We start from the raw sequence: 72089 nt of genomic DNA, 5'->3' as shown, positions 1-72089 counted from the left end.
TCTGGAACAATTATACCACTGAAGATGCCATTATTGTGCTAGAAAAAGCCATGAAAGCCATCAAGCCCAAAACTGTGTTCAGATGTTGTGCACAACAGGATTTATGACGGAGCCAGTCAAGGAATTCATTAAAGAGATTGTGTATACGGAAAAAAAAAAACAAACAAACAAGAAAAAGGTGGATGAAGGGTCTCAAGATATGGATCTTGGAGAAATTCAAGAGCTAATAGACACCATACCAGAGGAATTAATAGAAGACAACTTGATGGGGATGAGTGCTTCTGAACCTGTGCCAGATGATAAGGAAGAAAACATGGAAGAAGCAGTGCTAGAAAACAAATTAGCACTAGACCATCTGGCAGAAGGGTTCGGATTATTCAAGACTGCTTTTGACTTTAATGGTCTGCACCCTTCCATGATATGGGCATTGAAAATAAAGCAACTGGTAGAAGAAGGATTGGTACTGGGTAGAAACATTTTTAGAGGAATGAAAAAGCAAAAAAGTGAGAACGTAATCACAAAGTAGTATCGTAAATTTACACTGAGTGGGCCTGACTCTCCTGCCACCTCCTCCACTTCCTCCGTTGCTTCTGCCTCTGTGACCCTGGGACAGCAGGACTAACCCCCCTCTTCGTCTTTTTCCTCCGCGTACTCAACATGAAGACAAGGACGAACACCTGTGTGACGATCTGCCTCTGCTGCATGGAGAGTAAATAATCATCATGCCAGACAGTCAAAAAACCCGTTTCATAAGTGTCTTTGTGTGAAAACCTTAATAACAGGACAGCAAGAATTGTGTGAGACATTTTTCCGTCATCGTCATCATCATCATCGCCTATGAATTCATCCTGTAGCACATTGTGTGCAAGTCCGGTATGGAAGTGGACAGCCTAGCCTTATGCAGGCATCAGGTGAGTGATATTTAATATAAAATTAATAACTTGTTAGTTTTACAACTTTGCTTTCAAAGAATTACATTATTGTATAGTATGTCTCTTTCTCATAATTGGAGAAACTGCTTCTCAGCCTGTCCTCACAGGTAAGTGTTTTTTTTTAAAAAAATGAAACAATGTTTCCAATACTATATTATGAATATGGCTATAATATGGTATGCCATAAAAAATTAGTAACCATTCATTAGTGCAGAGGCTAGGCTACCATGAGGCAGTCATATTAGTTATATAAGCTACCATAAAGCAATCATATTGCTACTTCTTTGTATCAGTACATGAATTGTATTCTTGCAAATAAATATGAATTACTTTTTCACATTTTTTCATTTTTGATGTTTAGTGTTAGTCAACATATAACATCTATAGTGTTTTGTTTCATAAGACAGTGTTGATATAGGTACTGACAGACGATTCATTTTGTAAACACAGGATGTCGACTTGCAATATCAACATATACGATACAGTACTATAAATGTATTTTCTCATAATTTTATTAATATTTTCTTTTTTCTTAGCTTATTTTATTGTAAGAATATGGTATATAATACATGTAATATAAAAACATGTATTAATTAACTGAGTGTGTTATTGGTAAGGCTTACAGTCAACAGCAAGCTATTACAGTAGTTACATTTTTGAGGAGTCGAAAGTTATACACAGGTTTTCAACTGTGTGGGTGGTCAGTGCCCCTAACCCTCACGTTGTTCAAGAGTCAACTCTAATGATATAGAAGACTGTAAATGTTATATCATTGAGTTAACAATAGTTTATGAAAAATTATGTATACCAGAGCCATTATTTTATTAAAAATGTTTATATAAAGTTATGTATCTATAAATTATTTATGTATATATACATAAATATTAACTACATGCATTGGTAAATGATAGGAGAAATATACACCAAAAAGTTAACTCTCTTTATCAGTAATTAGTGAGATTACAACAACTTGGTTTCTTTGTGCTTTTCTACATTTTCATTTCTTCCTCCAGTTAATCTGCTTTGTTTGCAGAAGAAACAAGCTATAAAAATAACAGTTAGAAATGAGTGGCTAAAAATGATTTGTTGACTAGTCTCTAATGCCCAGTAGGTTAATTTCATTCTACAGGGAATCTTTTGGTGGCATTGCGGGAATTTCAATATTCTCTTTGCAAACAGAATTGAAGATGAGAAGAAATAAATATCTTTCTTTCCATACAGCATTTTTCAAAGAAAACTAACACGAGACAAATAGTTGTCTTTGACATTTTTGTTCTTGTATCTTAAGAGTTCTTCATGAAAATTTGTATCTTATGACATCTCTGCATCTTCTTATAAGGATTGGGTGAGAATACAGTGCTTTATTTTATTGTCATTATTCTTTCCACCAAAAATGATAGAACATATCACTTTAGTACCAAGAGTTTCTCATGAGCTGTCAAAATATCTGAAAAAATTTTTGAGATGATTTATCTATCAAATGGAACAGAAAGGAATCTTAACTGAACAGCTAAATAAAAATCATGTTTGACTCCTTTAACTCCTTGTGGATAGAAGGCTATATATTTGTAGAATGAAGATTTGAACTCATGCTACTATACCGTCTGTGTGCTTCACCACCATGCTAGGCTACCTACTGAATAGCAAAGACTAGTTATAGTCTCGCAGACCGTGGGCAGAAATGCACCTCAGAAAATCCAGTGCTCTACAGAAGAGAACCTTAAAATGAGGCCATAAAGTGGTTTAGACCCATCACTTAGTAATTTAGAGGCGGAATTGAGACTCAAGCTTTTGAAAATTTGTTACATGCCTGTTAACATTTTCTTTGCCAGGACAATGGATTATAGAGTCAATCTATTTAATAATTTGTGTCTTTAAAAGTAAAATTCACTCTGGCTTTCACTTTGTTATGGAAACCTCACAGAAGCAGGGAAATTTTCCACTAGTTAAGAATTAAAGAGTTATGGGACTTTTGAAGAGAGTCTATGTTTTCTCCTTCCATGTGGCTCTTGTTTAGGTAGTACTTTTCTGGAAATTCGCAGAAAAGAATTCACCACATCTGCTGAGAGCCACACCTTACTGTCAGATTCTCGGAAGAGTGTGAAATAAGGATAATCTGGTACTTGCAGTGACTTGACAGCAGCGTGCTTACTAGATGATTACTGCCACTGTGACCAGCCTCTCTGCTGATGTTTCTTCATGTCTAAAATCAATCCCAAATTTTCGCTTTTTCCAGTGGAGAGAAAGAACTGGGCTCCTCAAAATAGCCTCTCTTTTAAAGGGGAAAAACTCCAGGTGCCTTTTTATAGAAAATATCTCAATTCTATATATTTTTAGTGTTCAAAGATTATTTTCATCAGGATTGAATTTTTCACAAATATTGTTATTCTTGGTAACTCAGAAATTACCAAGTGGGAGCTTTGAGATATTTCAGGCTAACACAGACTTAGGGAGGGAATCTTCAGCTACATCTATGCAGAATTGGTGTAGAAGTAAACATCTGTGTTGGAATGACACCCACTTGGGTGGTCTTGTCGTAAAAGCCTGAGAGCTGTGAATCCAAGACTGGTAAATAGTCCCTTGAATGGTTATATACTTAATCAGCTGTTTGTAAATGGGTAGACCCCGCTTTAGATACTAAGAGAGAGATTGGAATACATAAGACATATTTTATGTTCAGACTTGTGCATAATTTGTCATTGATGACATTGTGATGATGAGGGCTGAGGTTTTTTCTCTCGGGTCTCCACAGGACCTAGCCTTCTCACTTGCGTCCCAGGCTTATAAAACTCGTGGATCCATTTGTCGTTTGGGGCTCTTATCTGCCTTGACTGTCTTTATGTTAGTCATTGCCTGTTACTGTGATTCATCTTTTCTCATTTGATTTGCCTTTTAAACAGAATTTATAATTTTTTTTTTACTATTTAAATTGAATCCACCTTTTCAAAACACTGGTTATTTTTTTCAACTGTGGTGCCATTTGTAACGTTTCTTTCACCCTGACTTTGATAGTCCCACTTGCAATCTCAAAAAGGGCAGGAAAAGAAAAATCCTTTTAATCATTTTAGAATTATGAGCCTCTAAAAAAAAGAATTATGAGCCTCTAAAATGTTAAAAACATTCTTGGTTAACTGCATGATAATTGTCTCCATTGGCATGTTTGATGGGAGTTCTCAGATCCATTCCAAATGTGCAAATAAGCTGGCTAGTGTTTTTGTTTCTTCTCTAGTCTTGAAAGAGTGGTTATTTTAGCGTCTCAAGTGTAACACCAGAATTAGAAGATCTGTTTGTGACGGAGCTAAGAATGATAGTGCTTTAATGCAGGAGTCACTAGATAAATACTTGTTATCTGAATGAATTCATATATGACAATTTATTGGGAAAATTAAAGATTCTATTAGAAATTTGGAATGGCTTTGAAGAATGTATAACCAAAAGGATCTGTTAGGAATTTGAGGAGATTCTGATGACTATAGAATCAAATAACGTAATGGTAATGGACAGAAAATAGGTGAAATGGGATTTTAACTTATTATTAATTATTATTATTATTATTATATTATTCTACACAGTAATGTATTAGAGGGAGAGAATGATATGTATAATCAATACCAAAGTTATAGTCCAGTTTTTGTTCAGTAGAAAAGATATGAAAGAGTTTCCGAGAAAAGGTGAAAATACCCTTGAACCTGAACCAGTGTCTCTATCACCCTTCAAGTAATTATACAACACACACACACACACACACACACACACACACACACACGTCTTTTTAACCAAGTTTTACTTCTTGAAATTACTTATAATATATTTAACATTATTAGTGTGTTTTAAAAGAGAGAAACTCTAAACTTTAGTATTTGTTGAGTAAGGGCCATCTGAAATAGAGGAATATGACATTGCCACATAATACCAGTTTTCCTGACCCTTGATTGTTTTTTTCCTTTACCTCTTCTCTCATGGCAGTGATCAGCCCGAGTGCATATGATGGAGGCAAACAAGACGCAGGTGACTGAGTTTGTTCTCACCGGCCTTACAGATCGTCCAGGCCTGCAGGTCCCCCTGTTCCTGGTGTTCTTGGTCATCTACCTCACCACCATGGTGGGCAACCTCGGACTGATTTTTCTCATCCGGAAAGACCCCCATCTTCACACCCCCATGTACTTACTCCTTGGCAGTTTGGCCTTTGCAGATGCTTGTTCCTCGTCCTCTGTGATTCCCAGGATGCTTGTCAACATCTTAGACAAAAGTCAAATGATATCCCTCTTTGAATGCATGGCCCAATATTATTTTTTTGGTTCCAGTGCCACCACAGAGTGTTTTCTCCTGGTAGTGATGGCCTATGACCGCTACGTAGCCATATGCAACCCCTTGCTTTATCCAGTGGTGATGTCCAACAGGCTCTGTGCTTGGTTGATAAGTTTGTCTTATGTGATTGGTTTTCTGCATCCCACAATTCATGTAGGATTATTATTCAGATTAACCTTCTGCAGGTCCAATATGATACACCATTTCTACTGTGAAATTTTGCTACTGTATATAATTTCTTGCACTGACCCATCTATTAATGCATTGGTGGTTTTTATTTTTGCTGCTTTTATACAAGCTTTTACATTTATGACCATCATAGTATCTTATACCCGTGTCCTCTTTGCCATCCTGAAAAAGAAGTATGAAAAGGGCAGGAGCAAAGCCTTCTCCACGTGCAGCGCCCACCTGCTCTCTGTTTCCTTGTTCTATGGCACTCTCTTCTTCATGTATGTGCGCCCTGGGTCTGGCCCAGATCAATATCAGGATAAAATGTACTCACTGTTTTACACGATTATCATCCCCCTGCTCAACCCCTTTATTTACAGCCTAAGAAACAAGGAAGTTTTAGGTGCACTGAGAAAAATGATAAAGAAATAAATATTTCTCAGGAAAGTTTTCGTTATTCCGTAGATTTTACTCTTCAAATAAAACATGTGTCCCTGGTTTTGCACATAGTAGGACCTTAATATGTACTTGTTAGGTGAATGAAGAAGAGGTTTAGAGTAGATAGACTTGTTTTCATCCTAAGTTCTTGTGGTCATCAAAATATTTAGTGAGCATGGTAAGGATGGGCTCCACTTACCTTCTGTTGTTTTGAATCTATCCTCAAGGATAAAAGTGAAACAGAAATCTCCAAATTACTGTATCTTTGTAACTTGAATGAGCTTTTGTGTTTCCAGATACACACATTTTAAATCTTTTTGAACTTATATTCTTTTTTTTTTTTTGAGGGAGGGAGAGAACACAAGTGGAGGGACAGGCAGAGGCAGAAGGAGAGAAAGACTCTCGAGCAGACTCCCCACTGAGCATGGAGCTCAGTGCAGGGCTCGATCCCATGACCCTGAGATCATGGCCTGAGCCAAGATCAAGAGTTGGACACTCAACCCACTGAGCCACCCAGGTACCCCTGAACTTATAATCTTTTATAGGAAGAATTAGCCTGTATATATCCCCAGTTTAAAAACTACTAATGCCCTCCTAGATAATTCTTTTTTTATTATTATTATATTGTGTTAGTCACCATACAGTACATTCCCGGTTTTTGATGTAAAGTTCGATGATTCATTACTTGCGTATAACACCCAGTGCACCATGCAATACGTGCCCTCCTTAATACCCATCACCAGCCTATCCCATTCCCCCACTCCCCTCCCCTCTGAAGCCCTCGGTTTGTTTCCCAGAGTCCATAATCTCTCATGGTTCATTCCCCCTTCTGTTTACCCCCCTTTCTTCTTCCCTTTCTTCTCCTACCGATCTTCCTATTTCTTATGTTCCATAAATGAGTGAAACCATATGATAATTGTCTTTCTCTGCTTGACTTATTTCGCTTAGCATTATCTCCTCCAGTCCCGTCCATGTTGCAGCAAATAATTTTCAGGATTTTGTAGATATAATATCTTTGATAGATGTTTATAATGATGCAAACACTATATATGTGAAAGTAATACTGTTAGCCTAAATATGACAACATATATTCCTCGTGAGGCATTTAATACAAATAAATCTAGGAGATTTATAGGTAATTTATAGGTAATAAGTAATTTTGTCAATTAACATATATTTGCATTGTATTCATTGATACAACACTTTAGCAATTAAATACTTAATTACTTTTCCTGCAATATAATGAATGGTTCTGAGCTCTTTAAAAATTTGTGCTTTTTAATTTATTGAATAAGCTCAGCAGGCACCTAGTTTCCAGCACAAATATACCAGTTGAATACCTTTCCCCCCTGGAATTGACAACTACCTGAATCTCAGGTATGCTTGATCATCTCATAACTATGTAACTTAAATCAATTTTTTTTCCTTACATAAGTTATCTATGTTTTCTGTCTGGCTTTCTGACTATTCCATATGGACTTGTGACTGTTGTAGTGAAAAATATGAAAAGATATCCCCACATACATGACACATCCCTCTAACCCCTGGCCCATCATTTGTTGAGTCATTGAACAATAAAGCGCATGGCGGGGCTGACTGGCTTCAGCACTGTGTGTTTGGGGCTCAGTTTCCTCAGACCCTGCTCCTCTCGTTGCATCTGAGCCCTGCTTCTGCTGTGTGGGCTCATTCGAACCATGTTGTTCTCCTTGGGTGCCAAGTCTCAGTTAGCTTTCTGTTACCACCTCTCTACACTCCAGGCCAGTGGCGAACTTTCTCTTTTCCCCCATATGTGACATACAGACTGTTTTAGGTACTGGCTGTGTATAATTGCTATCTGTCAATATATAGATGTTCTTCATCTTCTCTGGTTTTTCTAACAGCACTGCTACTAAGGTGGGGTGCAATCCAGTAGCAGATCGTTACATTCTCTATGCCATTGTCCTCACAGGCTGATATATGGCAGGATGTCATCTTGACAGTTGCCCTGCAAAAACAGCCACAGGAAGTTCCACAGTCCGTGGCGATAAATTTTTGGCCAATATTAAACCATGTAATTTAAATATCCCATTTTAGGAACACCTGGGCGGCTCAGTCAGTTAAGCATCTGCTTTGGCTCAGGTCGTGACCCCAGGCTCTTGGGATCAAGTCCCACATAGGATTTCTTGCTCAGCGGGGAGTCTGCTTTTCTCTCTCCCTCTGCCAGCAGCTCCCCCTGCCCTCTCTCTCTCTCACATAAGCGTGCTCTCTCTCTCTGAAAAATACATAAATAAAGTCTTTAAAATAAATAAGTAAATGTCCCATTTATGGTTGTTTTCATGGTATTAAAGTTGGGAAAAGCTAGTACTTGACTTTTTAGAGATTCTTTAAGAGGAGACTTTCTAAATTTATTTATTTCCTTCCTTTCACCAGAGATATACCAAATTTGGTGAACTCACATCTTCTTGGGTGTTTTTTGTTTGTTTGTTTGTTTTTTCTGTCTGTGACTAGAGGGTCTTAAACTTGCTACTCTGTTACAAGGAGGACATGTCCTAAAAGGGGACAAGGGCACCTCTTGTGGCCCTAGGAGGTTATGAGGGAGACAGAGAGGAAGAATCAGACGTGTAGGTTTTAATTTCCCCCTCTGGAGGACTGGGATTTGGAAGACAGCAAGGTAAATTGATAGGATGAGGTAGTGTGTTTTCTATTGCTGTTAACAAACACCCTTGAACAGTGGCTTTAAGAAATACACATTTATTGTATTGTTCTGTAGTGCAGAAGTCTGTCATGAATCTCATTGGACTAGAGTCAAAGTGTTAGCAGGGTGAGAAGCTTTGGGCGAGACTTTGTTTCCTCCCCTTTTCCAACTTCAAAAAGTTGCCTTCATCCTTTGGCTTGTGGGCCCTTTCTTGCACCTTCGAAGCCAGCCAGGTTGCTTCTCTGCCTTTTGTAGTCACAGTTTCCTTAGACCCTGATTCTTCCGCCTCCCTCTTCCACTTTAAGGACCTTTGTGTTGCATTAGACCTTTCTAGATGATCCAGGATAATCTATTTTAAGGTCAGCTGATAAGCAACTGTAATTCTATCTACAATCTTCATTCTCCTTTTCCATGCAACCTAATATATTTTCAGGTTCATGGCATCAATGGCCATTATTTTGTCTATCATAGGTAGCCTTAGAAGAAAACAACTTCTGCCTAGATTCCCATTTCAGGCACCGGAAAAAAATTATTTCTGACTGTGTTCCTTCCATATCTGGCTACATCAAAATGAACTTGGTCCTGCAGAGTGTGCAGGCAGGAGAGCCTTGATGTTTAGCTCTGGAGGCTGCTTCCCATTACTGCATTGTGTGGCCAACACCTGGAAATTCCCACAGTGTCTGAGAGTGGCTGAGAGACTCACTCCAGAAAAGTGACTGTAGGGGATGGGCTGCGGCATGTAGATAGAGGGTAAAATGGAGTCCCTAAGGGGTTACCACACCAAAGAGATCTGGGAGAGGCAGAAAGCCTTTCAGGACAGCCAAGCCCTCTTCCATTTAAGAGACCAGAACACAAGTTCCAACAGGCCTTGACTTTGGCTGCAAAAGCTGAAAAAATGAACAGTCCATTAGAGTGTGAGGATATTAGTAAGACAGAAGGTCTTAGGGACCTTCTTTCCACTTCCAACATCTCACATGCTATCTCCCCACCCCCATATTTCACATACCATCTCAGACACAAAGACAAAAAAGATTTAAATTAATTTCTTTTCTGCCATGTAGGATGTAGTGGATATTGCTATACCTATTCCATGGATTGCTCAACAAATCATTGACTAGAATTAAAGACCTAGGTCATCTCCAGGCTGAGGACATGACCTCATGACAAGAAAGAATGGGACATAGCAAGACAAGGCACAACCAATCAAATCCCCTTCTTGGACACTGAATTTTTGAGAGTCACTTGTTCATGAGAACAGCCCAATTCCAACAGTGTTAGCTCCATTCAAAGAGGCAGCCTGGGACATATTTGTGAAGACCAGATGTGGGAGGGCAGGACCAGAGTCTCTAGACAAGTCTGAAAGAGAACCTGAAGCTTGTCAGGCAGAACCAAAGCCAGTGTGGGAAATCCTGTGAAATTAGCAAGTGAAGTCATATGAATCTTCCAACAATCAGCTCATCTGGCACCTGTTTTCACTCAATCCATACAGGTAACCAGAGATGGGGTTACAACTAGGGGGTAGGGATGTGCATGTAGGAGAGGAGAACTCACAGAGAAATTGGGGTTGGGGTGACATTCTACACTTTCTGACACCTTATCAGAAACAACCGCCAAACTCCAGATATCTCAGACCCACCCTATATTTATGCCTACACAAGGGTAGCCTTGCTGGCTGTGTAGCTGAGATCCCTGGAATAGAGACAGGCTAAATACTGGGGATGGAGGCAGCTTCTGAACACCCAAAATCCAGTTTTACTTAGCCAAATACTGATAGTCTGTAACACAGTCAGAAAATCAGATTAAGGACAGAGGTCTTCTTGCAGTGGATATTCCTCAAAAAGAGTAAGTCTTTCTTTTATTTCTAAATATTTTATTTATTTATTTTACAGAGAGAGAGGGAGAAAGCACAAGCAGGGGGAGCACAGAGGGAGAGGGAGAAGCAGGCTCCACGTTGAGCAGAGAGCCTGGTGTGGGGCTTGATCCCAAGACCCTGGGATCATGACCTGAGCTAAAGGCAGATGCTTAACTGACTGAGCCACCCAGGCATGCCCAAGAGTAAGTCTTCTGAGTGGACTGACGTTTGCTAAGAAGAGAATGTAATGGTTAAGAGGACAGAAGGAATATTTATTTTGGGGACATTTTGTAGAATGCAGGCTGGTTCATTTATATTGATAATATTATGTTGATAAAGACTCTGGATACCTTTGCAAAGTTCGTGTTTTCCACATGATGACAGATAAATCTTACAAAATTTGCATATTGCCATGTGTAATTATAACATTTGGTAAAATACTAAAAGGGTTCTTTGTTCCCAAAGAACAGCTATAGCTGGATTTGATGGAGAGACCAGAGTACCAACTAGAGATTCTAGCTTTTTCTTGGATTGCAGGCTAGATGGGAATTAGGTTTGACTCCCTTGGGAAGATGCTGAAAGTGTTGTCTACATGGGAAGGAGGCTAAAACAGGTAAATGACAATCAGAAACGGTAGTAGAATCAGAAGAAACTGTCAGGTGACCACAAATCTATTTTCTTTTCATCCTAGACGCACAGCCGCCCTTTTCAGTTGACTATAGTGATATGATTGAGTTTAGAATTGAGAGTGATATATATACCACTTATATTTCTGGCATGAGCACTCCACATTTGGAATTCCCCATGAACTTTCCCCTTCTAGCTTGATCCAGATGAAAACACAAACCCGGAAGGAAATTATGTGTGGGAAATGCTTGAGTGACAGGTTGGAAAGAGTTTGGGACTCTGAATCATCAAATGGAATGAACACTTGTTCAGTTAAGAACATGTGCTTCATACTTACCATAAAGGAGAACTAAACTATTATGTCGATCCACTAAAATATTGGTAATTATTCTTAAGTTCAATTAGTGTTACTGTAAATAATATATACATGAAATGCAAAAAAAACCCTCTTCTACTGTATATTTCTCGGTGCAGGGGCATGCATATTTAGGCTTACCAATTTTAGTTGTTGCTGTTTGTGGAAGGAGAAGTTATTTATCCATGTCAAATGCGGAGAGTGTGTATGGGATGATGGTGAAATGGTGTACATTTTATAAAAATCAGTGTGGAAAATGGAGTGGATGATTGCGTTAGCAGATGCAGATAGTGTTTGTTAGGAAGTTATTTAATAAGCCCAGGCAAGAGATGAATGCATTATGGATTTTAAGATTAACTGTACAAACAGAAAGAAATAATTAGATTTAAGACATCTTTAGTACATAAAATCTGGAAGCAATAGTCAAAAAAATGGAATTGAGGGAGAAGTTAGTTTCATGAATATGTTCCTGATTTATGTGTGCACAAATACTTGTTTGCAGGCCCTATTTCCTGAGACAGGGAACACTGGAAGAATACCAGGTTTGGAATAGAGGAAGATCTTAATTTCTGATTTGGACATGTTAATTCTAATGTACCTTTGGGATTTCCAAGTGGACAAGTAGGTATTTGGGTAGTGGGAACATGAAAAGAGACGAGGAAGGAAAACAAGTTTCTTCTAAACTCCATTCAGTGACATTTTATAAACATGCCCCTATGGTGAGCCCTGAGGACGCAATGTACAGCTTTAACTGTTAAAACTGGCTGTGTATAGATGATTTGATGATGAGCTCACAAGGCCCAGTAGAACAGCTTTGACTTCACCCTCCTGGGAATCCTTTTGAAGCACTAAGGGAATTTCAGAATTTTTTAAAGAACAGATTTGCAGTTAGAAGGAAGAAATGCTATCTCCCTCCAGTTTGGAGTTTCCAAGGAAAACGAATGCACAAATAATACTGTATCTTCATTTCTGTATCTTATATGTTACTCCGAGAAAACATTTCCAATTTCCCATGATTTACAGGAAGTAGGTGAGAGTGCAGAGATTTTCATAATTTTCATTAATATAATGTGGTAATTTGTCTGTATAACAAACATCTAAGTAAGAAATTAACATCCTGGGCAGGCGTTTTTTCTTTTTTAAACCAGCAACCAAAACCTAGAAAGACAGAAGTAAATGTCTGTCTGAACATGTATTTTTCAGTTAGAATTTTTACTCTGTAGATAACATATTTTGGGGGGAGTTTTTAAATAATAAACTTTGGTTAATAGAAGAATGAAAAATAGAAAAATTCAATAATAGTGGTAAGAAAAATTCAGAGTTCATTTCATTATGTGAAGTTTGCTTAATTGATAAATAAGATATGCAGCTCAAATCTAGCTTATTTGTAATTTTTTCAGACTCGGAAATTCTGGTTTAAGGTTTGTGGCTGAGTACAATACAAATCTTTAATTTCATGAAATCACGAGAATCGGGGCTAAAGTCACTGGTGAATTATGGTACAAAATATGAATGCACATAACCATGATTTATTTAACCATCTCACTGTAGATGTGTCTGGTTTTGCCACCTTGAAAAATAATGCATTGGATATTCTTTGTATATTTATCTTTGTATAGTTGTGCTTTTATTTCTAGGGTGTATGTAAGGCAAAATGGTAAATCAAAGGGTATATGTATTTATTAAAAATTTAAATGGTATCATATAAAATGGCTTTTTCAAAAACGCTGGTGCAGTTCATATATCCACAAGTAACACAAAAGAAGCACTTTTCTCACCTCAGTCAGCGGTATGTATTCATTTTAATTTCTACTAATCTGATATGTGAGAAAGGAAGCACCTGTATGTGTGTGTGTGCACGCCTGCACTTGCACATGTGTGTATATGTGTGACACAGAGAAAGTGAGGCATCTTTTCATTTTATTTGTTGGTCATTTTGATTCATTTATCTGTAAACTTGCTTGTTCATATCCTTTATTCATTCTTCTTTTAGATTGTTTGCCTTTTTCTATCTACTTTAAAGTTATTCTTATCTTACATATTATATTATTCATAAACCTCTATCATTCATATACATAGTAAAATGTATTTCCCAACCTATTATTATATGCCCTCTGACTCTGTTCGATACTCTTTTGCTAGTCATTAAAATTACATAGTAGCTATGCTTAGTACTGGCTTTCTTCTCTTGGATAAGAATTTCTCTAATCACTATGTTATATTGTTGCCTCCTAAATTTCTTAGGAAACATCTATGCTGTGAGGTAGGAGCCTAACCTTATTTATATCCAGACAACCAACAGTGGCAGCACAATCCATTGAATCCATCATCTTTTTCCTGCTGAATTGAAACATCATATATGTCTTATGCCACATTTCTGTATATCATGGAATCTATTTCTGAGCTGGCTGCCTATTATTGCATTGACCCTCTTGTCTATTCTTATTCCACTATCTTAATGTTTTCATTATTATATCTTTATGTTACAGTTCAATAGAAATTAAGGTACTCTTGACTGTTCTTACTATACATTTTTCTTGGGTAGGATGGGAAAATTTTTTCTTTCATATAAATTTTAAGATGAGCATATATAGTTCTTAAAACCTCTGTTGGATTGAGAAGGATTTGTATTAAATTTACTTGTTACTTTAGGTGAATTATCATTTTAAAACTTCTTATTATGGAAAATTTTGAATGTATATTAAAGTAGACATATAAAGGTAAAAATTTAAAAATTGCCAATTCCATGCGAAGCACCTTTTAGAAATACATCAGTTACACAAAAAATATACTCTTTTTATGATTCTTTTGTGACTGTTTCAACACTTTTTCTTTTGTTTTGTTGTCCGGCCAGGTCAGATATGGCAGAAGAAAATAAGACACTTGTGGCTGAGTTTGTTCTCACTGGCCTTACAGATCGTCCAGGGCTGCAGGTCCCCCTGTTCCTGGTGTTCTTGGTCATCTACCTCACCACCATGGTGGGCAACCTTGGTCTGGTTGCTCTCATCTGGAAGGACCCCCACCTTCACACCCCCATGTACTTATCCCTCGGCAGTTTGGCCTTTGCAGATGCTTGTACCTCATCCTCTGTAACTCCCAGGATGCTTACACATTTTTTATCCAAGAATCATGTGATATCACTTTTTGACTGTATGGCTCAATTTTACATTTTTGGGTCCAGTGCCACCACAGAGTGTTTCCTCCTGGTAGTGATGGCTTATGACCGCTACGTAGCCATATGCAACCCTTTGCTTTATCCAGTCATGATGTCTAATAACCTCTGTACTCAGTTCATTGGTGTTTCATATTTTATTGGTTTTCTACATTCAGCAATCCATGTGGGTCTGTTATTTAGATTAACTTTCTGCAGGTCCAATGAAATCCATTATTTCTACTGTGAAATTCTACAACTTTTCAAAATTTCTTGCACTGATCCTACAGTTAATACACTTCTGGTTTTAATCTTTTCAGCCTTTATACAAGTCTTTACTTTTATGACCATCGCGGTTTCTTATATCTGTATCCTCTTTGCCATCATGAAAAAGAAGTCTGAAAAGGGCAGGAGCAAAGCCTTCTCCACATGCAGCTCCCACCTGCTCTCTGTTTCCTTGTTCTATGGTACTCTCTTCTTCATGTATGTGCGTCCTGGGTCTGGTCACACTGAAGATCATGGCAAAATGTATTCTTTATTTTACACAATAATAATTCCCCTGCTAAATCCTTTTATTTACAGCCTGAGGAACAAAGAAGTTATAGGTGCCTTGAGAAGAATAATGAAGAAATAAATAGTTGCTAGACAATTTTCAAAATGTATCTTTTTAATCATCTGCTGAAAAAAGCCTCACGTCCTATAAAACCAAGACTGCCATTCCACCAGAAGGCTAATGGTCAGAAGAGTTCATAAGTTCTGTGTGAAGCATCCCAGCTTCCTATTATGCTTTCTTGGAAAGTGAAAGTGGGAACATTACCTATAGAACTAGCTTATTTAGAAACATTGTGCTTTGTTTTTATCTGTGCATTTAGCTTTTGCAAATTAGTTATTTTCTAGGGCTTTCCAAAATTCCAGGTAGAAACAAGACAATTATAGTGAGAAAGAGCTGTAATAGAGGCTGGCATATAGGGTTAGTCATTTTGTTGTCATAAATGAGCCCAGCCCACTTCTCTGGACCTGCAAGTTAATAAGGCTTTGTTGTTTTCTGCCATACACAGTAACTCCAGTTGACTAATAAAATAAAATTCTGCTTCTTGGCAGAATAGTTCCTGAGAAGAAATGTACTGTTTGGTGATAAAGTTAGGAAAAAATGAAAATTTCTAAAGAAATTTGTGGATGTTAGGAAGAAAATGAAAGTTGGCATGAGTTAAAGAATGAAACATCAAAATTAACCACAGCTCATAGTTGTAATTCCATGCACAGTTTTTTTTAAATAAGGGATACTTCATGCAGCATGATATTAAAAATTTATAAACTTAGGAATATTTGAGTGCAATAAAAAGCAATTTCGATCAGCCTTGTGGTTGCATTTCTATTCCTATCAGTTTTAGTAGGAGCTGACTAGGGAAAAGGCGAGCAGGCTGGATCAAAGACAAGAATCTGACTTTGCATGTCGGGGTATAAAACTGTCAGTGAGTTCTCTCCCACTAATTTACTTCCAATTCAGGGACGTGATCACTTAAAAGATATATCTATATATCTATATCTATATCTATACACACACATACATATATGCATATATACATATGCACACATACGTACATGTATACATACCTATATACACATACATACACATTCTAATTTACTTTAGAATTATATAGGCAAAGGTGATTCAATTCTTCTTTTGGCAAAACAATTATATTTCTTGAACACTGTTTTTTTTTTCTTTGTTGAACACATTCACTTAGGAAAAACAATTATACAAAATGAGAACTAAGTTTAAGTTGTAGAAGAATGAAAATATGCCTGTTGTTCTAGTATTTTTAAAACACTTTAGATCTTGCAATAGTTCCAACAAATATACTAAAAGTATTATCTAAAAATGTAGACATATGATAAATATCTCTTATCACTTAAATTTATTTATCTCTCATATAAACATTATTGGAAAAAGTCAACTTGTTTGTATGGTCTTAAAATTAATTCCAACTGGTCCCCAGTAACAAAATCTCTCTTGAAAAATATTCCACATGATTAAGTTTATTCTCTTTAAAAACCATCTATATTTTTAGGGTGATTTTCAGCAATTTCACAGTATTTGTGACTCATTTTACAAGCACTATACACTACATCTGTTTCTTTAACATTTTAATTTTCTTTTCGATTAAACTCTTTTTCTATAATTACTATTGGTCTTTTAAAAGTACTTTTTTAAATTTATGTAAGTATACTTATTTCTTAATGTATGTAGAACATGTTTTATTTGAAGTATCTTCAAAAACAATTACATGCTATGATATTTACACTCTTTTACTAGCTTCATAATTTCACAAGTAATATATGATTTTATCAGGATTATTTTCAGTAATATCCTGGGTATTATATTACTTTGGAAATAAAGGGTTAAGAGTTGAACTGTAATATTTTATTCCAGCTCGAGGGCCCTCTAAGAAATTGACATTTATACAGTCTTCCAAAGCCAACTCAATAGATGCATTAACTTGGGATAAATTAGATTCTTGCTGAGGTTGGTATGAACTGATTGCTGATCCAAAACGTTCCTAAGTATGTTGTGTATCAAGTGTGTCAAGTACACCAAGATTGTTTATTGTAAAGCCTGTTTTTATGGAATGCAGCTGCACTAAAATTGGATGTGAGGCAAACATCCCTCTAGGTGCTAGGTTATAAGCCAGTTACTTAAGCTGAGAAACCCCAACCCTGCACCTTCCCTGTGCTGAGTGATCTGTACATAGAACAGTTTGCATTCAGTGAATGAGGCCTTGGAAACTATCAGAGTGTCTGAAGCTTCCGTCATGTTGCTGCTATGCATGCTGCTGCTTTACGTGTTCTGTATTCTTGCTTAAAGCTAAGTGAACTTGACAATAAACTTTGGTAAATAAACACTGGGTAAGCCTATTTCATCTTGTGAATTTGGTGTCATTCTACATTTGAAATTTACCTAAACGGCCTTTGTGAAGAAGGATGGGGTAGGGAAGGTCTTTTGAGACTTTGGTGCTGTGATAGCTCAAACTAATCCCTCATTCATGATAGTGGAAGTTTTTTTGAGGCAAATTACAGTATATATCTTATCAATGGAATTTAGGTTATATGGTTTCAGACATCTAGGATTTAGCAAAATGGGTGGTAAATGAACAAAGGCAAAGAGGGAAAATGGCTAGAAACATTGCTTGTTTGTTGTCAGTAGCATTAACAAAATGGAAATTCTATCAGAACACAAAGGAGTAGACTGACTTAGAAGAGATGAGATAAATATATAAAATAGAAAATGAGTCATGAGGTTTTATGCTTGGCAGATAGTATATTCCCGTAGAAGCCAACATACTCACTGTCCTTGAGAATGGAGCACAAGACCAGGTAACCATGGAAATGGGGGACATTGTTAATAATTGGGACATCTTCCCAACAAATAAACGCTAGCAACCTTATGAGTTTTAGTTAGTCCAGACACTCAGACCACATGATCAAGGGCATAGTATTTCAATGGTAGAGAATCCATCGAGTCTGAATGGAGAGAATTAAATGGCCTGACAAGTATGGAGTTTAGTATACATTTTTCTTTCCAAATAATGATACTACCATGGTTAAGGTAGAAATCCAACAAGCTTACATTGAAAAGGGTACCTGCCCAATTTTTTCACTTAATGGTACATAAAAGATTCTTGCAGAAATTGTAGTAGAAATGTTCTAACTGCAGGTACTTTGGTTGTATATGGATAACAATAATATCACTCCTAATGAAGAATGCCTCCATGCAACCTTTGAGAAATTCAATGACAAGGACAGTTCATTATGCTTGGTACCCTTATACAGTCTTGTAGGAGAAAAAAAATATGCAGACAGCTATGGAAAACTTGTTAGCAATCTCCTCTTCCTGGATCTCAGTGATAGAAAAAAGTTCTGTGCTTTTCAAAAGAAAAGGAATCACTAATTATGGCATAGTCGCATGGAATTATTTTGGTGCCTCATGAAAGTTGGATGAAAAAGAAATAAATTGGTGAAGGTGCTATATAAAATCTGATGGTGATCACGGGCTGGGAGGTGGAAAACACCTGATAGTTTGGGCAACTGCACTTGCCTTGCTAAAAAGAACCAGACAGACTTGTTGTAAGGAATATGTTGTTTGGGATATGTCAAAGCGTACTTGGTAAAGTGAGTGAGCAAGGTGTGGGAATACTCCATTTGTTAAGGCAATAGAATAAGAAGATTGAGCTCTAGTTGCAAAATATCAGCATGGAAATCCAAAGATTTGATGAATAGAGTTTTCTGGGATTACCAGAATCTATAACATGAACATGATGATATCGGCAAGAGAGAGAGGACAACATTGGAGAGCCCAAGATAAGACTCAGAGGACAATGTGATGCTGTGGTAGTAGGTACCAGAGTTATAGTAAATTACAAATTGGAATATGTGAGTGTAAGAATAGCCTGTAGAAATTTCACCTCTATCAGAATGTTTTATCAGATTCGATATGTTTTAAGACTGGAGGTTTTTGTCATTGCCTGCAAATATCTAATCAGGTCAAGTCTGCCACCACCCATTTCTAAATCGACACACAAATAGGACATATAGAATTGCAGAAACTCTCCTCTGTAGTGAATATTAAACAATACCAAACCCTTGGAGGGCAATAATCCATTCCTGTTTTAAGAGATGCTAGAAACAGGGATACTAATCCCTTATTGACTAATTATATAAAGGCCCTGTCTGGTATCTAGGAAAAAAGAGTTAATGAAGATCTACTATGACTACTGAGGACTAAATAAAATAGTTCCACTGACAAGCTTCTCTGCACTAGGTATGGTAAAAGCCATTTAAGAAGAAATCCAGAGAACTAAGGGTGACTGGTACACTACTATAGAGTTGGCCAAGGATTTATGTTTTTATTCAAGTTTCAGAAGAATTTTGAAAATCAAACAATTTTCTTTCATTTGACAAAGCCTTCGATACGTGTTTGAAATAGGTTAATCACTCCAGTGTAGCCACGCAACTTGGTTAGATAAGATACAGATTCAGTCCTTATAAAGAGGATGCTAGCTCATTACAATGAAAATATATTCTATCATAATTTATCTCTGAGAAGAGGAAGACACCTAGGAACTACGAATTGTGGCGACACATGACTAATCCAAAATGTAAAATGTAACCAGTTTTAGCTATTCAGCTAAAATATAGGGCCTTGACCAATCTATAAAATTTGGGAGGATAATTTGAACTGGGACCATAATAGACATTTTAAAGATAGTACAGAATTAATTACTGTCTTTTCAGGACCTCTAGATAAGAAGAGGGCTATTTCCAAGTTGGTGAGTGTATATACTGCACTTGAGCATTTTATTAAGCCCTGTATTGAGTTACTCAAAGGAATCTGAATTTTAATGGAGTTGGGAGAAAAAAAAAACTTTGAGACTTAAACTGAACCCAAACAGTCTTTCTGGAATCACATCATCCTAAGTCACAAGTGATTTTGGGGGTATCTGTTATTCAGTTACATGAAGATTGGAGTCTCTGGCAAACATCAATGCTACCACACAAATGGCATCCACTGGGGATATTAGAAATTACTTGATGCACAGCAAGGAACAGCCCTTTTGAAAGCTAAAGGCAGTTGGTTATTAGGCTCTGGTGGAAATAGAAAGACAGCAGATAATTTTAAAACTTGAGACAACTACTGTGTATAAGCAATGTCAGAGAAATGTCCTCCAGAATGAGACAATTCAACAGAGCTCATTAATTAAATGGAAAGAGTGTGTATAGGGATAGTCATTGATGATGGCTTAGTAAAGTGGGGGATACCTTTGTCAGGTTGCTGAGATATAAAGATAGGAATGAGGGAATGAAGGTTTTCTCTACTTCGAAAAAATTCATTTGAAACGTATCTTATATTTTTTTTTTACTGAATTATAGTTGACATACAACATGGTGTTAGTTTTAGATGTACAACATAATGATTTGATATACGTACTTATTGAGAAATGATTACCACAATAAGCTTAGTGAACATCCGTCACCACATATACTTACGTTTTTTTCTTGTGATGACAATTTTTAAGCTATAATCTCTTAGCAACTTTCAAAAATACCATACAGTATAAATACGGTATTGTTAACCATTGTCACTTACTGTACACCACAGTCCCAGAACGTCTTTATTTTATAACTGGAAGTTTATACTTTTGACCCACTTCACTCATTCTGTCCATCCCTCAGCCTCTGCGTCTGGTGATTGCCAATCTATTCTCTGTATCTATGTAGATTTGTTTTGTTTTTGTTTGTTTTTTCAGATTCCAGATATAAGTGGGATCATATGATATTTATTTTTCTTTCACTTACTTCATCTTAGCATAATGACCTCAAGGTCCATCCATGTTATCACAAATGGCAAACTTTCCTGCTTTTTCTTATGGCTGAACAATATGTGTGTGTGTGTGTGTGTGTGTGTGTGTGTGTGTGTGTGTGTGTGTGTGTGATTTATCTGTTGATGGACACTTAGGTTGTTTCCATGTCTTGGCTATTGAAATAGTGCTGCAGTGGACATGAGGGTAAAACTATTGTTTTAAAATAAGAGTTTCATTTCCTTCAGACATATACCCAGAAGTGAAATTGCTGGATTATATGGTAGTTCTATTTGTGATTTTTTAAAAAAGAACCTCCATACTGTTTTCCATAGTGGCTGTCCCAATTTACATAGATATCAATGATGCACAAAGGGTTTTTTTTTCTTCACATCCTCACCAACACTTGTTTATTGGATAATAGCCATTCCAACAGGTCTGAGGTGATATTACATTGTGGATTTGATTTGCTTTTCTCTGATGATTAGTGATGTTGAGCATCTCTTCATGTAGGTATTGGCCATTTGTATGTCTTCTTTGGAAAATTTTTTAAAAATTATCTTTTAAGGCTCTCTGCCTACTTTCAAATGGGATTGTTTCGGGGTTTTTTTGCTATTAAGTTGTATGAGATTTTAATATATTTTAGATATTAATCCCTTATCAGATATATGGCTTGTAAATATCTTTGCATTTGTGTGTTGCCTTTGCTATTGTAGTCAACTCCAAAAAGTCATTGCTAAGACTCATGTCAAGGAGTTTACACTCTATTTTCTTCTAGGAGTTTCATGGTTTCAGGTCTTACATTCACATCCTTATTCTGTGTTGAGCTAAGTTTTGTGTATAAATACATAAATATAGTGGTCTTGTTTCATTCTTTTGCACATGGCTGTCCAGTTTTTCCAACACTCTTGAAGAGACTGTCCTTTCCCTGGTGTATTCTTGGTTCCTTTGTAGAAAATTAATTGACCATATATGCATGGTTCTTATACATTTTGACTTTTTTTTTTTTAAGTAGGCTCCATGCCCAGCATGGAGGCCCAACTTGGGGCTTGAACTCAGGACCCTGAGATCAAGATCAAGAGTAAGACATTTAACTGACTGAAAACAGGGCAAGATTAAACACACAGAGAAAAATAAGGTTATAATTACAAATCATTAAAAATTTCTTTCCCCAAATTTCTAGAAATACTGCTCCACTGCATATGTCTGGATTTATATGTTGTCATTAAAAAGGTCTGATGCCAACTTGATTTTCTTTCTTTTGTCTGGAAACCCAGAGGGTATTTATTCCTTTACTTTAAAATTTAATAATTTTAATATGCTATGCCTCAAATAGATTATTTAATTTTCCAAGGTATGTAACGAACTTATTAATAATATATAAATGTTTTTATTTCTGTGAAGTTTTCTTAGATTATAATTTTCACATTCAATTGATTTATTTTTTTTCTTCAGGCACTCATTATATACATGTTGGATTTTATTTGCGTATCAGCTATATCAATAATTTTTTCTCCGATAATTTTTACCTCTTTTTAGTTTTGTTTTTTCCTTTGCTTTTTTTCATAAGTTTTCTCAATGTTTCTCTTATTTATTTATGTGTAAAAAAATGACCAAATTTGGTGACCTACCGACAATCTAATTATTATCTCTCACAATTCCGTGGATTGGCCAGGCTCGAATGGGCTGTTATTTTGCTCCACGTAATGTCAGCTGATCTGTAGTAATCTGTAGGCATAATCGTTCTGGATTTTCCAACATGGCTCATTCATAAATCTGGTCCATTGTTGAAGATAGCTAGAACACTGGGCTCGGCTGACATATTGGAGTATTTAGGCCTCTCAATCTCCATGTGAGAGTCCTTTCACTCAGAACCCAAAAGTGAAAGCAACTTCTTAGGCTTGAATTGGCACAGCATCACTTTTGCCACATTCTATTGTTTAAAGAGAGTCATTGGGCCAGCCCAGATTCCATGTAGGTCGGACTACACAAGAGTGTGAATACTAGGACATGTAGATCATCTTTGGAAACTGGCTACCACATTCAATTTTTTACAATATGTTTTCAAAAAAAAATCTATTTTTCTTGGCACCTTAGAGGTAAGTCTATATCTAAGAATATTTTTTTCTTTAGTTCTTTTCTGAATCTGGTCAACTTATTTCAGATCTGAATATTGGTCCCTATCTGTTGTTAGTTTTAGATTTTTTTATTTGAATTCATTTTCTTATATATCTTATATATATTTAAGGATGTTTAATTTGAGTTGGTATCATGTGATTCTATATTATAATCATGTTGTCCTGTATGGGTATTTTTAGGGAGAAAATGTAGGAATGCATTAATTTTCATCTTATCATAGCTTACTGTGGATATTTTCAGTTGCTTTCTGGTCTTTTGAAATGTTATTTTCCAGGACCATCAGTTATAGGTATTGATAGACATGTAGAACGGGTTTGGTTAGTTTAGTAGATTTTTGTAGTTCACCATGCCCTTCTTCTGGTGGTCTATACTAAAATGAAAGTTTCAAATTTCTAGGACCTTCCTTGGAGAACAGTTTGAAGTATTTTCTGATTTTGTGATTCTCTTTTATCTCTTTAGGACATTTAATTCCCTTCTTTCTCTTTACCACCAAGCTCGACAAGGCTTTCTCCATCTTCCAAAGCCTACCTCCAGCAGAAGAGATGCTCCGACTGAGACTGCTTATCTTCCTCTTGTATACTTCCAGGCACTCTCCTTTTGATACCACACGTTCTTTGCTCTTAACTATCAAGTTTCAGAATGGTTCTTGGTATTTTCTTCACTCAAGATGGAACTTCCTAATTCTGGGATTAATTTTATCTGTGTTCTGCTATCCTGGGGCCTCAGTTCTGCTTTTTTTTTTTTTTTTTTCCTTTCCCTGTAGAGTCTCTTGTCTTTTCTCTAGTTAGGTCCAGGCTCCAGAGTGAATTTTTGAGTATAATTTACTGCTTACCTGTAAATTAAAGTTCATAGTACTCTCTGTTTCCTAGGTATATGTAAAATGTGTTTTATGGATATTTTAAAGAGATTTGTTTATATATTTTAGAGAGAGTGCATGCATGTATGTGCACATGAGTCGGGGAAGGAGCAGAGGGAGAGAATCCTCAAGCAGACTCCCTCCTGAGCTTGGAGTTCCACTCCAGGTTCTGCAGGGGCTCTATCTAACTCACAATGCATGAGATTACGACTAGATCAGAAACCAAGAGAACCAAGAGTCTTTCCCTTAACCAACTGAGCCACCCAAGTTCCTCTTTATGGATATTTTGTTTTCTTTGTTCATCAGCATTTTTTAAAATTTGAGGATGTGTGGGAGAGATTCAGATTCTTCTGGTTTCCATTATCTCATGGAAACCGTATGGATAAAAAGGATTAAATTAATTTTTAAGAGCCAACATTAATTACTTTTAGATGACACAGAGTACAAATAAATCAACTAAACCTATAGCATACCTTTTTAAGAAAATTCTCTTGTACAAAGGTGAGTCAGATCCACTTAAAGGTCTCAGGATAGAAACCACTATATTTTTTCTTTCTTTTTTTAAAGATTTTATTTATTTACTTGACAGAGAGAGAGAGACAGCCAGCGAGAGAGGGAACACAAGCAGGGGGAGTGGGAGAGGAAGAAGCAGGCTCCCAGCAGAGGAGCCACATGCAGGGCTCGATCCCAGGACTCCAGGATCACGCCCTGAGCCAAAGGCAGATGCTTAACAACTAAGCCACCCAGGTGCCCTAGAAACCACTATATTTTTCTAAATGGTAATGATGTTCAGGACATTTTGACCTTCACAGATCTCCATATTTTACTATTTACCCTTTACAGCAAAATAAGGGTCTCCATGCACTCTTTACTGTTTAAACAGAAATAGTGTCAAGTCCTGGGTTTATAATTTCTCACATCTGTGTCAACTCCAATGTTCCATTCATAAAGGCCATAACCAGGCTATAGTATATTTACTTTATTCTTTATAGGACTTTTCTCTTCATCAGTGGAAACTGCATTAAGAAGATGTTGAAATTCTTTTGCTGCCTTGGGAGAATTCTGTACACTTCTTGACTAGTATTTGTCAATCTAGCTCTAAATTCCACAGAAATTAAACTTAGTGTAATGTTAAGTACATCAGGCACTGTTAATAAAGAAGCAGAGAACTAAATCAATATGGTGATCCTGCTCTAATTGGAGTGGATAATGGTAATTCGTAGAACCTGGTATCATTATGATATTAAAGTTCAAGTGAAGGAAAAAGAAGTCAAACATGCTACTCTTCTCTATGACCATAAAAGTTGAATCATCAAACACTATAATACTTGGATTCTGCAGCAAGACTGATCCATGTCATCTATAAGCTCTATAACTATTTATTCACACTCAACAACATATAGGGCTATCACTAGTCAGACAACATGTTTGTGGTAGTTATCACTTTGCAACCAGAGAGAATTGCTCCTAATTAGGGTCAACTGAAGAGGGTGTTAAACAAAGATAAGGAGGGCACATGGAACACTTGAAAATTTGCAAATGTAAATACTTTAGGACAAATTTACTACTATCATATTTCACAGTTACTTATTTAGCTGTCAATATTTAACTTTTTTTTTTTTTAAGATTTTATTTATTTAACAGAGAGAGACAGCCAGTGAGAGAGGGAACACAGGCAGGGGGAGTGGGAGAGGAAGAAGCAGGCTCCCAGCGGAGGAGCCCGATGTGGGGCTCAATCCCAGAACTCCGGGATCACGCCCTGAGCCGAAGGCAGACGCTTAACAACCGAGCCACCCAGGTGCCCCTGTAACTTTTATTAATGAATTCTTGGAGCATTAAACACTATAAATTATCATGAATCCAATAAGGGAAATGAAGATAAATTGAGGATAAAAGATATCAAAACCTTATATCTCCTACTTTGGTGAACTATAAAGCTGAATTTTTAAGCCTGTTTTTAAATGGCTCAGGAAATGTTGGAGCCAGTCTTTTGGGATAGTTAACTACCCTCTGAACCTTAGGTCAATATCCAAGGTGGGTAATTAGGTGAGAAGAGACTGGCTCATTTGGTCTTGACCTGAGGAGAAACTGGCACAAGGGAGCTCTCCTTTCAATTTATTTCGGGCTCTTCGAGAGTAAGGATGAAGCCAACTATAATGACTGAAATACAGCTCACGTTAGGACTTCTGTTATACCAGTCTTGAGAGTGATCATCTTCGCTTCGACAGAGAAAACCAAAAAACAAAAAAACTTAACAGGGTGCCAAGAGAGTGCTAATTATTCAAAATAACGAGAAACTACCCAAGGGAAATTTGCAAAAGTTTGGTGACAGGAAATTAGACAACAGTTTCACTAAATAACTTTCCAATTCTTATGTGAGGAGCAATGGGCATTATTAGCAGACATTTCCATCACCAGTCCCCAAACATCTCTCTAAATGAGTGCTGGGCTGATAATGAGAGACTTTAAGTTGAGATTCAAATTACATAGGGTATTGATTAATTCAGTCCTTATTAATATCAACCCTTATTAATCTTGATTCGAATCAGGTCCTTGTCAGCTACGGATTCGCACTTGCTTCTTCCTTCCTGAGCTCCATCAATGTCAGCATCCCTGGCCCTTTACAACTCAATTATGGAATAAATTGATAGCTATAATCAACTGGATTCTATAATATATTTGGAAATGACGAGTTCTCAATATTTAATATGCACATATTATCAGATTCTTATTATTGACTTCAGAAACTTTCTCAATCCTTTTGACTGACCAGTCGAAAATGAACCTCTTCAGAAGATACTTCTGGGAAGCAAGAAACCAAAACAATGTTTAATATGGATATAGCTGTAATTTAGTTTGTCAAGTTCAGGGAGGAACTATTGTAATGTGTTTTTCTTTATTTCTGCAACTTTCAACAGAGAACGGAGGGAAGACAAATTAGTGAAATATATTACATCACACTTACTCTAGACAGCTGAACATTGGAAAAAATCCCTGTGATGTTTTATTTGATCTTGCTTGCTCTCTAAATGTTGTTTGCTCTGTAACATTTTTAGTTCACATATCTTCTCCCAGGTATACCTAAGCAAAAAGTAAAATCTTGTTCCAAAACTTTCTCAACTCCTGCTTAAGTAAGTAGTTATTTAGCTTCCTTTACAAAGTATCCTGTATCCACCCTCCTACCTCTAAAGATGTTGGCTAATTTATTCTGCCATGAATTTCCCCTTTTTATCCTTGTAGTAGCTTTCTACCATTCCATATAAATTTTGCTGTCGTCATCCTTTAATTCTCCAATCTATATTTCTTGTTTTCCATAATGTTCTTTTTTTGTTGTGGACAATTTTAACCTTGAGCATTTTACAATTTTTCCATTCAAATGAGTATCATTCTATTCAAGTTACTTTTCTTTATACTTCACATTAATGTTAAATTTCTTCAAGTAACATTACATGATGTCAATGGCTTCCTGTGCCATTTATCAGTGCAGAAATCCTCAGTAAACATTTTTTTTAGGTTCTACTGATACCCAGCGTTTTAAGCTCTCTCCTTCTCCCAGAGGGTGTATATCCCAGACTGAAAAGAAGTAAAGTTAAAGATTCATTCTAAATTACTTCTGGCATAAGGTACATTTTCCCAATCACTTACGCACTTTGTTACTCTAATCATAGTTATTAGGATTGCACTGGCTAGATTATTATCAGAGTGAATAAAAGGACTTAAAACTATTCAGTGAAGTCTGGAAAACTATTATAAGTTCTTTTTCTATTCCTTTCTCTCTTTCAACAGATTGAATAAAATGTTTGATTGGAAGGAACATGGTGCTAAAGTGAGTTTCTAAGAAATTACTTTGTAAGAATTTACTGAGCTATTTCTTCTTTCAGTTGTCACTAATGAAATTGAGTTGAATATTCTCAAGTGGCAGAGCTTAACATAAGTCCCAGAATATAAAAGACTCATACATGGATATTTGGTGAGGAATACATATGTTCTTTTTTAAAAAGAATATACATATGTTCTTATGTAATTTTAAAATATAAATATAAAATTTACACACTTTTAAAACATTTTTATCATATGGGATATACCATATAAAGATCTATTTATTTAGCAAACATTTATATGACACTCATTAAGGCAGTGTTCCAAGTATAAGTAGTATCTCATTTAATCTTCATAGAACCTTATGAAGTAGAGCTACTCTGTCCTCATTGTACGCATGAGGAAACTGGAGTACAAAGAGATTAAGTAAGTAATTTCAAGAAGTGCCTGAAAATGATTAAACCCAAGCAATTTGGCTCCAGGATCTCTACCCTTAATCACTATACTATATGTTAATAGGTGTCTAAGAAGTTCATGGTGTGGGAAAGAAGAAAATGGGGAAGGAAAAAGAAGCAGAGTATGAGTAAAGATCTAGAAGTGTTCAGGAGGGGAAAGTGGGAGGGAAAAATAAAATAAAAAGAAGCTTATAGATGGATATAGGGTCAGCCTCTTCCTGCCCTCCCCCCACTTCTCTCCCTCAACAGGGTTGGAGTTGAGGGGGTGAAGGTCAGGCCCTGGCTATGGTTTCAGGATTCTTCTTCTTCTTCTTTTTTTTTTTCTTTCCAAAAGTTTGGGGAGCATTTGCTGGATTTTCCCTAAAATTCTGTACGCTTTTTGCAGACATTTTTATTCTTTCCAATTTTATATTTTATGGTGGAGATGATTTGGAAGCTACCTTATTTCTTTTTTTTTCTTTTTTTTTAAAGATTTTATTTATTTATTTGACAGAGAGAGACAGCCAGTGAGAGAGGGAACACAAGCAGGGGGAGTGGGAGAGGAAGAAGCAGGTTCCCAGCGGAGAAGCCCGATGTGGGACTCGATCCTGGAACGCCAGGATCGCGCCCTGAGCCGAAGGCAGCCGCCTAACGACTGCGCTACCCAGGCGCCCCTGGAAGCTACCTTATTTCTAAATCACCCATTTGAGTAGGAGCATTACGGGTGCTGCCAGTTTACAGGATATTTTAGAGCTAGATAATCCTCTCACTCATCAGACTCTGGAGATAAGCCCTAATGCAGTTAATGAAAAGTCATTGGATTTTATCTTGATTGCTTTCTTTTACCACATCTTCCTCTAAAAGTATAGGTTAGTGGTTCTCATTCTTGATTGCAGAAAGAATTACCTGGAGCAACTGTAAGAAATTGTAACATCAGGACCCAACAGGTCAAATAAAATCAGAATTGCTAAGGGTTAGGCTCAGTATTTTTTCAAAGTTCCCCTGATGGCTCTAATGTCCATCCAGGGTTGAGAATTATCTATAATGATTGTTGGAACACAATTCTCCATGGGTCTTTCATTTTTCTGCATTCCTTACAAGCAGAGGCATTGGCTATCTTTGTTCTAGACTTTTCAAGGATGTTTGTACAGCAATTTGGGAAGAGTATGTGATTGTATGTGGAGATTGTGTCTTCAGAGCAAAGAGCAGACCGATTTGCTGCCCATTATAGAAGATTCAGGTTTTCTAAGCTCAGGGTTTCCTCCTATAACACAACTCATTACATGTACAGGGGAACTGAGTTTCACTTAACATAAGGCCATGGGAACTAAGTTTCAAGGGACTAGAACAAAAGCTGAATAATGCTGTGAGTAATAAAGCTCTTTGCCTCTGACCTGGTTGCCTCCTATCTTCTGGCCCCATGAATATAGCAGACTAACACCAGTTCTTGACAATAGTTACTCTTAAAGCTTGACAAACCAGTTGCTGAAGATTAGGTGATTATAATTAAGTCAGAACTCTTCCTGTTTGATGACTATTGTGACGCTTACCCCAAAATGGAAATTTCATGGGGGATTTAGCTAAGTTCCTACGGAATCTCTTTTTATTGTTCTGGATTTTGATGACCAAAGAGACAGAATATTTTTTTATCTGAAAAAGAAAAAAGAATATACTTTTATCTGAGGGGAGGAGAAAATCTTCAAATGATTGTTAATAGTGAAAATTTACACAAAATTTAGTTTTCTGGAAAGAAATATATATATAAAAATGGCTAACACTAATTTCTGTTCAACAATCATCAAATAGTCATAGACTATTCATATAAAGCGAGTGCCGTTCTTTCTGGAATGATTGTTTCTTAGGCCTTTTCAGAGTTCCATATTGTAGAAGGTGTTTTGTTTTTGTTAGCTAGTCCTCCATTTTTGTTTATATTACAGTGCAGTAAATTAATTATCAGTTGAGCTCTTAAAATGTGTCTATTTTTTACTCTGTTTATATACACCTATGTAAAATTTGCAATTATTTTATATAACATTATCAACCTCAGTTTAAGGGAAAAATTGCAAATTATAGAGTTTATTCACTCGATGATATTCTCATATTTTAGTATGCACATGCTTAGACTTCTTTGATTCACCAGATCTTTGTACTATGGACTTTTTAACAATATTTTTTCTTCCCATTCATGAGCATGAAGTATCTATTTGTGTCATCTTTAATTTCTTTCATCAGTGCTTCTTATTAAAGTTTTCAGGGCACAGGTTTTTCACCTCCTTGGTTAAGTTTATTCCTAGGTGTTTTATTACTTTTGGTGCAATTGTAAGTGGGATTGTTTTCTCTCCCTGCTACTTCAACAGATTTCTTTTATTTTGTGTTCTGTGAACTTACTGAATTCATTTATCTAGTTTTTTGGTGGAGTATTTTGGGTTTTTTATATATAGTATCATGTCATCTGCACAGTGTAAATTTTACTTGTTTATTCCAGAAATTTCTATTTTTATATATGGCAGTATGTTGTAGTAAGATAGAATAACAGATTTAAATTATAAAATCTTATTTTTCCTGAGCCTTAGATGATGGGAATAAAATTCCACAGACTTTGTAGGTCACACTAGTCTAAGCTATACCTTTACACACATATATATTAAGTAATAAAGGCAGTATTTGATGTCAATCTAATTGACCAAATGCTTAATTTCCTTAATGTGATATGAAAAATATGATAAATGTAAATGATAAAGAGAAAAACATCTTTCTAGGAGTGAGACTACCAGAATAATGTGAAGAACTTGGCCCAATTAACAGAGCAATTATTCAAAGTCTCTAGAGATGAACAAAGGTTTTACAATAAATTGAGAAGCACTTATTTAATAAAATATATGAAAACTTTAGTGAGAACTATGGAAGGCCATGACACTTGAGCTGGGTACTGCACCCATCCTCCTACCCAAGTCTATGTCATCGAAGAGCTATTCCAGCAAACTTAGCAGCTAAGTGGTATTTCCTCCAGATCCTTAGAGTGGAAGAGGTATTTTGAGTGGTCTGGAAAACCATCACTTTCTAATTTCCCAGTGTTTTGTGGGAACTGGGTGAGAGTGCTGTGCTCTCTACATTTTCTATTACTTAGTGTTTTGCAATTTGTTTTTAGATAACAGAATATCTATGCAAGAAATTCAAATTCCAGTGAGGCATTGAGATTTTTCTCAACCAGTGATCAATTTGTGATGGATGAGAAAGGACGACTTACTGTAGAAGAGACATATTATAAAACTTCACTGTAAATAATAGAAAAATGAAGTAAATAGGAAAAATGATAAGAACCATTCAACGTTTTAACTTTTATAACGCAGAGAGTTTAGAATTCAGACAGCGATGTAGTTTGTATCTACCTTATTTGTAACTTTGCAGAATGAAGATCATCCTAAACTTTTGAGTTTGGTGGCTGTCTATAACACATAGCTCTTAAAATTTCATGGAATTGTGAGGGAATAAGCTCTGTGATATACCCTTATACTACATAATATATAATATATAATGTTATATATATGTTTTATATATATAGCACTGTCTCCTTTATTCTAACTTGGAGATGTTTCACATTACTTTTTTCTAAAATTTATTATGTTCAGTTAGTTAACATATAGTGTATCATTAGTTTCAGATGTAGATTTGTTACTCATCCACTGCACAGAACACCCAGTGCTCAGTACATCAAGTGCCCTCCTCAACGCTCCTCACCCAGTTACCCCATTCCCCCACCCACTTCCCCTCTAGCAACCTGTTTGTTTCCTATTGTTAAGAGTCTCTGATGGTTTTTCCCCCTCTGATTTCATCTTATTTTTCTCTCCCTTCCCCTATGCTCCTCTCTTTTACTTCTTAAATTCCACATATGAATGAAACCATATGATAATTGTCTTTCGCTGATTGACTTATTTTGCTCAGCATAATACCCGCTAGTTGTAATAACTAAAAGGCAACCTATGGAATGGGAAGAGAAATTTGCAAATGACACTTCAGATAAAGGGCTATTAACCAGGGGCGCCTGGGTGGCGCAGTCCTTAAGCGTCTGCCTTCCGCTCAGGGCGTGATCCCAGCGTTCAGGGATTGATAGAGTTTGCTTCTTCCTCTCGCACTCCCCCTGCTTGTGTTCCCTCTCTCACTGGCTGTCTCTGTCAAATAAATAAATAAAATCTTTAAAAAAAAAGGGCTATTATCCAAGATCTATAAAGAATTTATCAAAGTCAGCACTGAAACCCGAACAATCCCGTCAATAAATGGGCAGAAGACATGAACAGCCATTTCTCCAAAGATGACATACAAATGGCCAACAGAGGGGCGCCTGGGTGGCACAGCGGTTAAGCGTCTGCCTTCGGCTCAGGGCGTGATCCCGGTGTTCCGGGATCGAGCCCCACATCAGGCTGCTCTGCTATGAGCCTGCTTCTTCCTCTCCCACTCCCCCTGCTTGTGTTCCCTCTCTCGCTGGCTGTCTCTATCTCTGTCGAATAAATAAATAAAATCTTTAAAAAAAAAACAAAAAAAACAAATGGCCAACAGAAACTTGAAAAAATGCTCAACATTACTTGGAATCAGGGAAATACAAATCAAAACCCCAATGAGATACCACCTCACACCAGTCAGAATGGCTGAAATTAACACAACAGTAAACAACAGATGTTGTGAGGATGTGGAGAAAGGGGAACCCTCTTACACCATTGGTGGAAATGCAACTGGTGGAGCCACTCAGGTAAACAGTATGGAGGTGCTGCGACACCGCCCTCAGCGCCACGCGTTGACTGGGGAGAAGGACGAGGCACAGACAGGTTAGCTTGCGGAAGAGAGCATGGGTGCAGGGGACAACTGCCCGGCCTAACACCACCAAGACAGAGATCGCCCGGAACAGCCGCAACCTCATGTATTTATTGGCAATAAACAATCAAAGACAAGCAAGGGAATAATCCCTATTACATCCTAGTGAATAGTAGTACGTCACGGGAAAGGTCACGGGATTAGATGACGTAACGCTCAGCAAGTGAGGCCTATCTTAAACATGTTTCTATGGACCCTGCGGGCTATTGTCAAGAGCAATCAAGTTTCGGTTGGGGGAGCTTTCTGCCCTGAGCGAGCTGGGCGTTCCCAACTGCTGTGTAAGCTGGGCGTTCTGGCCGCTGTGCTCTGACCTTTACGGTAAAGCCCGCAAGGTCACAAACATGTTTTCCTATTATATCCTTAGCATAAGTTCTCAGCCAGGGGCTGCTGCATGGAGGTGTCTTAAGAAGGTAAAAATAGAGCTATCGTTCACATTATTCTTAAGAAAATACATTTCCAAAGCTTACTACCTCTTGGCTTAATTATACTGACTCAATGAAGTGACATTAGAAATAACTATTATTTGGTGATTTGTGCTGCAAATAAAGCAAGGACACTTTATTTGGGACCAAACTTCCACTTTGGAAAGAAAATGACATTTCCTTAACATTCACATAGTCTATTTTTAGCAAATACACTCCAGTAAATCTTTTTAGGGGTATATATTATAATAGGGATCCCTGTGGGTCTGTGTTTAGTAAATTAAATATTAATTTTTTTTTAGTTTAGTGAAGATGGAAGATAGCAACTCATCATTTTCCCCACTGGTTAAACAAGCCCAGTTTTTATTTTTTTCTTTTCTTTTATTTTTTTATAATAATTTTTTATTATGTTATCTTAGTCACCATACAGTATATTCTTAGTTGTTGATGTAATGTTCCATGATTCATTATTTGCGTATAACACCCAGTGCACCATGCAATATGTGCCCTCCTTAATACCCATCACTGGCCTATCCCAGTCCCCCTCCCCCCTCCCTTCTGAAGCCCTCAGTTTGTTTCCCAGAGTCCATAGTTTCTCCTGGTTCATTCCCCCTTCTGTTTACCCCCCTTCATTCTTCCCTTCCTTCTCCTACCGATCTTCCTGCTGTTTGTTCATACCAGCATTGTCCACAACAAGCCCAGTTTTTAAAAATGCATTCTCATTTACATCTCTATGTATAAAATTATAAAATTGATTTTTTAAATGAGTAAGTTATTATTATTTCAAGTGTTATTATTATGGTAAATACATTTTTTGTTTCTCTTTTAAGGAAGGTTACGCATTCACTGAGATATTTGGAAAATCCTATTCTTGATTTCTTTCAGATGTCATTTAAAAGTCACAGAAGAAAACCAATCTTGTTACTTCATGAAAATATCAGCTGTTATATTCATAATAGCAGTAAAACCTATATAAACTCCTTAGGAATAAATTAGGTAAGAAAAGTACTGAAACATATGAAGAAAACTATAAAAATGACTACCATGCTTGGACACCATCATTAACAATTTCTAAATATCTTTGACTATTTCAAAAAATCATTACTGCTCTTAATAGTCAAAGTCTATTACCAAATATTTACATAGAAACTATCATTAATAATTAAAGATAATTAAGAAAAGTTTCATAGAAAAATTTACAGACTATTTATTCCTAATTTACATTAGTTTTCAGTGTCAAGTACTCCTCTTTAAAGGTAACAATAGGATTTTCTGGGGCGCCTGGGTAGTGCAGCCGTTAAGCGTCTGCCTTCGGCTCAGGGCGTGATCCCGGCGGTCTGGGATTGAGCCCCACATCAGGCTCCTCCGCTGCGAGCCTGCTTCTCCCTCTACCACTCCCCTGCTGTGTTCCCTCTCTCACTGGCTGTCTCTCTGTCACATAAATAAATAAAATCTTTAAAAAAAAATAGGATTTTCTTTTTCTTTTTTATTAATGTACTTGTGACCATCCTTTTATATATCTTTCTAGGCACACACATGCACACAGACACACAGATGCAAACACACACAAACACACACACACAACAAAATTACATAAAAAAGGGCTTATGATACATATATTATGTTTTTGTCATGAACTTTGTGTGGGGGGGGGATGAAGTATCTCTCTCTCTTCTTACATTTGCATCTCTTCTGCTTGCAAGAGTCCTCCACATGGTTTGAGAATGCTTCAAAATTTGCATTTTTTTCAGATTTTTCCAATTTTAGGGTCAGACACCTAAACAAAGAATTCGTAAACAGATTTACTATAGGCTGAGAGTTAAACTTTAAAAATTACTAATTAAGTGGAAAACAATACTAAGGTACAATGTAATTTGCAAATAAAATGCTACTATTTTCTGTTATTTTTAGTGATTATCTTTGGTACATATTTTCCCTTTACAATGATCAAGTGTGGATATGTCAGAAGGAAACGAGATTCTAGTAACTGAGTTGGCCCTCACGGGACTTACAGAGCGATCATGGCTGCAGTTCCTCCATTTCCCTCATATTCTTGGTCGTCTACCTCATCACTATAAAGCGGGCAGCCCTGGACTGATGGCTCTTGTTTGGGAGGATGCCCATCTTCACATGTCTACGTACTTGTTTCTTGGTGGGTTAGCCTTTGTAGATGCATGCACTTCAAACTCTGTAACTCTCAGGATGCCGGTCAATTTCTTAGACATGACTGCAATGATATCCTTAGCTGAGTGCATCACCCAAATTTATTTTTTTGCTCCCAGTGCAACTATAGAATCTTTCCTTTTGCTAGCGATGGCCTATGGCCACTATAGGCCATACGTAACCCCTTGCTTTATCCAGTGATAATGTCCAACAGACTCTGCACTCAATTGATAATTATTTCAAAGCAGTTGGTTTTCTGCATCCCCTGATTCATGTGAATTTGTTAAGATTAACTTTCTGCAGGTCTAACATAATACATTATTTCTACTGTGAAATTTTACAACTGTTCAAAATTTCATGCAATGACCCATCTATTAATGTACTAATGATATTTATTTTTGTAGCTTTAATGCAAATATCTACTTTAATGACCATCATAATCTCTTATACTTGTGTGCTCTTTGACATTCTGAAAAAGAAGTCTGCAAAGGGCAAAAGCAAAGCCTCCACATGCAGTGCCCATTTGCTCCCTGTATCGTACTATGTCACTCTCATCTTCATGCACGTGCGTCCTGCATCTGGCCAAGCTGAAGATCAGGACAAATTGTGTTCCATATTCTATACCACTATCATTCTCCGGCTAAACCCATTTATTTACAGCCTGAGAAATAAAGAGTTTATAGGTGCCCTGAGAAGAGCTACAAAGAAGTAAGCAGTTCCCAAAGGAAATTTTAAATTGCTTCTTCTTTCACACTTTGCATAAATAAGTTCTTAAGTCTTGCAGATTAGCCATGGTCCTGCCCTTTTACAAAAGAGCTAGTGGTCAGGGTAGTCATTGAACACTGGGTGAAGGAACTCAGCTTCACACAACGTTTACTTGGATGGGGGTCCAGTTAAAGTTATCATGTCAATTGAAATGACTCATATTACCAATAGTTGGTTTATTTAAAAATATTGTAATTCTTCTTTATCTGAACATTTGGTCTTTGATATCTGTCAGGGACTCCTCCTCCAAATTCCATTTAATAACTGACAGTAACAGAGACTGCTGTGTAAGTGGGAATCATTTCGTTGTGAAGCTACCCTATGATCCAGCAATTGCACTTTTGGGTATTTACCCCAAAGATACAGACGTAGTGAAGAGAAGGGCCATATGCACCCCAATGTTCATAGCAGCATTGTCCACAATAGCTAAATTGTGGAAGGAGCCAAGATGCCCTTCAACAGATGACTGGATTAAGAAGATGTGGTCCAGGGGCGCCTGGGTGGCACAGCGGTTAAGCGTCTGCCTTCGGCTCAGGGTGTGATCCCGGCGTTACGGGATGGAGCCCCACATCGGGCTCCTCTGCTATGAGCCTGCTTCTTCCTCTCCCACTCCCCCTGCTTGTGTTCCCTCTCTCGCTGGCTGTCTCTCTGTCACATAAAAAACAAAACAAAACAAAACAAAAAAAAAAACAACTCTAATAATGATGTCTCATTTTAGAGGGACTGATTAAATTAAAACTTTATTATATCTTTGTATCTCTTTTGTGATTTTTTTTCTTCCAGCATGGTATCCATTGTATGCTTTTTGACCTCCTTATTTATATTCTTGTATTTTCATTAAGAATAAAACAATAATATTTGTCTAAATGAATGAGTAAAGTTTTTCTGTTTCTGCTATATTTCTTACCTGATATATGATTCTTAACGACAATACCTGGTCTTTCTATATGGTTTAACATTCATTTTTGCAGAAAATTCTGTTTCTAAACTAGTGGTTGTACTGGAAAATAGTCTGTCAAACTCTATGTGCCTCCTATACCACTTCTTCCACTGGGCCCAAAGCAGGTCTGTGGCCCTAGGTGTACGGTTGGTATTATGTGGCAACAGTGGATTAGAGAAGTCACATAATTCAAGACCTTTCAATCTACAGGCCTCTCATCATTTTTATATTGTTTCTGTTTTATCCATTTTCACATATATCCACTCTATGCCTAATGATGCATGGGGTCAGGCCATGTGAATATGATTTATACCATCACTATGAATGCCATGTTCAGTTAAGAATATCTGAGACTACGATATTAATAAGGCTAGCTACTGAAAACTACTGAAATTTCTGTATGGGCCAGATGAGTATTCATCTTATTATATAAATCAGTGGATCACATAACAGAGGAAATATTACCTATTTGTAATGAAACTGATAGGAGAAAAGATAATGGACATTTGACTTGTATGCAATAGGTTGTTGAACATTGGAATTCATCGCAAATTACCTATTAGATGGGGCACCTTGGTGGCTCAGTCAGTTAACAGTCTGCCATGATCTCAGGTCATGATCTCAGGGTTCTGGGACCAAGCCCCATGTCAGGCTCCCTACCTAGCAGAGAGTCTGCTTCTCTCTCTCCTTCTGTTCTTCCCCTGCTCTGTGTCTCAAATAAATATAAAAGCTAAAAAAAAAAAAGCAACAAACAAATCACCTATTAGAGATTGTTCAATATTCTAAGATATATGAGTATATTTTGTAGCTTTGGCACATGTCAATTTTGGAGATGGACTTGAAAACGTAGGTTGGAAACAAAGTTTGGAGAAGTTTTGAATGGCTGGGAATTTGGGGCTTTATTCAAATTGCAGTAGGGACTCAGAATATATATATATTTTAATTATGTTAGTCATTAGTTTTTGATGTAATGTTCCATGATTCATTGTTTGTGTATAACACCCAGTGCTCCATACAATACATGCCCTCCTTAATACCCATCACTGGGCTAACCCATCCCCCCCACCCCCCTCTAAAACCCTCTGTTTGTTTCCCAGAGTCCATAGTCTCTCACGGTTTATCTCCCCTTCTGTTTTCTCCTCCTTAATTTTTCCCTCCCTTCTCCTAATGTCCTCCCTGCTATTCTTTATGTTCCACAAATAAGTGAAACCATATGATAATTGTCTTTCTCTGCTTGACTTATTTCACTTAGCATAATTTCCTTCAGTTCCATCCATGTTGATGCAAATGTTGGGTAACCATCCTTTCTGGTGGCTGAGTAATATTCCATTGTATATATGGACCACATCTATATTTGAATGCATGATCTAATATATGGGCATGTCTGTGGACTGCTAGACAACATTATCAATGAACTGAAGAAACATTATGCCGTAGCCATCCTATGAAATCTGAGAAACAGGCAAATGAGGTGATATATTAAATGTAAAGCTACCATCACACCCCATCACCCAAACTAATGGAACCTTGTTTCCATGAATGCCACCGTTAAGAAAAACTGCCTTATCCATTTCAGACTGGTTGTCTGATTTCACTGGAATATTTCATTTTATTGAGACAAAATCATAACAGTTCAATGGAAACATTGTGGGGTAAATTTATTCCAGTATGTTAAATATTATTTAATTAGTATTCTAGGCTATAGGGAGAAGAAAAAAGCTTTCAAGTTTCTCCTGTGTCACTTTCTCACTGATCCAAGGTCTGAAGGAAAGATTAAAAACTCTGTATATGGAACACATTTATTCAGACGGATAATTTATTTCTTCTAGTACTTGGGAATGAGGTTGTTTCTTACATAAGGACCTCTACCCCATAAATTTCCACCTTCCCACTGTCAGTGATACACTAAAAAAAGGGGGGGGGGCTGAGTTACAGCCAAATCATGAAAGAATGAATATTTCCTTCCCTTCTCTACTTTTCTACTTTCTAAATGCTCCTAGATCCCAATAAGAAAAAAAAAATATCCTTAGAATTCCAGGCACAATGAAGAATAGCCTTGTAAAGCAGTCAGGATCCTCTAGCCAAACATCTTCATTTTTTGCAAGTGAGACGTGTTAGTGCTGTAGCACATGGAATAACAGAGGCAGCTCCTTTTAACTCTAATTCTCATTTCAACACACCAGGCTCCCTGTCTGTATATTCAGCAAGCTATCACCCGGGAAGAAGAGACATGACTAATTAACTGAATTCAAGAGTCTGGTGCTGTCATCAGGCCCAGCACTTGTATTGTGTGAAAGGGTGAAACAAGTCAACTGTAGCAAAAGTCAGAAGCTGGAATGAAGGCCCTGAGACTGGTTGAGGAAGAGAGAATTAGGCTGTTCTGAAGGAGGGTGGTGGGGGAAGCTTTCAGCTGAACTGGATAAGAGAGCCTCTGTGGCCAAGAGTGTGTGTGTGTGTGTGTGTGTGTGTGTGTATATATATATATATATATATATATATATATATATATATATATATATATATATATATATATATATATATGCAATGTTTTAAAGTTCCTGCTCTGACAAGGAAATGCAAGGCCCTTGGTATTAAATTTGCACAATCCACAAACCTACCCATAGACAGCATAATTTCCCTTTTCACTGAGTGAATCTCATGGCTATTACACCACAAGTATTTCTCAGAGGAAACCTTTGCAGCACTGAGCCATAAATCCTATTATCTGTCAGAAATTCAAGGTGTTACTATCTCCTACCTAGATTTTTGTTGTATGCTTTACTATGTCCAAGACAGTGAAAGGACAAATTCATAATTACTGTTTGTTATTTTCTTATGACCCACTGGAAAATCTTACGACCTGTTCACGCTGCTGCAGAAAATGTAGTGCCAGCCAGCGGGCACTGCTGGGGCGTCTTCCTGGCTTCTTGAGCTCTGTCAGCCTCATCACAAAGGCACGTGTGCACTCATCCCACAGAGGCAGCATGTCAGGTAGAGTTCTAATGGGCTTGGAGAGATGTTGGCAGCTTAGCCACTGTTTAAGGAGAACTCTTTACTTTTTTTTTTTTTTTTTTTTTTTTTAGAGAGGGAGAAAGAGAGAAAGCTGGGCCGAAAGGGGAGATAAGAGAGAGAATCTGAAGCAGGCTCCACACCCAGAGTGAGCCCAATGTAGGGCTAGATCTCAGGGCCCTGAAATTATGACCTGAACAAAATCAAGAGTTGGATGCTTAACTGACTGAGCCACCCAGGTACCCCAATATTTTTTCTCTATTTTACAATACAGAAAATCTGTAAAATAAGGTTACACTTACACTAAGCTTAGAAAAACAAAGGGACAAACTCTGAATTTTTTCCTCATCAAACTGCAGACAGAAGTCATGATTTTTAATTTACTATAATTTTGATTTTTAACTTTAGTTCTTTGATCATTCATCTAAATGAATCTATTAACTACATTGGACAAAACTTGTGTATAGGGGATGATTGGGTAAGTTTCGGGATAAGGGGAGGGATACACAGGCATAAAGATTTTGATCTTTCTTTTAAGAGTGAGCATAAGTTGTATTTAAGGGTTTAAACGGAGTTGCATCCATGTGTGTGGGAATGGTGCTGATCTCAGTGGTCTGGCATTTTATAAAGGTGTCTTCGGCCCAAATGCAGATAGTGGTAGGAGAAAATATTAGAAAATAACATATTCATTATCAAAGGGTTATGTCAGTATTCTAGGTAGGCGGTAGAGTTTCCTTGACTTTTGAGAGAAGTGGATGGTTTCAACAGATATTAAGGAGATAAAAGCCATGGGTTTGATAACGGTTTTGATAGAGCTTCAGGGGGAATTCAGTGTCAAGGGATGACTCTCAGGTTTATTTCTTTAAAAATGGGGTAACGATGATGCCATTAACTGAGAATGGGAAGACGGGATGAGGGCCACATTTGGTGGCAGTTTTAGAAAAGACTGAATTTGAATCTGTACATTCTGAGTTTCATGAATCTTTGAGATATTTGAAGAAACTATCAGGTGGTTGGAACGTGGCAACATCTAGAGCAATAAGAGAAAGGAAATTAACATGACCTAAAAAGTGCTCAGGGACAGTTGTCATGTCGCCCTCACAGTGAACTCTAATGACATAAAGTATGCTTCTAATTGTTACACCTGCCGTGTCTGGGTTATTCCCTGATTAGCTCACAATGCCCAGTAGAACAGCTTTGCCTCTGTCCTACAGGGAATCCATTGGTAACTTTCACTGAGGGAATTCCAAAGATTTTTTTTTTCTTTTTTACGAATAGATTTGAAAAAGAGTACAAATAAACATGTCCCTACTATTGAGGTTTCCAAGGAAAAGCTTTGCACAAGGAATCACTGCTTCATTCTGCACCTTCCACTTTTCTTCATTTAAAGGTTTTAAGAAGAACTACAGCCATGGATGTGAAAGCAGTTTGGTAATCCATAAAGCTTTGTCAGTTTGGTAATCCATAAAGATGACTGGCCCCAACAATGTAAAGTATGGGAGAGGGAAATTTACATTTCTTTTTCTTTTTTTTTTCCTTTGGAAACCCATCATCTTTCCTTCAAGAAACCTATCATTTTCTGAGTCTCCAGAAGACTTAAAGAAACTGAGTGAGGGCACTAGGATCTAATTTTCATTATTTGTAGGATCTAATTTTCATTATTTGTAGTTTTTCAATTTGCTTATTTGGTAATGAAATATCCAGGTCAGAACGCTATGAGAATTTCTGTTTCTCTTCAAGAGAGACAATTCTGGATGCTTGTTGTAAATACTAAATGCTTGACTGTTGAAGAGACACATATAATAAGATTTCTTTTTAATAATAAACTTGAGATGATAGAAACAACATTTGCATCAATGTGGATGGGACTGGAAGATATTATGCTAAGTGAAATAAGTCAAGCAGAGAAAGACAATTATCATATAGTTTCACTCATTTGTGGAAAATAAGGAGTAGCAGGGAGATCGGTAGGAGAAGGAAGGAATAATGAAGGGGGGGTAAACAGAAGGGGGAATGAACCACCGGAGACTATGGACTCTGGGAAACAAACTGAGGGTTTCAGAGGGGAGGGGGGTGGGGGATTGGGCTAGGCCGGTGATGGGTATTAAGGAGGGCACGTATTGCATGGAACACTGGGTATTATATGCAAACAATGAATCATGGAACACTACATCAAAAACTAATGATGTACTGTATGGTGACTAACATATAATAAAAAAAATTAAAAAAGAAAAAGAAATGAGACAAATGGAAAAATAATGACAATGACTCAAAAGTTTCAGAGGTTATTTCATACTATAGAAAACTTTCCTTGTTAGGCTAAAAAGACAATTGAATTATGCTGCTTAAACTTCCTTAATTTGTTCATGGAGTCATGAAAAGATGACTAGAGTCACCACTAATAATATTCTTCAGCCTCTTAATTCCAAATGTGTATATGTGTCTATGTGTGTGTGTGTTTATAGGGATACACACATACACACACGGGGTATAACTATACATAAGGATATATATAGATACACACACATAAATATATATAATGTAGAGATAGATAGGTAGATAGATAGATGATAGGTAGATAGATAAGGAAAAGATCCAAACGCTTAATAGCCCTTGACCTAATTGGGAAAATAGGGTGTATCAATTATGGGTTTAAGGTTGTCAAGAAAGCAGGGCAGGCTCACACAGGATAAAACCTCCACCTTGGAAATTAAATGACTTGCCATCAGTATCCATTAGGGCCAATTTTTAGAGGAGACATTTCAGTCAGTCTTCTTGCTGCTTGTGTTGTGTTTCCAGGACTTCTCATGGGTACATACTTTAAAAGATAAATTTTTAAAGATATTTTTTTCTTGCTGTATACTCAAAGAAGATGGAAAAGAACTCACCATTCTCCCTAATGTTGAACCATTAAGAAAAATACTGCCTATAGACCTATTTTAAAGTTAAACAATGCACTTTTGGTAAATAGGTAAAATTTTTATGTGTTTTAATCCTCAAGAAGTATATGTATAAAATTGTGTTATTCATTTTATTTTGAGAAACAATGAATTTATACATCATATTATAAGCAGATTTTTTCTTCTAGGTGATCTAAGAGTTAGTGCGTTCACTTCTAGGTATCTTGGGATCTCTTCTTTGGGATTTACTTTAAGGCAGAATTTTTAGGTCATAGAACAAAATCAAACAAATTATTTAAAGGCCACTTCCAATATTCCATCTGTAATGTTGGTAAAAGTTATAAAATTTTTACTAACATATCAAAAAGAAAGGCACCTTAACATGAAAAAAACTATTTAAAAAAGCTTCTCGTGCTTAGTATACCTAACTTCATTCATTTACAAAAAAAGCTTTTGACTAAGAGAGAGAGAATGAGAGAGAGAGAGAGAAATCACTCTCAATGGATGAATTCAATAGGGCCAAAAATATTCAAAAGCCTATGCTACATAATCCAATATTTTTTCCTGTATTTTATGCTACAGAAAATCTGTAAAATAAAATTTACTTATGATTTATTTCTATTTTTTAATTAAAATATTTATTGATGCCTACTAAATGCAATAATATTATTATTCTTGTTTCCTTTTCTCTTCTTCACTATCAAAACTCTTATGACTATCCTTAAATATATGTCTTTGACCATATATGAATATCTATAATTGAATAAATAGGATGACATTATATATTGTGTCTTTATCACAAAAAGTGTTTTGGAGGCACCGTTTATTTCTCCCTCCTTTGCTTTATTATTCTCCTATCACCTACAGCAGACAATAAATATTAACAAGCTAGGGTCTATCATTTCATACAGTCTTTACGTTCATATGGTTATTTCCAAATGTATATGTGTGTATGTGTTCATAGATATACAGAGTGGGAATTTTAAGACTTTGTTGCCTGTTTGTTTAATGGGATAATAGTAAAAACATTTCTCTGCATCTTCCTTTTCTCACATTCCTAACAATTGTGGAAATTTCTTTGATAAAAGTGGTAGAGTGATAACATTTTAAATGATTGCCATAATATTGGTTAGTATGATTATACCAGGATTTGTTCAACCGTTGCTTCATCCTGTTGGCTTACATATTATTTCCAGGGTTTGCCACCATGAACAATGCTGCAGTAGATTCTCTTCCTATGAAATGATATGCTATTACTAAAGAATGGATTGAAGGTGTGGATCACTAAGTTGAAAAGTATGTGTATTTTTAAAAATATTGCCAAATTGTTTTTCAAAGTCTTAATAATTTACATTTTTAGGAGAAAGTGTGAGAATGGCCTTTTCCAAATTCTGACAACCAGTAGATTTTGCTAATCTGAGGAATGAAAAATAATGTCTTGTTTTATTTGCACATTTTAAGTACTGGGGAAGGTGAACATCTTTTCCCACATTTATTGAATGTGTTGACATATTCTTCTGTGACTTGCCCTTTCAATTCCATTTTTATTTTTCCATTGAATTACTTGACTTTTCTTATCAATTAGTAATATTTCTTTGCATCTGATAGGTACTAATATTTTACATATTATATTAATTTTACATATTCTTCCAAAGTCTTATTCATCTTTTACCTTGTGAAAGATTTGGTACTTACTCTATTTTCATGAACTTAAACATTAGATTAAATATATCTATTTCTTTATTATGGCTTTCTTATATTAGTCAAAGATTTTTTTATATTTTATTTATTTATTTGACTGAGCGAGAAAGAAAGAGAGAGAGGGAGAGTACAAGCAGGGGGAGTGGCAGGCAGAGGGAGAGGATGAAGCAGGCTCTCTGCCGAGCAAGTAGTCCTATGTGGGGCTCAATTCCAAGACCTGGGGATCATGACCTGAGTGGAGGGCAGATACTTAACCTACTGAGCCACCCAGGCACCCTTAGCCAAAGATTTTTGTAATATGTTTAAATTATATTTATTTCATGAATTTTCTTAGAATGTTTATATTGGGTTTTTTAATATTTTTACTTTTAAGTCCTTGATCTATCAGCGATTTTAGATTTTATTTATTTTTATTTTTTTAAAAGATTTTATTTATTTTTAGAGAGAGAGAGAACAGGGGGAGGAGCAGAGGCTGAGAGAATCTCAAGCTGACTCCATGCTGGCATGGAGCCCAATGTAGGGCTCAGTCTCAGGACTCTGAGATCATGATCTGAACTGAGATCAAGAGCTGGATGCTTAACCAACTGAGACGCGCAGGTACCCCTAGCCAGCCGCAATTGTAAAACAAGCATAGAAAAGGAAACCATTCGGGGCGCCTGGGTGGCACAGCGGTTAAGCGTCTGCCTCTGGCTCAGGGCGTGATCCCGGCGTTGTGGGATCGAGCCCCACATCAGGCTCCTCTGCTATGAGCCTGCTTCTTCCTCTCCCACTCCCCCTGCTTGTGTTCCCTCTCTCGCTGGCTGTCTCTATCTCTGTTGAATAAATAAATAAAATCTTTAAAAAAAAAAAAAAAAAAGAAAAGGAAACCATTCTCACTTTTTTCTCAGATAGGCAAATATAGTCACAATATTATTGAATAAATCATCATTCTCAATTGAAAAATCATTCATCTACTATGTTAAATTCCAATAAATATACTTGAATCAATCTTTGGAGACTTTGTTTGGTTTTAATATGACATTTTCTTATTTCTATGTCACATTACATTCTATTAAATGGCTTTATGTTTTAACACCACTGCATACTTGACTTTCATATGTTCATATTTTCCTTTTTTCTTCAAAATACTTTTATAAGAATTTTGTGCTTATGCTATCACACTAAAAAGCAATTAGGGTTCTAACTAAAAATAAAGTGAATTCTACTCACATATTTATAATACTAAGTATTCTTATCTGAGAACATATTTTGGTTGTCTACTTCTTTAGAAATTTTATAATAATCTTTGATAAGTTTTTATAATTTTACAATTTTATTCACATAAGTCTCACATATTTTAAAATATTTCAATGTATTTTAAAGTGTATGGCTATTATAATTGATATATTTTCCTTTTATTTCTCTTTCTTGTTTGCAAAGAAAAAAATCTAGTGATTCTTATGTATTCATCTTTCATCTGGCACTTATTAAAGTCATAATGTTATTTAATTATAACAATATAACATTAGAACAAATATGAATTTATTTCCTACAATTATTATGACATTTCATTATATCTTAATTATATTACTTTCATAACTTAGATGTAATGCAGTTTTTAAAAAAATACATACAATAATGGTCAGAGTAAGTATTTCAATCTGTTCTTAATTTGAGGGAGATGCTGTATTATTTAGAATGTATGCTATTGGTTTTGATAACTAATCTTTAGCATATTTACTTTTTAAAAATTTTTTGGTTTTTTTTACAGAGAGACAGAGAGAGCTCACGTGCACACAGGAGTTGGGGGGAGGTGCAAAGGGAGAGGGAGAAAGAATCCTAAGCAGGCTCCATGCCCAGCACAGAACCCCATGGGGGGCTCAATCTCACAACCCTGAGATCATGACCTGAGCCAAAATCAAGAGTTGGACACTTAACCAACAGAGACACCCAGGTGCCCTAGCATATTTTTAAAAATTCTATTTCTATTTTTAAAGATTTTAAAATTAGAGGATGATTATTACATTACAATCAATTTTTTCCAAATAAAAAATAAGCCCACTTCTCTTATACAGTAATGAATTCCATATATATACGTGTATATATATATACATGTATATATATATGTATATATATATACATGTATATATATAAAATTAGGGGAACAGTTGCCAAATACATATTGTTTGTAAAGAATGCTCAAGCATAAAAGTAAACATTCTGATTAAAAGGGATACATAAACAAAGAAGATTAATTTATTTTCAAATAAAATGTGATTATTTTCATGGTATTTTATGACTGTGTTCTTCACTTTTTCTTTCATTTCAGTGATCAGCTTCAGTGAATCTGATGGAAACAAGACGCAGGTGGCTGAGTTTTTTCTCACCGGCCTTACAGATCGTCCAGGCCTGCAGGTCCCCCTGTTCCTGGTGTTCTTGGTCATCTACCTCACCACCATGGTGGGCAACCTCGGATTGATTTTTCTCATCCGGAAAGACCCCCATCTTCACACCCCCATGTACTTACTCCTTGGCAGTTTGGCCTTTGCAGATGCTTGTTCCTCGTCCTCTGTGACTCCCAAGATGCTAATGCATTTTTTATCTAAGGATCATATGATATCCCTGGTTGAGTGCATCACCCAATTTTATATTTTTGCTTCCAGTGCAAACACAGAGTGTTTCCTACTGGTAGTGATGGCCTATGACCGCTACGTAGCCATATGCAACCCCTTGCTTTATCCAGTGGTGATGTCCAATATCTTCTGCATTCAGTTATTAAGTGTTTCATATATTATTGGGTTTCTTCATCCTATGATGCATGTTAGCTTGTTATTTAGATTAACCTTCTGCAAGTCCAACGTAATACATTATTTCTACTGTGAAATTTTACAACTGTTTAGGATTTCCTGTACTGACCCTAGAGTTAATATGCTCCTGATTTTTATATTTTCAGTCTTTATACAATCTTTCACTTTTATGACAATTATCATCTCTTACTCTTATGTCCTCTTCTCGATTCTGAAAAAGAAGTCTGAAAAGGGCAGGAGCAAAGCCTTCTCCACGTGCAGTGCCCACCTGCTCTCTGTCTCTTTGTTCTATGGCACTCTCTTCTTCATGTATGTGTGTCCTGGGTCTGAACTAGCTGAAAATCAAGATAAAATGTATTCTATATTTTATACAATAATAATTCCCCTGCTAAATCCTTTTATTTACAGTCTGAGAAACAAAGAAGTGATAGGTGCCTTGAGTAGAATAATAAATACATAAGTAGTTCTTAAGGCAGATTTTAAACTTGCTCTTTTCAAACTCTGCAAAATACAAGGGATCTGAAATTATGCACATTAGCCCTGGCTTTATAAATTTAGTAGAAGGCAATGTCTAGGGCTGTTTCTGAGTGCTGTGTGGTGAAAGTCAACTTTAGTGGATATTTGTTTCAATGGAAGAAGGTCTTAATATCGCACAGAACTGAATTCTTTATGAAAAATAGAACATCTTTTTTAAATTAAGTGTTTAGAATGTGTGCTTTTTCGCTCTTTGCAAATTTCATCTAAATTCGATATAATTGTTTATAATTTTATTGTGGCAACATTTGCATGTTTCTTTGTTGACGCTGGTGTGACTGAGCCAAGATAATTGTCTAGAGTTTGCATGTCAAAGTTGATTTTTGCTTTTGTTTCCTTTGCCTAAGGAGATGTATTTAGTAAGAAGTTGCTACGCTTGAGGTCTAAGAGGTTGCTGCCTATGTTCTGCTCTAGGATTTTGATGGCTTCCTGTCCACATTTAGGTCTTTTATCCATTTTGAATCTATTTTTGTTTATATGCAAGAAACAATCCAGCAATTGCACTACTAGGTATTTACCCCAAGGATACAAAAATGCTCATTCAAAGGGATACATGCACTCCAATGTTTATAGCAGCATTATCAATAATAGACAAGTTATGGAAAGAGTCCATCAACTGAGGAATGGAAAAGAAGTGGTATATACATAAAATGGAATATTTCTCAGCCACAAAAAAGAATGAAATCTTGCCTTTTGCAATAATGTGGATGGAGCTAGAGAGTATTATGCTAAATGAAATAAGCCAGTCAGAGAAAGACAAATATCATATGATTTCACTCATATGTGGAATTTAAGAAACAAAACAGATGACCATGTGGTGGGGGAAGAGGCAGGGAAACCATAAAACAGACTCTTACCTACAGAGAACAAACTGCGGTTTGCTAGAGGGGAGGTGGGCAGGAGGTGATGGGTGTTAAGGAGGACACTTGTGATGTTGCACTGGGTGTTGTATGTAAGTGATGAATCACTCAGTTCTACACCTGAAACTAGTATTACATTGTATGTTAACAAACTGGCATTGAAATAAAAAACTTGAAAGAAAAAAAAAAGCTTGCTATTTTTCAACTGTTCAGAGATTCGGGTGAAGTGACTTCTTGGAGGAAACTGTCCCTGAAGAAAGAAAACTGTCTTTGTAGTGAAGAAAATGTTTAAAAAGCATAGAATATAGGAGATTGGTGAATTTTACTGAGAAGAATCATAACTGGGATAAAATAAAAAGTAAACCATTGAATAAAAGTATGGCTCAATTGTATGAAAATACATAGCATCTTTTGTCAGGAAAATTATTGGCAATATTAGTATTTCAGAATTTGCAGATATTGGAAGATTTCAGGACATATCTCCTCAGATATTAGGAGTATACTGTATATATCACTTCATGTTTAATAAAGCAGAAACACAAATTTACATAGTTACTACTCCTATAATCTCTCGCACATTTACTATTACTCAAGTAAAAATAATTTAGTTCTTTGGTTAGACAATGCAATATATCTTCATTTGCTTAGGTGTCACTATGCAAGGGTTCTGATTTCTGAAATGATTATGAAAAATGTCAGTGTAATATTTATTTTTCTTTCATTGGCCCCTCCATAAGGAATGCTTAGTGACTTTTTCTATTGGATATCTCAATTTAAAGGAACTCAAAGTGGAAAACGTATAATTTGATTGAATCTGTAATATCTTTGGCAGCCTATTGCTGTTGCAAAATCTCTAGGTGACAGCCTGATATTGCTGAGCAGCCGTAGGGAGGAATTAAGAGGAAGAATCATGCATGCAGAAAATCTGATGAATAGACATAACAGGAATGCAAGGTAGGGGATGCAAAGCCAAGACTGAAGTCAGCACTGCCGAGCTCCTCTGGCCTGTTTCTGCCTACGTTTGACTTTTTACAGGGCACAAAGAGGACATGAACTTAAAATGATTACATCAATGTGATGGGCAATCTAAACAGGGAGTGACAAGAAGAGTGTACACATTGAAGCCAATTGAATTAAAAATGTCTACAAATCAAGTACAGTATTGGAAGGAAATGGTTCTTGTCATAGAAATGGAGGGACTTAATAGAGGCATCTTTGGGGATGATGGAGATTTAAATGCTTATTCTATCCATGTTTCTGCAAGGTCCTCTGTTCTCTCTTCAACTAGGCAAAGGGAAAGATAAAGATTTGTGAATAAGGACACTGTTACTTCAAAATAGAAGTGCTGTGAAACCATATAATATTCAAACCCATCAGAAAATTTCATATATTGGAGTATCTATCTTTTAAAAGTATTTTAGGAGAGAACCTCCTACTGAAGGGATCTACGGTATGTTTACATTCTTTGAGCTGTTGATTCTAGAATTGGCAAGTCAGAATCAGTCCAAAATGCAGATCATCAAGCCATTTCCTAGAAACAAAGGAAATCTTGGATTTCTAAGCTTAATAAGCTTCAATGGATATCACTTATAGCATCCCAACTATAAGCATAGCTCCTGGCAAACAGTCCCAGACTCCAGGGGTAAAGAGCATATCTACAACCTTCTAGACAGAGAGACTGGGTTACTGATAAAGGAAAGATAAATACAGAAACATTTTGTCTGCACCACTGAGAATACAAAGACAATAGCACAACATTTATAAATGATTGAGAGAAAAATAATGAGTTTCATGAATAGTATTGAGACAAACTGTATGCAGAGGGACTGTGCATGGCCGTGCAGGCTGAGTGCCATGACACAGTGTTGTGTGTCTGGCTACCTTGTATATAAGATGCTACAAGAAATGAACCAGTAGGTGATGATAATGTGACTAGTAACTGTATTATAAGCATTCAGTTAGAGTTCAAAGATATAAAATAACATCCCATCACTCCTTTAGTGGAATTTTGGCAAGTGTCAGGGGATACTCCCTTTTAATTAAGAGGTCCTATGCTAAATGCTATGTAGTATAAACTCTATCCTATGACTCACTATAAAACAGTGTTTTCAGCTTTTCTAAGCCTATAAAAACAAGTTTCATCATTTCTTTTGTTATTTTTTGAATAACCAGAACTTTAGGTTTTTGGAGGTTGGGCAGCTTGAGAGATATTCTGACCTGCTATAAAGTTAGCATTGAATGGCTCATATACTTTAAGTCGCAGATCACACCTCCCATTGATTCCTATCACAGATAATGTTGATGGCTGCCTGTATCTTCTCTAGCTGTACAACTGCATCTGAGGGCTTTCTCTAATGGCCAGAGATATTCTACCCTCACTCCAGGCAGACTAGAAGAACTGGGAAATGAATGTTCTTCATAGAATCTCCTCCAGATCATTTATCAACCAATGACCGTTGGTAGTTGGTGAATAAATATCCCCAATCCTTTGCCCTTTGGTTGATATAAACTTTTTGAAATTCATGGCCTCTGGTGTTTCCAAGAAATGATTAAACTTGGTTGTCCACAGTTGTAATTTGTTTATAAATCACACTTTATTGGCTACATTTCCTTTTCTCTCCCTCTTCCTCACTTTCTCACTCATCAACTATTCACAAGTAAATTATTTGCACTCAAATCATGTTTCAGAGTCTAGCAGAACACAAACTAAGATGCCCCTGTTCCCTTAAGGTAGCACTGTATATTTTATACAGGAACCAGGCATACCTGTACCATCTTATTTCAATATGATATAATTATTACTTGGCATAATATTATTTGAAGATAGACTGATTAACTAAAGTGATATACTGTGTATCCTAAGGTAACCACCAAAAAAATAGACAATGTATAAATAATAAGCTAAATGTGGATATAAAATGAAATTTAAAAAAGTCTCTATTAATCCAGGGTGCCTATGTGGCACAGTTAGGTGTCCAACTCTTGGTTTCAGCTCAGGTTGTGATCTCAGCTTTGTGATATCAAGCCCCAAATCATGTTCTGCGTTTAGCAGAGTCTGCTTAAGATTCTCTCTCTCCCTATCCCTGTGTCCCTTCCCCCCTGCCTGCCCTCTCTCTAAAATAAATAAATAAAACTTTTAAAAAGTCTCTATTAGTCCAAAAAGAGGCATGAAAAGAAGAAAAAGAGAATGAAGAACAGTTATAATGGATAGAAAAACATCTATCGTGTTAGCTAAAAAGATGGCTTTTCATCCAACCACATCAATAATTTCATTAAATATAAATGGTATTATATACCAAATATAAGACAAGATTATCTGATTAGATTAAAAAGCAAGATCTAACTATATACAGTTCAGAAGAAACACATGTCAAATATAAACAGTTAATTAAATTAGAAGTAAAAGGATGGAAAACAGATCTATGCAAACACTCCTCAAAAGAAAGCTGGAGTGACCATCAAACACAATAGACCTTAGATCAAGAAATGTTACTAGAGGGGCGCCTGGGTGGCACAGCGGTTAAGCGTCTGCCTTCGGCTCGGGGCGTGATCCCGGCGTTGTGGGATCGAGCCCCACATCAGGCTCCTCTGCTATGAGCCTGCTTCTTCCTCTCCCACTCCCCCTGCTTGTGTTCCCTCTCTCACTGGCTGTCTCTATCTCTGTCGAATAAATAAATAAAATCTTTAAAAAAAAAAAAAAAGAAATATTACTAGAGATAAAGAGGGACATTGCAAAATTATACAGTGTTCAATTTATCTAGAAGACAAAATAACACTAAATATGTAAGCACTGAACAGTGAAGCTTCAAAATACCTAAACTAAAAACTGATAGAATGGAAAGGAGAAATATACAAATTCACAGTTATAGAGTAAGACTGTAGTACTCCTTTTTCAACAATTGATAAAACAAGTTGAGAGAATATCAGTAAGAATAGAGAAGACCTGAAAAATACTGTCAACTAACATGACATTTATAGAATATCCCATCAAACAGCAGCAAAATATACAATATTTTTATGGGCACATTGAATGCTCACTAAAATAAACCCTATTCTGGGTAATATTTAAAATAATGGAATTAATGCAAAATATAAAGTATAACAATTAAACTTGAAATCCATAAGACAAAGATATCCATGAATTTCTATATATTTGGCAACTAAAAACTATCCTTCTAGAGGTGCCTGGCTGGCTCAGTCGGTGGTGTGCAACTCTTAATCTCGGGGTTGTAAATTCAAGCCCCATGATGGGTATAGAGATTACTTAAAAATAAAATCTTAAAAAAAAAAAAGAGCCTTCTAAATACCCATGGATCAAAGCGATAGTAACAAGGGAAAGAAGAATCTTTTTTAAATACAATGAAAATGGAAATACAAATATTTAAATGTGTGGGATATAGATAAATGGTGCTTAAAGAGAAATTTATATCATTAAATGTTTTTAAAGAAGAAAAAGGAGTGATGTGCTGAGCACTGGGTATTATATGAAACTGATGAATAACCGCATCTGAAACTAATGATGTGTTGGCTTATTCAATTTAAATTAAAAAAAGGATTGAATTAATGTTCAAAGCTTTTACATTAGGACACTATAATAAGACACTATAAAAAGAACAAATTGAATCCAAAGCAAGCAAAAATAAATTTATTTATTTATTTATTTATTTATTTATTTATTTATTTATTTGTAAAGATTTTGTTTATTTATTTGACATAGATAGACAGCCATCAAGAGAGGGAACACAAGCAGGGGGAGTGGGAGAGGAAGAAGCAGGCTCCCAGCAGAGCAGGGAGTCCGATGCGGGGCTTGATCCCAGGACTCTGGGATCACGCCCTGAGCCAAAGGCCGATGCTTAATGACTGAGCCACCCAGGGACCCCCAAAAATAAGAGCAGAAATCAATTAAATTGAAAGAAAAATAATAGAGAAAAATCAAAGAAATGAAAAGGCTTGTCCTTTGAAAAGATCAATAAAATTGATAAGATTTTAGCCAAAGTGGCCAAGAAAAGACTTAAGTTAATAAATGACCAAAAATGCAAATATCTGAAGAGAAAGAAGATACATCATTACAGACGCTATAATGTTTAAAGGACACTAAATACATATCTTGAATAGCTTTATGTACAAAAATTATGTCAACTAGATGAAATGAACAAATGCCCTGAAAATATACAAACTACCAAACCTTATTTAAGAAGAAACAGTGTGGTTTTTTTAATTTGAATTTTTGGTTGCAAATCTTCAATGGAAAGCCCAAGTCCATATATTTTATATAAAACAGATAAGCAGTAGCTAAATCATCTTCCAGCAATTTTGAAGAGGTGTACATAAATCTTTTAGATGTTCTAGAAAAAGATATAAGTGCAGAGAAAAGTAAGAAAAAATTCATTGTTATCTGAGCTTTGATTAAAATAACACATAAATCTTCTTCAACTTATGACAGTCCCTTTAGAGGTTGCCTTACTTCCTTTTTCTCTACCACCCCCAACTTAAAAGTATATAATCAATCACTCCTCACAATCACTGTGCAGATCTTTCTGCCCACAGGTCTTGTCCCTGTGCTATAATAAAAGCACCTTTCGCACTTAAAAAAAACCAAAACCAAAAACCAAAAATAAAAAAATACAAGAAATTATGGCCTAGAGTAGAGGTTCATGGGGCTTTAACCAGTAAGTCCAATTTGAATCTTGATTTCTAGTGTGAAAGAAATGGAGCTAGAGGAGAACATGTTACCCATGATGCACAAGTCTAGCATGGGTTGGCCAGACCAAAGCCGGGTGGCCAGTTTGAAGAAGTGAGATGAAGCTAGCCACATTTGTGAGGAAAAGTTCATGAATAAGTTTACTTCTCTGGTCAGGAAGGAGAGAGAAATGACTGGACCTGTTTTAGGGGAGCATGCTTGGGGGGACTACTTGGCATTTCTGCTAGAAGGGGAGAAAAACAGTGGTAAGTCAAAGGCACAGACTGAACTTTAGATGTCCCCTTAGATGGCCCACCCATGTGGTCCCACCAGAATCTAGTTATTTCATAAATCATATTAGTATCTCCTTTTATTTTATTATTACTTTTTATTTTTTTTCTTATTTAAAATCAATTAATTAACATATAATGTATTCTTTGTTTCAGGGGTACAGGCCTGTGATTCATCAGTCTTATATAATACCCAGTGCTCATTACAACAGAAACCCTCCCCAATGTCCATCACCCAGTTACCCCATCCCTCCACCCCCCTCACCTCCAACAATCCTCAGTTTGTTTCCTATGATTAAGAGTCTCTTATGGTTTGTCTCCGTCTCTGGTTTTTGTCTTGTTTCATTTTTTTCCTCTCTTTCCCTATGATCCTCTACCTTGTTTCTTAAATTCCACATATGAGTGAGATCATATGATAATTGTCTTTCTCTGATTGACTTTTTTTTTTTTTAAAGATTTTTATTTATTTATTTGACAGAAATAGAGACAGCCAGTGAGGGAGGGAACACAAGCAGGGGGAGTGGGAGAGGAAGAAGCAGGCTCATAGCAGAGGAGCCTGATGTGGGGCTCGATCCCAGAATGCCGGGATCACGACCTGAGCCGAAGGCAGACGCTTAACTGCTGTACCACCCAGGCGCCCCTGATTGACTTTTTTCACTTAGCATAATACCCTCTAGTTCCATTCATGTCATTGTAAATTACAAGATTTCATTTTTTGATGGCTGAGTAGTATTCCATTGTATATACATACACCATCTCTTCTTTATCCATTAATCTGTCAATGGACATCTGGGCTCTTTCCATAGTTTGGCTATTGTGGATATGGTTGCTATAGAGATTGGGGTGCAGGTGCCCCTTCGGATCACTACATTTATATCTTTGGGGTGTACACCTAGTAGTGCAATTGCTGGGTCATAGGGTAGCTCTATTTTCAACTTTTTGAGGAACCTCCATACTGTTTTCCAGAGTGAGGGCACCAGATTGCATTCCCACCAACAGTGTAGGAGGGTTCCCCTTTCTCTACATCCTTGCCAACATCTGTTGTTTCCTGTTTTGTTTATTTTAGCCATTCCGACTGGTGTGAGGTGGTGTCTCATTGTGGTTTTGATTTGTAGTTCCCTGATGCCAAGTGAAGTTGAGTACTTTTTCATGTGTCTGTTGGCCATCTGTATGTCTTCTTTGGAGAAATGGCTGTTCATGTCTTCTGCCCATTTCTTGATTGGATTATTTGTTCTTTGGATGTTGAGTTTGGTAAGCTCTTTTTTTTTTTTTTTTTTTTTGGATACTAGCACTATATCTTTTTTTTTTTTAAAGACTTCATTTATTTATTTGACAGAGAGACATCCAGCAAGAGAGGGAACACAAGCAGGGGGAGTGGGAGAGGAAGAAGCAGGCTCCGAGCCTGATGTGGGGCTGGATCCCAGAACGCTGGGATCACTCCCTGAGCCGAAGGCAGACGCTTAATGACTGAGCCACCCAGGCGCCCCAACTAGCACTATATCTGATAAGACATTTGAAAATATCTTCTCCCATTTGTTCTATTGTCTTTTGTTTTTGTCGACTGTTTCCTTTGCTGTGCAAAAGCTTTTTATCTTGATGAAGTCCCAATAGTTCATTTTTACCTTTGTTTCCCTTGCCTTTGGAGACACTTCTAACAAGAAGTTGCTGCAGCCAAGGTCACAGAGGTTGCTGCCTATGTCCTCCTTTAGGATTTTGATGGATTCCTATCTCACATTTAGGTTTTTCATCCATTTTGAGTCTATTTTTGTGTATGGTGTAAAGAAATGGTCCAGTTTTATTCTTCTGCATGTGGCTGTCCAGTTTTCCCAACACCATTTATTGAAGAGACTGTCTTTTGTCTACTGGATATTCTTTCCTGCTTTGTCAAAGATTAGTTGACCATAGAGTTGAGGGTCCATTTCTGGGTTCTCTATTCTGTTCCCTTGATCTATGTGTCTGTTTTTGTGCCAGTACCATACTGTCTTGATGACTACAGCTTTGTAATAGAACTTGAAGTCTGGAATTGTGATGCCACCAGTTTTGGTTTCCTTTTCAACATTCCTTTGGCAATTTGGGATCTTTTCTGATTCCATACAGATTTTAGGATTATTTGTTTCACTTCTGTGAAAAAGGTTGATGGAATTTAATAGGAATTGCATTAAATGTGTAGATTGCTCTAGTTGCATCAACATTTCAACAATGTTTGTTCTTCCAATCCATGAGCATGGAACATTTTTCCATTTCTTTGTGTCTTCCTCAATTTCTTTCCTGAGTATTCTATAGTTTTCTGAGTACAGATCCTTTGCCTCTTTGGTTAGGTTTATTCCTAGGTATCTTATGGTTTTGTAAGTGTAAGTGGGATTGACTCCTTAATTTCTCTTTCTTCTGTCTTATTGTTTGTATATAGAAATGCAACTGATTTCTGTGCATTGATTTTATATCCTGGGACTTTACTGATTTCTGTATGAGTTTTAGCAATTTTGGGGTGGAGTCTTTTGGGTTTTCCACATAAGGTATCATGTCATCTGCAAAGAGTGAGATTTTGACTTCTTTGCCAATTTGGATGCCTTTTATTTCTTTTTGTTGTCTGATTGCTGAGGCTAGGATTTCTAGTACTATGTTGAACAGCAGTGGTGAGAGTGGACATCCCTGCCATGTTCCTGACCTTAGGGGAAAAGCTCTCAGTTTTTCCCCATTGAGAATGATATTCGCTGTGAGTTTTTCATAGATGGCTTTTATGATATTGAACTATGTACCCTCTATCCATACTCTGTGAAGAGTTTTAATCAAGAAAGTATGCTGTACTTTGTCAAATGCTCTTTCTACATCTATTGAGAGGATCATATGGTTCTTGTCCTTTCTTTTATTTATGTAGGGTATCACATTGATTGATTTGCAGATGTTGAATCACCCTTGCAGCCCAGGAATAAATCCCACTTGGTAGTGTGAATAATCCTTTTAATGTACTGTTGGATCCTATAGGCTAGTATTTTGGTGAGAATTTATGTATCCATGTTCATCAGGGATATTGGTCTGCAATTCTCCTTTTTGGTGGGGTCTTTGTCCTTTTATTTTAATAAATGAATTTCCTAAGAGAAGGAAAAAGGGACATGCAGAAGATATCAGAATAGGGACTGAAACTCCTTTCTCTAGAGCTTTCACTTTCTCTGTATTAAGCATGAGTAGCAGTTTACAAAACTAGGCATACTGCATAATTTCCTTATCTGTAAACATGTGGATCTATGTATGCAGGGACACTATGGACCATAGTTAAAAGCATATGAAAGCAGTGGTAAATCTGACAAATAATGTGCAAAATCTCTACCCAGAAAGAGAGAAAAAAAAAAAAAGGATTTTCTGAAAGAAATTTAAGAATACCTAAATAGAATGATGGGTTAGAAGATTCAATATTGAAAAAAATGTCAATTCTCTCTAAATGCATCTACAGATTTAATAAAAGCCCAATAAAAATCACAGCAGGATTTCTTATAGAAACTGATAACGCTGATTCTATTATTCACATGGAAATGCAAAGGATGCACAATATTAGTCAAGACAACTTTGAAAACAAGCAAAGGTAGAGGTCTAACAATATCGGATGCTAAGACTTCATATAGAACTTCAGTATCAAGACAGTGTCGTATCGTTGTAAACATAGACAAATAGATCAGTGAAACAGAATAAAGTCGAGAAATAAACCCATAAATATATGGACAACTGATTTTACAAAGGTACAAAAGTAATTCAGCAGAGAAAAAATAGTTTTTTCAACAAATTATGCAGAAACAAGTGGAAATCTGTGTGCAAAAAAGGAGCTTTGATCCAGATAATACACAAAAAGGATAATAGACACAAATGTACAAAGAAATACAACATCAAAAGCACCATCTATAAAAGAAAAAATATTAATAATTAACTTCATTAAAACACTTGCTGTTCAAGAAATAGATCTAAAATAAAATGACAAATCAGAGAATTTCGGAAAATATGTATAAATCATATAGTTGATAAAGGACTCATATTCAGATATATGGAGTACTATCAAAACTCAAAAAATAAAAAAACAAATAATCCAATTAAAAACTGGCAAAAGATTTGAATAGACTCTTCACTGAGGATAGCATTCAGAAGTCAAATAGGGGCACAAAATGATGTTAACCATTATTAATCATCACAGAAATGCAAATTAAACTACAAAGAAACACCAAAACCTATCTATTAAAATAGCTGACATTGAAAAGACAATCTGTGCCAGAAGCAGGAACACAGACCTTTTATACTCATAGAGAGGTAACAAAATGAGTTAGGAAATAAGGACACAAAATTTAAGAGGGCAGGAAATTTCAGCCAAGTTTTGGTTATGTTAAAAGCTACCTCTAGGGGCACCGGGGTGGCTCAGTCAGATAAGCCTCTAACTTATTTTCAGCTCCTGTCATGATCTCAGGGTCATGGGATGGAGCCCTGGCCGGCTCAATGCAGATTTGGCTTGGGATTCTCTCTCCCTCACAAATAAATAAATAAAATCATTTTAAAAAAAAAGCTACCTCTGCACATCATGCTGCTTACTCAACCCTTTTGCAGAATATCCACAGTGAACCCTCTTTTATCTATGTTATTTTTTCTTCACTTTCTCTTTCACTATGAACATTCTAAAGAATCCTGGAAATCCAGGAAAATGGATTAATAAATATATCAAAAAGTGCCTCTCTTTTTCCTGCCTATCTGGCTAGTCATGATGCAACTGGAGGTTAATTTTTTTAAAGATATCAAATCAAGTTGTCATAAAAAAGTAAATTAAGTTTTGTTTTTCTGAATGAATGTTCATTGGTAACTTCCTCTGTTAATACATAAGAAACAAATCTGAACCCAGTTTTAAATCCCTCAATAGTTTTGCATTATGTTAAGGTAAAGAATAAAACCCCTCACCCAGCCTCCAAGGTCCCTTGTGATACATATATGCTGGCCTCCCTGACCCCAACTGGCTTTTGCCTGCTTCTCTCCTAACATGGCAGCTGCATTTACAATGCCATGCTTCTCCTGTGATCTGGGCTCTCTGATAATTTAGGCCCTCCAACAACAAAGTTCTTGTGGATGACACATCTCCACAGGCAGCAATCACCATGTTAGAAATGAAGACCCTCAGGCCCCACCAAGATCTACTGACAAGAATCTGCATTTTTTATAATAATTTTTTATTATATTGTGTTAGTCATTATACAGTACATCCCTAGTTTTTGATGTAAAGTTCCATGATTCATTACTTGGTATAACACCAAGCGCACCATGCAATACGTGCCCTCCTTAATACCTATCACCAGCCTATCCCATTCTCCCACCCCCCCTCGCCTCTGAAGACCTCAGTTTGTTTCCCAAGGTCCATAGTCTGTCATGGTTCATTCCCCCTTCTGTTTATCCCCCTTTCTTCTTCCCTTTCTTCTCCTACCGATCTTCCTACTTCTTATGTTCCATAAATGAGTGAAACCATATGATAATTGTCTTTCTCTGCTTGACTTATTTCGCTTAGCATTATCTCCTCCAGTCCCGTCCATGTTGCTGCAAATGTTGAGAAATCGTTCTTTTTGATGGCTGAGTAATATTCCATTGAATATATGGACCACAACTTCTTAATCCAGTCATCTGTTAAGGACATCTCGGCTCCTTCCACAATTTAGCTATTGTGGACAATGCTGCTATGAACATTGAGGTGCATATGGCCCTTCTCTTCACTACATCTGTATCTTTGGGGTAAATAGCCAGTAGTGCAATGGCTGGATCATAGGGTAGCTCAATTTTTAACTTTTTAAGGGACCTCCACACTGTTTTCCAAAGTGGCTGTACCAACTTGCATTCCCACCAACAATGTAAGAGGGACCCCCTTTCTCCACATCCTCTCCAACATTTGTTGTTTCCTGCCTTGTCAATTTTTGCCATTCTAACTGGCATAAAGTGGTATCTCAATGTGGTTTTGATTTGAATTTCCCTGATGGCTAATGATTTTGAACATGTTTTCATGTGTCTGTTAGCCATTTGTATGTCTTCATTGGAAAAGTGTCTGTTCATATCTTCTGCCCATTTCTTCATTTGATTATTTGTTTCTTGTGTATTGAGTTTGAGAAGTTCTTTGTAGATCTTGGATACCAGTCTTTTATCTGTAGTGTCATTTGCAAATAACTTCTCCCATTCCGTGGGCTGCCTCTTAGTTTTTTGGACTGTTTCCTTGGCTGTGCAGAAGGTTTTTATCTTGACGAAGTCCCACAAGTTCATTTTTTCTTTTGTTTCTCTTGCCTTTGGAGATGTCTCATGAAAAAAGATGCTGTTGCCGATGTCAAAGAGGTTGCTGCCTATGTTCTTCTCTAAGACTTTTATGGATTCCTTTCTCACATCGAGGTCTTTCATCCATTTGGAGTTTATTTTTGTGTATGGTGTGAGAGTGTGGTCAAGTTTCATTCTTTTGCATGTAGCTGTCCAGTTTTCCCAGAACCATTTATTGAAGAGACTGTCTTTTTTCCATTGGATGTTTTTTCCTGCTTTGTCAAAGATTAGTTGCCCAAAGAGCCGAGGGTCCATTTCTGGGTTCTCTATTCTGTTCCATTGGTCTATGTGTGTGTTTTTGTGCCTGTACCATGCTGTCTTTGTGATCACAGCTTTGTAGTATAGCTTGAAATCCGGCAACGTGATGCCCCCAGCTTTGTTTTTCCTTTTCAACAGTTCCTTGGCGATTCGGGGCCTTTTCTGGTTCCATACAAATTTAAGGGCTGTTTGTTCCAGTTCTTTGAAAAATGTCATTGGTATTTTGATCGGGATAGCATTGAAAGTGTAGATTGCTCTGGGTAGCATGGACATTTTAACTATGTTGATTCTTCCGATCCATGAGCATGGAATATTTTTCCATCTTTTTATATTTATTCAATGTCTTTCAAGAGTGATTTATAGTTTCTAGAATATAGATCCCTTACGTCTCTGGTTAAGTTAATTCCCAGATAACGTATGATTTTTGGTGCAATTGTAAATGGAATGGATTCCCTAATTTGCCTTACTTCAGTCTCATTGTTCGTGTAGAGAAATGCAACTGATTTCTGAGCATTGATTTTGTATCCCGCCGCATTACTGAATTGCTCTATAACTTCTAATACTATGGGAGTGGAGTCTTTTGGGTTTTCCATATAGAGTATCATGTCATCTGCGAAGAGTGACAGTTTGACTTCTTCTGTTCCGATTTGGATACCTTTTATCCCTTTTTGTTTTCTGATTGCTGTTGCAAGGACTTCTAGTACTATGTTGAATAATAATGGCAAGAGTGGGCATCCTTGTTGTGTTCCTAATCTTGAGGGAAAGGCTTTCGGCTTTTCCCCATTGAGAATGATATTTGCTGTAGGCTTTTCATAGATGGTTTTTATGAAATTGAGGAGTATACCCTCTATCCTTACACTCTGAAGTGTTTTAATCTGGAAAGGATGCTGTATTTTGTCAAATGCTTTTTCTGCATCAATTGAGAGGCTCATATGGTTCTTGACTCTTCTTGTTGATATGATCTATCACACTGATAGATTTGTGAATGTTGAACCTCCCTTGTATCCCAGGTATGAATCCCACTTGATCTTGATGGATAATCCTTTTAAAGTACAGTGAGATCCTATTAGCTAGGATCTTGTTGAGAATTTTTGTGTCCATATTCATTAGGAAAATCGGTCTGTAATTCTCCTTTTTGATGGGGTCTTTAACTGGTTTGGGGATCAAGGTAATGCTGGCCTCATAGAATGAGTTTGGTAGTTTTCCTTCTGTTTCAATTTTTTGAAACATCTTGAGGAGAAGAGGTATTATTTCTTCTTTGAATGTTTGGTAGAATTCCCTGGGGAATCTGTCAGGCCTTGGACTCTTGTTTTTTAAACAGACCAATTAATTATGAAGAGATCGAAGCAGTGATCAAAAACCTCTCAAAAAACAGAATCTGCATTTTAACGAGATCTCTCTCTAGGATATTCAAAGGCATTAAAATGTGAGAAGCACTGAGCTATGGCCCCTCTCCCTGTGGAGCTTTATCTTTGTTTACCTTTCCACCTCCCCTGACCTTTGCCTACTAAGATTTTGCATCAGATTTCAGCTTCAAGAGTGGAGTCATGTCTATGTGTGCAAAGGGAGCTGCAGTTTGCATGAGGGAGGAGAACAACTTTTCTTGGGGTTGGTTCCTGAAGGGAATTTAGAACTCTGGCCTCAATAAAATCATGTATGATTAATTCAGACAAGAATATATTAATCAAAGGTCTAAGAACAACACCTATTTCATAGATAAACTGATTCGCATAAAATGCCAGAATTGTCATTTGTGATGGAAAACAGCAACATAGGGTGTAATTGCAAGTGTTGCAAGTAGAACTGTGTACACAACATGATGTTTATGATCTCGCAGGCTGTAATGCCCGATGGGACTCCTGGACTTCTCACACAGATTCAAAGCTGCAATGCCCAGAAGAACATTTTTTTTTTGTTCTGAAGGGAACCCTTGGGTGCTGTTAGGGGAATTTTAGCTCTTCCTACCTTCCTCTTCTGGCAAAAGCACACAGATGTACAATTGGTTGACTCTTGTGTTCACAGCAGATTTATACAAACAATGTTTTGCTGAGTTTGGTAAATGAAGCCTCCAAAATGAATCAGTGTGCAAGGAGCTGCTGCCTGTGCTACTGTCATGCTGGTGCAACTCTATTTTTTTTCCACTTGAGAAAACCTAACCATGAAAGGATCTCCACAGTGTCTTAACAGATATTGGTAAGAGATTGATTTATGTAATGCTCATTATTTTTTATAGGAAGGTAAAAATACTGTTACGTTCATAAATAATTTCGATTTGGTTTATGAGATGACCAAATAGCAGGTTGAAAGTGGAAAATGACTAGTATTATTCTCTATGTTAAATAACTAGAATTTAAATAAACAGTTGAAATGAACAAGAAAAGAAAACACATAGTGAATAATCTAATACTGTTTTGCTATTGTGAGTAACATTTGGGTAAGCAAAATGGCTCTAAGACTAAGTTGCACCCTTTAATCATATTTAATTATCTAGCTGGCAAAATTATAATGACTTGATAGGATAAGTTTGGTGAACTTTAAAAATGGGTTTAAGGATTTAGGTCATAATGTTTCCTATGTAAGAAATCTTTCTGATGATTCTGTTAAAAATATTTATCCCATTTCATTAACCACGTTCTCTGATTAAGCTTTTAAGTTAAATCACTAAACTCTTCCCTGTGTATCCTTTCACCCACTTCTGATAATAATGTCATTGAGTATTTTATACATATACACAGGAGGGGAAATGTAGAAAATGTCCTTCCAGTTCTTTAAATTTTCTGACTTAATAAATACCCACTGATGGAACTTGAATTTTCAATTATTTGAAAGTTTGGGATCAGAAAGAAACCCATTCCAAATAAATATACATTTACAAATTGCAATTATTAGCAAAGGTTATTTATATTGCCTGGACTAGATTCTAATCTTTGGCTCAATGTTATTCTGCTAAAACTTGGTGGGGAGGAAAGGGCTCTCAAGTAAAATGGGAATAGCCAGAGAAACTCAGTTCTAACTACTGTAAAAACAAAGAAAAAGCAACTCTTAAATACCAAAAGAACTTTCAGCAGTGCTAGTATATTTGTGAACAATACAAAGTTTCTAGCCTAAAACTAAAATGACAGTCTCTATTTCATACACATTTTCCATAGAAAAATAAAGTTGGAATTTGGAATGAAAGTAAAAGAAATGATGCCCAGTTTTGACAACTTTTAATGAACACCAGAATGAAGACAAACATTTACCTCCAATCTCTGAGCTTTCCCTCCTGTTTCATCTTCAGTCTTTCTCTGGTACGTCCTCTCTCTCTCTTCACGGCCGGGCCTTCCCTATCCCTATGCATCTATGAATACACTATGGATCCTCAGAGGGCAGCAGATGATCGCCGTCTGACCCCACACTCCTCAGAGCACCCTATTTCAGTCTCTTCACTGTAGTGCCCCTTGTGTCCCATCCACCTCTCCTTACTCTCTGACCTCAACTCTATGGGAACATGGAAACTGCTCTCGTGAAAGCCACTGTGAATCTCTTCATTCCCACACTTACCATCGCTGATCACTCCTTATTCCACCAGTGCACTTAATTCACTTTTGGCACTGTATTTCACTTTGTCCTTCTTGAGTGTTTTTCTCTATTCAGTTCTGCAACACTAAGCTCTCTGATACCTTCATGCTTCTCTGATCACTCTGCTCAGTGTCCTTCTGGTCTTTCCTTTTCAGCTTTTGTGTAAGCCAGAGATCTTGGTTGCAAGAGGAGATGGGTTAATTGAATGGAAATTTTCTTTAATGTAGAAATGCTAGGCGAGTTGGAGAAACCCAGTGGAGAAATGGGCAGGAGCACAAGGCAAGAAAGCCAGCATGTCAAACAGCCAAAATCATATCCTTAGTCTATCTAGCTGGATAAGAGCTGCTGTCCTTGCTACTAGATGCAGAATGCAACAGCTCACGCTGATAATGCCTGCACCATTTGGGTGTAGGATACATTTCCTAGGCTCTTGATTTTCCTCCCTTGATTGATTTTGCAACCAAAATTCTGTTTTTTTCCCTGACCCTTTTCTCCTTCTCCCCATATTCCAAATCCAATGTATGTGAGTTTGACTGGCAAACCTAATCAAGTCCCTTCTTCTAGGTGCAAGGGGATAGGAAACTCAGTTTCTAGAACTTTTGGCTTCTAGACTGGATGACAGCTTTTGTCTGCCACCAAGACGCATGTGGTAGAACAGAGGATCAGATATTATCCAAAGAATACATGATGTATATCAATTTTGTAATCTCTTTACTATAACTTCTTCGAGTTTCTTTCTTTGTCCTACTTTTTACCTTATGAACACTCTTCAATGATGAATCCTATATAACTATGCTTTTAGTCACCCTTATGGCTCCCAAGTCATCCTTTGTATTAAGCTCTTATAGAACCATACTGCTGAATACATTTCACCCAGATGTTCCTAGAATGCTCCTTGCAAAAACTGGCCACCACACCTGTGCCTTCAATCTCAACTTTTCATGACCATCTACCCAGGAATCAAGTGTCTTCTTTTTCCTTCACTGACTACATCCCTTCACATCTAATATGTCACAGAGTCCTAGTCACGGTACATTCTGGTTTACTTTGAGCTAGCTCTATGTCCTCCTCATTACTCCCAATGTCATATTACACACAGGCTAAGAAATTCACATGCTATTTAATCAATTGGGGAGCATTTATTAAATGCATATCATTACAACCAATTCATGACCTACCGAATCAATTTCTATGGTAATATCACAAAATCTGTATTTTGCACAACAACTCTCCTAGACAATCTTGGTGTATAATTTGGTTTGGGAATCATTGGACAACAATAACAGCTTCTTGATTGGTGTCTTTTCCTCTAGTTTCCCTGCCCCCCTTCAGCCTATTTGCTACAACCAAACATTTAATTTAAGAAATATGTGAGGATGCCACTCCCTTTCTTAAAGCTTTCCATCCCAGCCTATTGTTTGAAGGACAAAGTTGAAGAGTTTCACTTGGCATTGTCTCACTTTATAGCTCAGGCCCTTCTGCCATCTTACTTTTGATGCTGCATCAATGTCCTGCACACAGAATTCGTCTACCTCATACAGTAGTTACCCCAAAGATTTGCTCATGTTCAGAATGTTTTTCTTGTCTTCTTAATCTATTTATTCTGCACATATTTTGAACTTAAGTAGTTGCTTTTTTCCAATATAACAATTCCCCCAAATAGTTGCCATGTTAGAGTAAATAAATTTAAAGTTCCTTCCTGCTAGTGTATGAATTTATTTCAGTTACCATCACCGAATTGTCTTCTATAAGTGTTTAATGAATGTTCTTTTTACATTAACCATATTTAATTTCAGAGGCCATCTATTAAGAATATGGAAACTAAAAATACAACAGAGCTGGAAGCCTTTGTTCTCTCGGGACTCACATATCAACCAGAGTGGCAAATTCCCTTGTTCCTGGTGTTCTTGGTTATGTATCTCATCACCATGGTGGGGAACCTTGGTCTCATTGCTCTCATCTGCAATGACCCTCACCTCCACATCCCCATGTACTTATTCCTTGGGAGTCTGGCATTTGTGGATGCTTGGTTATCATCCACAGTATCCCCCAAGATGTTGGTCAGCTTCTTTGCCAAGAGCAAGATGATCTCTTTCTCTGAATGCATGATACAATTTTTTTCCTTTGCAATCTGTACGACCACAGAATGTTTTCTGTTGGCAACAATGGCATATGATCGGTATGTAGCCATATGCAAACCATTACTTTATCCAGTCATTATGTCCAAAACACTGTGCATCCGTCTGTTAGTTTTGTCATTTTTAGGTGGCCTTCTTCATGCCATAATTCATGGTTCTTTATTATTCAGATTAACCTTCTGCAATTCCGTCATAGTACATCACTTTTACTGTGACATGATACCACTGTTTAGGATTTCTTGTACTGACCCTTCTATTAACATTCTGATACTATTTATTTTCTCTGGGTCAATACAAGTATTTACCATTTTGACTGTTCTTGTCTCTTACACACTAGTTCTCTTTACAATCTTAAAAAAGAAGTCTCTACAAGGCATAAGGAAAGCCTTCTCCACCTGTGGAGCCCATCTCTTATCTGTCTCTCTGTACTATGGTTCCCTTCTCTTCATGTATGTGCGCCCTGGCTCTGCACAGGCAGATGATCAAGATATGATGGACTCTCTATTTTACACTGTCATAATTCCTTTCTTAAATCCAATGATCTACAGCCTGAGAAATGAGAAAGTTATAGATTCACTGAGAAAAATGTTAAAGAGAAATTTTTAGATTTCATACTAGTATTTATTCCCCATTCACTAAAATGACAAAATTGTGCAGAATAATGTTGCTATGTTTTGAGTAGTAGTCAAAATTTTTTTTGCAGTTATAATTGCCCTAGTCTTTCAATGACTAAGAGGGAGAACCTAATAATCTTAAAATAATTGTTATTATTAATCAAATCACACAAGAAATTTTAGTATTTTAAAAATGTTTTTATTTATTTACTTTAGAGAGAGAGACAGCAGAGAGGGAACACAAGCAGGGGGAGTGGGAGAGGGAGAATCAGGTTTCCCACCAAGCAGGGAGTCTGATGTAGGGCTCAATCCCAGGACCCTGGGATCAGGACCTGAGCTGAAGGCAGATGCTTAGTGAGTGAGCCACCCAGGCGCTCACACACAAACATTTTAATCGTTTTCATATCAAACTTCAATAATTAAAGCAGAAAACAAAAATGAAAACAGTTTAGAGGCTTGTCTGTTCTCTGGTGTGAGTTTATAAATGCATTAAGTACTAAAACAGCATAGTGCCTCTGAACAGAATTTGATTATGATGACTGATATATATACAGCTGTATAGCCCAGACCCATGTTACATTGAAGTGGATAGTGGAGGCAGATTTGTGTTTGAGTGAACGGAAGCAAATTCCAGATATTCTGTTAGCCATTTAAAGGTTTTTCTTTCTACTTTATTTGGGTCATGGTGAATTTTACCTCTTGTGGGGATTCAACTCTGATATCACAGAGGGAAATAAACAGAAATGGGAGCAATGAGGGAAGAAAGACAATGTCATTTAAGACAGTGAAGAAAGGGTCAAGCTGAACGAGATGCTCTTAGACTAGTGTGCTTCTTAGAGAAAGGCAGAGGCAAGTTGCTTCTAGGTATGACGACTTCTATAGGACTTTTTTAGGTGTGTTTGTGTGTTGCTGGGCAATCTGGAAAACTTCACTGATAAAGAAAGCTAACGGATTCAACTGAGGACTTAAGTTGGGGTGGACATGGACAAAAGTGACTGAATAGGAAGGAAATGGTCTCAGTAGTCCTAGAATTAAAAAAAATTAAGCTAGAAGCATAAAGAAATCAATAATACGTAGTTTATTGGAATGTGCTCTTGACAAGGAGGGCTTTTAAATGCATGTTACCAAAGTCTAGTAATGCTAAGATGATATAATGTCATAGTGGGTACCTCAGAGAGACATGAAAATCAACAAGAATTAGGACGCTTTGTGCCTCAAAGCCCATGAATGTTAGTTTTTATCGCATTCTATTTGCAAATTATAATGAGTGATCCGTCTTCGGTCCACCCCTACCCTTTCTCTCTACCACTGATTCCATACACAGTCCTAGCGACAACACCGAGGTTGTCATTCTGCTAACTAGCCACTTCTGGGATTTGCAAAACACTCATTACTTATCTGCTCCTTCTTACTGATTCTCTCTTACCTCTGCAACTTTGCAAACATAACTCAGATTCTTATCCCTTTTCAATCACATTTAATAGATTATCTTTGCTACTAGGTTATGTAGGATCGTATATGATATATACATCTAGGTCTGTATACACACAGATACGTATATTTGTCTGCTCGTGTCTAAGTCCAGATTATATATGTATAGATCCACTTATAACTACACTCATTTCTATGTCCATATATCTATCAGTATCTTCTTCACCTGCATTTGTTCACCCTGCTGTTATTTGAGGTTTTATTCTTAAATAAACCTTGGTTTAAAGCTGAAGTCCTATCCCTCCAATTCTCCCAACAGACCATGTTTTATAGCCATATAGAGTCCTGGGATCAAGTCCAGCATTAGGCTCCCTGCTCAGCGGAGAGCCTGTTTCTCCCTCTGCCTCTCCCCCTCACCCCCTGCTGGTGCACACTCTCTCTCCCTCTCAAATAAATAAATGAAATATTTTAAAAAATAAATAAAAATTTAAAAAAGACAAATATCGTTATTATGTATTTCTGAAGGTGTAGATCACAAGATGAGACCAGGTCATCTGTTCTCTCTTTGTTTTCCTCACAGATACCCCCAAGTCCCAGCATAGAACTGAATGGCTCACAGTCCAGCTGCTTTTACTCTTTAAACCCGGGGTATTCATGTTATTGCATATGTCTGTAGTTGATTGATTCTTTGCTGTGTAATATTCCTATCATTCTGATTTTTTCCTCTTAGGTATCTGGATTTTTCTTGTTCATTGATTGTAATGACCCCAAAACAAAAATACTAATGTAAACTACTATCGTGTATTTCCTCATTCTGAGAAAGGCTGTTTTCCTCATCAGCTTCTTCTTTGAATGAGAAGTTTGATATCCACCTGCGAGTCTGAGCATAATGCATTACCTGTCAAGTGTTACTTTAGGCTGGGTGAGTATGGGGCAGACAGCTGGGTGTCTCTCAGAAGCTCAGATTTCCTCTGCAGCCTCCTCTTGTGTATTTGAGGTCTATAGATTCCTTTGCTCTGGTTTGAACTTCAGTAGAATACTAACTGCTTTATTCCTTACAGAAAGTCACCCAAACCCCTTCTGCACTGATGTAATTCCATTCTCATTTCTGTTTCAAGTCTATTCATTTTGTACATTATATTTGTCATCTAAGTAGCGTGTTGGGAAGGAGGCAAAATAGAGATCTGTGCAAAGCCCATATTTTAGACAAGATACTCTACTGATTCCTTTAAAAAGAAACTATGAAATGACATATGAATTATTTAATAGATCCTTAGATGTGAAGGGTGATATCACACTGCTAAGTTTGTGTATTTGTCTGGAAGAACTGCTGCTGATGTGGGATTAAGGCATCCCTTGGACATACAAATAATGTACTTTGAATACTTTTTATTATGAAGGTGTGTTCATTTTCTTAACCCGAAGATTTAAAAGAAACCATAGTTCCTGTAAAACTCTTCTGCCCAGCAAAGGAAACTAGCAACAAACAAAAAGTCACCCTACTGAAAGGGAGAAGATATTCCCAAATGATGTATCTGATAAGCAGTTAATAGTCAAAACATATAGAGAATTTATACAACTAACATCAAGGAAACTGAAATAATCTGATAAAAATGGGCAGAGGAACTAAATAGACTTTTCTCCGAAGAAGGTATAGATGACCAGTAGACGCATGAACGGGTGGATGATCACATCACTAATCATCAGGAAAATGCAAATGAAAACAATGATATCACCCTACATCTGTCACAATACTTAAAATCAAACCATAAAAAATAGCAATTGTTGGTGAACATGTGTAGGGAAAGGAGCCTTCATGCACTTGGTGAGAATACAAATTGGAGTAACCACTGTAAAAAACAGTATGGAGGTTCCTAAAACTCTAAAAAATAGAATTACTATATGATACAGTAATTCACCTACTGAGTATTTACCCAAATAAAATGAAAACCTAATTAAAGAAGATAATGCAACCCAATTTTTTTGCAATGTTATTTTTACAGTAACCAAGTTGTGGGAACAGCCCAAGTGTACACTGGTTGATGAATAAAGTAGAAGTTGGGTGTGTGTGTTTGTATGTGTGTGTGTGTTTGTATATATATAATGGAATATTATTCAGCCATGAAAAGAATGACATCCTGCCATTTGCAACAACATGGAGGGACCTAGAGAGTACAATGCTAAGTGAAATAAGTCAGTCAGAGAAAAACAAATACCATATGATTTCACTCATATGCGGATCTTAAGAAACAAAACAAATAAACAAAACAAAAAAGAGACAAACAAACATAAAAAGCAGACTTAAATACAAAGAACAATCTGTCAGATGGGAGGTGAGTGGGGGATGGGTGAAGTAGATAAAGGAGATTATGAGTACACTTATCCTGATGAACATTGAGAAACGTAGAGCATTGTAGAATCACTATATTGTCCACCTGAAACTACTATAATACTGTACATTAATTTTCTTCAGTAAAATTTTTAAAATAAAATAATTCATAGTTCTTATCTCTTTAAATGTAAATAAATGTAGTATATATACACTTTGCTCATCACTTTATATTACTTTCTACTCTTCAGAAGATTGCCAACAAAATTATCTTAGATGGTATTCAAAGAAACAAGAGAATCAGGTTAAGACAAGCACCAATCAACACTAGAACAGTATTCCTCAATGTCTGCATTGGAGACCAGCTATGGCAAAATATTATCGAGTATGTGTTTTCAGTATATGTCAAAATCTCTCTGGT

The 72089-nt window shown here is 36.6% G+C and overlaps 3 protein-coding genes and 2 pseudogenes across 4 annotated transcripts; all 5 read left to right on the top strand.

Annotated features, from left to right (window-relative positions):
- Positions 1-4916: 4916 nt before the first annotated feature.
- LOC123784328 (olfactory receptor 5AC1-like) lies at positions 4917-5840 on the top strand. Its single transcript, XM_045785658.1, has one exon. The coding sequence runs from the start codon at positions 4917-4919 to the stop codon at positions 5838-5840; it is 924 nt and encodes a 307-aa protein (XP_045641614.1).
- A 5779-nt stretch (positions 5841-11619) lies between these two features.
- LOC123784327 (olfactory receptor 5AC1) lies at positions 11620-15139 on the top strand. 2 transcript variants are annotated; one of them, XM_087861302.1, is made up of 2 exons: positions 11620-11644; positions 14226-15139. In XM_087861302.1, the coding sequence occupies exons 1-2, from the start codon at positions 11620-11622 to the stop codon at positions 15137-15139; spliced, it is 939 nt and encodes a 312-aa protein (XP_087717428.1). The 2 variants fall into 2 exon arrangements, with proteins under 2 accessions (XP_087717428.1, XP_045641613.1); XM_045785657.2 differs by lacking the exon at positions 11620-11644 and having other exon boundaries at positions 14216-15139.
- Positions 15140-35356: 20217 nt separating this feature from the next.
- LOC123784272 (olfactory receptor 5AC2-like) lies at positions 35357-36272 on the top strand (annotated as a pseudogene).
- Positions 36273-47149: 10877 nt separating this feature from the next.
- Positions 47150-48121, top strand: LOC123784271 (olfactory receptor 5AC1-like). Its single transcript, XM_045785618.2, has one exon. It carries the CDS (start codon positions 47150-47152, stop codon positions 48119-48121), a length of 972 nt encoding a protein of 323 aa, XP_045641574.2.
- An 18849-nt stretch (positions 48122-66970) lies between these two features.
- LOC123784326 (olfactory receptor 5H2-like) lies at positions 66971-67912 on the top strand (annotated as a pseudogene).
- Positions 67913-72089: the final 4177 nt, after the last annotated feature.

This window comes from Ursus americanus, chromosome 4, assembly GCF_024610735.1.
Source record: "Ursus americanus isolate L20-20 chromosome 4, mUrsAme1.1.p, whole genome shotgun sequence".
Lineage (NCBI taxonomy): Eukaryota > Metazoa > Chordata > Mammalia > Carnivora > Ursidae > Ursus > Ursus americanus.
The sequence above is the reverse complement of the archived record's forward strand: the minus strand, read 5'-3'. Positions and strand labels throughout refer to the sequence as shown.

Coding starts and splice junctions, on each gene's coding strand:
- LOC123784328 (XM_045785658.1), top strand. CDS start 4,917: ATGATGGAGGCAAACAAGACGCAGGTGACTGAGTTTGTTCTCACCGGC.
- LOC123784327 (XM_087861302.1), top strand. CDS start 11,620: ATGATTGCGTTAGCAGATGCAGATA. Junction 11,645..14,225: donor TGCGTTAGCAGATGCAGATA/GTGTTTGTTAGG, acceptor ATATGGCAGAAG/AAAATAAGACACTTGTGGCT.
- LOC123784271 (XM_045785618.2), top strand. CDS start 47,150: ATGACTGTGTTCTTCACTTTTTCTTTCATTTCAGTGATCAGCTTCAGT.